Source organism: Urtica dioica, chromosome 7 (assembly GCF_054948205.1).
Source record: "Urtica dioica subsp. dioica isolate 48M chromosome 7, U.dioica_male_clone48M_v1_H2, whole genome shotgun sequence".
Taxonomy (NCBI): Eukaryota; Viridiplantae; Streptophyta; class Magnoliopsida; order Rosales; family Urticaceae; genus Urtica; species Urtica dioica.
The window spans coordinates 43,841,212-43,910,180 of record NC_142762.1 but is presented as its reverse complement, the minus strand read 5'-3'; the positions used below and the strand labels follow the sequence as shown (position 1 = coordinate 43,910,180).

Here is a 68,969-nt window from a genome sequence, read left to right as displayed (position 1 = left end):
TCGGATTTGTACAGAAACAGATTCTGATTCATAGTGATGTTCAAAGTGCTCTACATTTAACATCGAGTGTCGTATTGATGTTTAAATACATTTTGTAAGCGATATTGTCAACTCTGGACATGTGAAGATTGAGAAGATAGCAAATGAAGAAAGCCAGTCCCAAGCTCAAAGTTTGATCATTGTATGAAGATTCTGTACGTCAAGGTCAAGGATTTTCAGAAGTTAAGACCCTCAGGGTCACAACAAGCTCTGGTCTTCTACTAAATGATAGCTTTATTGCAAGATTGATCAAGGTGGAATTTTTTTTATTATTTGATCTCATCAGCAACGACTTACAAATAGATTTCGGTTTCTGATTTATACTCGATGACGTGTAATGTAAGCAACATCTATAACCGTGTTCAAATAGCTTAGATGGGAATTTCTGTTGTAACTTGTTTTTATTTATGAGAGAGAAACATAGAGAGGGGCAGAGAGAGACTTGGTGAGATACGTGTTGAGAGTGAAACTTGTGACTTGTGAGGATCAAGAGAGATGTCTTTTATGTGTTGTAAACTCTTATAACTTTGTGGTCTTCGAGCTGCCGCCGAAGGTCTTCTCCATGGCGCCTCTGCCCTTCGCGTCACCGCCACGGCGCCCTTTCCCTTCGCGCCACCGAAGGTCTTCTCCATGGCCCGTTCGCCCTTAGCGTCACCGGAGATCTTCTCCATGGCGCCTCTGCCCTTCCCGTCACCGGAGGTCTTCTCCATGGCGCCCTTCCCCTTCGCGTCACCAGACGTAGCCTCGTCTGGGCCGTGCCGCCCTTCTCCTCCGACGGATCTTTGTGGTCCAAAATACCCCTCTCCGAGCGTTGCATTGCCGCCGTATTGAAACGCGTCCTCTCCACGGCCGGGGAATCTCCCACGACGGAATCAAGCCCGGGAGCATCATCGTCTGGCCGGAATCTCCGGTCGTCAAGCTCTCCAATAATAGGGTCTCCGAGTTGTTCTATAGTGCCGGCGATAGATACAGCGATAGATCGTACTAGAAGGGCTCCGGGCCGGTGGTCTCCACTGTGACGGAATCGCATCGCCAGCCTGAAATCCAACTTACAGGTCCGGTGTATTTGGTAGTGCTCACCTCACCGGTGTTGAATTAATAAATTGATTTTGGGTTATGTATTAGGTTTGGGCCTTAAGAGTTTTTAGGCCCAAATTTGTGGTATTGTGAGTCCAGCTTCTAGAAGCCTAATCTAGAGAAATCCATGGAGCTCTCTAGAAGATAATTATAGAGTAGGAATTATGTAGAATTGTATATAAAATTATAGACTAATTTATAGCGTTTAGATTAAATTTGTATTAAGCCAAATAAAAAATTATCTTTCTATAAAGAAATTCTCCTACCTCTCTACTTTATACCTAAGCTTCTAAAATTTTCAAACACTTTTTTCCTAAACATCCGAAATATTTAAATATTTCCTTCACTACCAAAAACTTCCTTCCAACAAAGTGGTATTAGAGTTTGAAAATCCTTCTAAAGATGGCGAATAGCGGTTTTCCCTTCCAAGTCTCTATGCTCACAAAGAGCAACTACGACAACTGGAGTCTTAGAATGGTGGCTCTCCTTGGTGCACACAACGTGTGGGAGATACTCGAGTTTGAGTGACTTAAGAAAGAGAGACAACAAGGCTCTTTGTCTCATCTATCAAGGGTTAAATGAAGACACAGTTGAGAAAGTTTCAGGAGTAAAGTCGGCTAAAAAAGCTTGGGAGAAACTTCGAACCTCGTACAAGGGAGTAGATCAATTCAAGAAGATACGTCTTCAAACTTTAAGAAGAGAGTTTGAAGCCTCGCACATGTGTGAAACAAGTAAAAAAAATATTGAAAGTATTATTACAAACACAATGATTTAGACCAAATACTTAGTGAAAATTTATTATAAAATAATAAATTATTCCAATATGTAGAAAATAAATTTATTTAAAAATGTATAAATCAAGAAAAAAATTATTTACATCTTGAAAAATTACTATTGAAATTTTTTTTTTAACACATTTGATAAAAAAAAAAAGAACAAAAAAAAGAAATCCGCTGTGATATCATGTAAAAAAAAAAAATTGCCTTCCTAAATATAGTGGGACCCACGTATTTTACCTTCCTTTTTTGCCTTTGTATTGTTGTATATATTTTCGTTCTGATGTGGCATTTGAACACACTCGATTGTAACACAAAAATGAAAGAGTAAGTGTAAGAAGAGGAGAAAGGAAGAGGAGAAAATCAACAAGAACACCTCAAAGAGAAAAAATCAAATTGATAAAAAGAAAGTGTTCACTATTTATAATCTTTTAAATCTCATATTGGTTATTGTTGGTGGAATATTCACTCTGTTGAACGAGTCTTGTGCGTGTAATTAGCTTGTATATAAGTTTTTATTTGTTTCTCTGATTTGTTATATTTCCTTAGTATTAGGAAGATTAGTTGTTATATTATCATTTATTTCCCACGTTTTGTATATGATATTTGCCTATATGAATGGCAACAAATCAATGGAATAAACACATCAATTTACAATCGCATATTTCCAGTTTCACATGGTATCAGAGCTTTCTTTTATAATCTGCGATTTTTATTTTATTATATCTGTTGTTCTTATTTCATTGATGATATCAGAATTAATTCTCTCATTTATTGCTATTCATTAGCATACAAGTAAACGTTTTTTTTTATTGATTATCAGAATCAATTTTCATTCACTGTTATTCATTAGCACACATTACGTCCATCAATTCTTGGCATTCATTCATTATCAAATCAATTCATTTTCTCTATAATTGTTAACATTCATTCATTGATATTATCATTGTGCTATCATTTTTTTTCTCCATTTTACATGTCCATGTCTTTCTGTGATCAGTTTTTTTTTCTCTTCTTTTCACTGATCAGTTTGTTTCATTTTTTTTGTAGACGTTCAATATGTCTGACGATCTCAATCTCGAAGAAACCATTCCGGTCTTCAACACCGCTTCTCCGGTGGCTACAACCAATCTCTATGATGTTCACCACTCAGAAAGTCCATCTGCTGTTCTCGTTACACCACTTCTCATGGGTGATAATTATGCCACATGGAGCCGAGCAATTGCCATGGCTCTACGAGCTGAGAACAAATATGGCCTCGTCGACGGAACATTGCTGAAGCCTACTGCTCAAGGTGATATCCTAAACTGGGAACGCTGCAATGACTTAGTGAGCAGCTGTATTCTGAACTCAATTTCTCCTGAAATCCGGCCAAGTATCCTCTACTCCGAGACTGCCGCTCAGATTTAGCTTGACCTCAAAGATCGTTTTTCTCAGTCCAACGCACCGAAAATCTACCAGCTAAAGAAATCCATCTCAAACCCGAAACAAGAAGGTATGACCGTCTCGTCACATTTCACTCAATTAAAGTCCCTTTGGGACAAGTTGAACATCATCATCACCATCATCTCTCCGTGCATCTGCGCGAACTCAAAGTCCATCATCGATCAAATCAATCAAGATCGAGCCATGGAGTTCCTACAAGGACTCCATGACAGTTTCTTTTCGGTACGCCAGCAGATCCTCCTCATGGAGCCCTTTCCTTTCGTTCAACGGATCTACAACTTGGTGCGCCAAGAAGAGAAACAACAGGAGCTGGACATACAACCTCCGATCGCTGACTCTGCTGCCCTCCACACTTCCAAAAATGCATCGTGGAATAATCGCCACAACAACGTGGACTCTGCTGCTCCTCAACCTAATCGACACTCGGGAAAACGACCACGTCCATTCTGTGAACATTGCAACCGCCACGGCCACACACAAGCCACTTGCTACCAACTACACGGCTTCCCCGACGGCCAGGCCAAACGTCCCACACCACACAACAGCAACAACTCTCATGCAGCTCCAATGTCTTCCCTGACTCAAGACCAATACAAGAACTTGATGGCTCTCTTAGCACATGACACCACTGTTGCTGATCCTTCCGCTGACCATTCTGCAAATTTAGCAGGTACAATTTTATCTTGTATTTCTTCTTCCTGGATTATAGATTCTGGTGCTTCAAATCATATATGCACCTCACTTTTATTATTTTCTTATTATTCTAAATTGCAACATCACATATGTTCAATTGCCTGATGGTTCAATAGCATCAGTAACTCATATTGGTGTCATTAAGTACTCACCCAATCTCATTTTGAATGATGTATTTCATATCCCATCTTTGAAATTTAATTTATTGTCTATTTCACAAGTAACTAAACATCTCAGTTGTGAAGTCACATGTTTTTCTGCTCACTGTGTGTTTCATGACCATTCCTCGAAGAGAAGATTGATCTGGGTAGTCTCCAACATGGGCTTTATTTTCTGGATCGCATTCCCATTTTAAATAAAGTATTTTCTTTTAAGAAATGTAATAATTTTGACTTATGGCATTCACGCCTTGGTCATCCTGGGAATTCCCGTTTTAATTTTCTTGTTCGCAATTTTCCAAATATTGTTCAAAATAAAAACTTCACTTGTGATGTTTGTCCACAAGCCAAGCAATCTCGTCAATTATTTCTTTCTAGTTTTTCTCATTCTTCCAAATGTTTTGAGTTAATACATGTTGACATTTGGGGACCTTTTTCTGTTCCTTCTATGAATGGATCTCGTTATTTTTTAACCATTGTCAATGATTATTCACGTTGTACTTGGATATACCTTATGAAAAATAAATCTTAAACTTTTTACATGATTACACATTTTTTTAATCAAATTAATCGGTAATTCAATGGAAATATATCTAAAATAAATACCGGAACTGGTGGATTTTTCCTCCCAAAACTTCAAACCATTCGTTCAGATAACGAGACTGAATTTTGTGCACCAAGTTTCAAAATTGGTGTCATACTCATGGCATTATTCATCAACGTAGTTGTGTTGCCACACCCCAACAAAATGGTATTGTTAAACGAAAGCATCGTAATCTTCTCGATGTTACTCGCGCCTTGCGCTTTCAAAGTCATCTTCCTTTATTTTTTGGGGAGAATGCATTCTTACCGCTGCTTATCTCATTAACAAATTATTGACACCAATTCTTCAATTTAAATCTCCTCATGAACTTTTATTTGGTGTTACCGCATCGTATTCTTCACTACGAGTCTTTGGGTGTTTATGTTTCGCTAAAAATATGTATATTCAACATAAGTTTGACTCTCGTGCCAAACCTGGCATCTTCGTTGGTTATCTTTTTGGTAAAAAGGGATACCGTGTCTATGATCCCTCCACACGTCGTATTTATGTCTCTCGCGATGTTTTCTTTCATGAGTCTATATTTCCTTACCGTGATCATCCTCATACGCCACCTACCACTCCTCCGATAAGCATTACTCCATTAAATGATTATCAATTTGATCTCTTCTCTACATCCTCGCTTTCCGCACCTATGGTTGTTGAAACTCCACCACCTCCTTCTCCTTCTTACGAGGCTATTGAATGTTTCCCGGATACGGTGATTCTTCCGCCGCCTGCCCGTCCCTCGCGAGTTCGACAACCTCCGACTCGTTTAAGCGATTTTATATGTACTAATGTCTCTACTTCTACTCCATTTCCTCTTATCAATCACTTTTCTTTAGCCGCTTTAAGTACTTATCATCATTCTTTTATATCCACCATTATTGATCATACTGAACCACAAACTTATTCTGAAGCGGTTAAATCTTCTCATTGGCGCACTGCCATGTCTTCTGAAATTAATGCTCTTGTAGCTAACCATACTTGGTCCCTATGCCCTTTACCTCCTGGAAAAATCCCAATATGTTGTAAATCGGTATACAAGATCAAATATAACTCTGATGGCTTCATCGAACATTATAAAGCCCGTCTCATTGCAAAAGGATACAATCAAATTGAAGGGATTGATTATCATGACGCGTTCGCTCATGTTGCCAAACTCGTTACCGTTCGGCTTCTTCTCTCCATCGCTACTATTGAAGGATGGATCCTTCATCAACTTGATGTCAAAAATGCTTTTCTCTTAGGTGATCTCCATGAAGAAGTTTACATGAAACTTCCTCCTGGTTTCGCTCATGCGGGTAATGCTTCTGTTTGTAAATTACACAAATCTCTATATGGACTTAAACAAGCCTCTTGCCAATGGTTCTCTTTTATTTTCTTCTACTCTCATATCAAGTGGCTTCCGCCAATTTGTCTCTGATTACAGTCTTTTCACATATGTCAAAGGTCCCATCAGTGTTTTTGTCCTTGTTTATGTTGACGATATCATCATCAATGGCAACAACATAGCCGTCATTTCTGAGACCAAACAATTTCTTGCCAATTCTTTCTCTATTAAGGATCTCGGAACTCTTAGATATTTCATTGGCATCGAAGTATCTCGTTCTAAGAAAGGTATTTTTTTATATCAACGTAAATACATTCTTGATATTCTCTCAGATTCTGGTCACCTTGGGTGCCGCCCTTCTCCATTTCCTATGGAACAACATCTTCATCTACTCCTTGAAGATGGTACACCACTTCCTGACCCATCCATTTATCGACGTCTCGTTGGTCGCCTCATTTACTTAACTGTCACTCGTCCTGACATTCAATATGCAGTGAATACTCTTAGTCAATTCATGCAACTTCCTCGTTCAACCCACCTTGATGCGGCGAATCGTGTTCTCCGCTATCTAAAAAGGTCAGTTGGTAAAGGAATCCTTCTTTCCGTCACTAGTTCTCTTTCGCTTGTTGGCTTTGCTGATTTTGACTGGGTTGGTTGTCCTATTACTCGTCGCTCCACTATTGGATATATAACCATGCTTGGTTCAAGTCTTATCTCCTGGAAAACTAAGAAGCAGCCCACTGTCTCTCGATCTTCAGTCGAGGCCGAATATCGATCACTCGCTACTCTTACTTCTGAGATACAATAGCTACATTATCTACTCTCTGATCTCGGTTTTCCTCCTCAACAACCGATCACCGTTCATTGTGACAACCAAGCCGCCATACACATCGCCAACAACCCAGTCTTCCATGAACGAACAAAGGATATTGAGCTTGATGTCATTTTGTCCGCGAAAAAATTATTTTCGGTCTCATCTCCACCAGCTACTTGCGTTCTTCAGATCAGCTTGCCGATATCTTCACAAAACCGCTTGGTGCATATGCTTTTTCATAACCTTCTTTCCAAGTTAGGCGTGCTCGACATCTCTCTCCCGACTCCAACTTGACGGGGGATGTTGAACGAGTCTTGTGCGTGTAGTTAGCTTGTATATAGGTTTTTATTTGTTTCCATGATTTGTTATATTTTCTTATTATTAGGAAGATTAGTTGTTATATTATCCTTTATTTCCCACGTTTTGTATCTGATATTTGCCTATACAAATGGCGACAAATCAATTGAATAAACACTTCAATTTACAATCGCATATTTCCAGTTTCACACACTCTCTACGAATAATATTGTACATTGTTTGGTACGCACCTGGGTAAAATTCATTGTCTCGATCTTTTTATTTCCGTCCATTATTTCCATAATCGCAAACACTATATATTGTAATGCCATTAAACTGAATTGACGCACAACATAAATATGATTGAGGTGAGGTGTCATGATTTTTATTTTCATGTGTTTGTGTGTATTTTCGAGTGAAAAATTGAAAATATAAGTGCATAGTGAATTTTACATAGTTTTAGAAGTTTTGAATATAAGTGCATAGTGAATTTTACATAGTTTTAGAAGTTTTGAATTCTTTACCTTTTTACATAGACTTGACAGGGCTCAATTCTTCTTTTCAGGCTAAAGAATTGTACTATACGTAATATATTAATATCGAAACCTCAACAATATGTATATTCTATATTTCTATTCATAGGGCCGGCCAACATTGCAAATGTAATAACAGATATTCATAGGGCCAACATGCAAATGTAATAACAGATTTTTATATATGTTCATGCAATGTATTGATATAGGGGATATGCTCATATGCATATACAATCAAATGCACGTCATTTTCCTTGGTGATATAAAGGCCAAGCAGAGGCAGGTATGAGATTATAGTCTTATAAGTGTTGATATGATTTTATGTCGAAGAATCCGCATTGGGAAATGGAAAAGTCAACACCTACGAGAATCTTGACCACCCTTTATACATATTTCAATTCACGAACAGAAGAAAATTCCAAAGAGCGTTCATAGCATTTGAGAGGAAAATGTTCGACAGTATGCAAAGCTGCAAATTTCTTTCGGAAATGCATATCGAATCATTGATTCTTGTTGGACTTGATGATATTTTGGTGAAGTGAACATTGCGTCTTTGGTCATAAAAAAAACAGGAAGAATATTATGATGATCGTCTGCCCATATAATATAGGGTCTATGGGCTATATAAACAAAACGTTTCTAATTTTTAAATAATTACGTTTCGTTAACTTTTTTTGTAAATAGTTACGTAAATCTATTTACGCAAAGTAAATTTCTAGTAAATTTGTTTAAATAACGTTGATTACGTCATATTTTTTGCTATTTACGGAACATTTATAGCTTTTTACAAAAAAAAATTACAAAACGTTGATTAAAATAAAATGTAAATGTTTATGTTTCTATGAATTATATGTAAAATATTTGTATAATATAATATATAGCATCATATGTGTGTTTACAAAATATAATTTCAGTCTCTGAAATTATCACTTTATAACTTTTACTCCTTTCAAATTATTTGACATTCCTATTATACTTGACTAATTTCTTAGTTCATTGCAATTACATATTCCCACATATATACTTATGAGTTATGACACTTTGTATTTGTTTGAATGAAATGAAGTATACAAATTAAACACTATCATTGTGTTCAAAATTATGGGAAACATTGAGTTATAAAGACAATGATGAAAATGATTGACATATATATGTCTCGCAATTATTTAAACTTGGGGCTAGTGACTAGTGAGGAAAACTTCTTTTGAAGGAAATGTCAATTTTTAAGTAACAAAAATATTTATTAAAACTAGCCGCAATGGTTTGGAACTTTGGATGAGTTTGCATGAAACAGCAAAGTATATTAAAAAAAAAAAAAAATGAGCATCATTGGTCTTCTTAGCTTCCATAACTAACAATAGTATCTTTATATTAGTTTGTTGCTTTATATGTTAAAAAGAAGAAAAAAAATTGATCATTACTTACCACTCTTCTGCGCATGCTTTTGTTTAGCTTTAACCCTCCTTTTAAGCATTATTAATGAACTTAGTTTCGTTTCTTTATCCCCATCATGGACTGAATATTAATAAAAGCATTTTGTTACTTTTTAAAGTGCATATGTACTTAACTTCAGATTCCAAACTAAACAATTATAGATTATGCTTAGTTTAATTTTTTTTTTTCCTATTCTAATTCAGAAGATATATATTTGCTTCCTCCACCGCAAAGGAAAAAGAATGTAATAATTTTGAAACTTTCAGTAGACAACTAGTGGAAAAGGACTTGCTTGTTTTATATATATATAAGTATGTTTTAGAAAATAAATTTGAATCTTGCTTGCAAACCTAATAATTGATAATATTATTTCGGGGATTTTTTTTATTAGGGATAGATTATCCAGGTTATTTAGGGAATTTTTCTTTTAATGACTGTTAGTTATCTTACTATATTATGTGAAGCAAGAGAGAGCAAGAAAGAAAGGTTTGGTTTGGGATAGGAATGGCAACGGGTACGGGTTTTAGCGGGTACACTATAACCATACCCGTATCCGCAAAAAAAAATACCCGATAGCCCATACCCGTTAACCCGTCTATTTAAACGGGGCGGGTAACGGGTATACCCGTCCGGGTGACGGGTGCCAAAAATATGCACCCGTTAACCCGCTTTTTTTTAATAAAAAAAATTGACTCATATTATAAGAAAAAATTGTCACTACTACATAGGTTATATAGTAGTATAAAAACTGAAATTATATGTGTGAGAGTACGTATAAGTTATATCAAAATTCTAAGATTTTTTTTTTTAATGTTTACAGGTCGGGTTAACGGATCGGGTATGTTATTTCCGCCACCCGACTCGTACCCGCTAAAAATGATAACGAGTATTATCCGTTAACCCATTTGAGAGGGTATCACCCGGCCCATTTAGCTCGGATATCCGACGGGTTAACGGGTTTCGGATTAAACTGTCATTCCTAGTTTGGGAGGAAAAAAAATACTAGAGTTAATTAATTAAAATAATTTTAATTTTAATGAAAATCTTAAGGAATCTGGGTTCATCATTGGTAAATCACAGGACAGGACCATCCACATCTTGTGGACTACATGAAATGGGCCCACCTCAAGTTAGATGCGTGCGTCACGACTCACGCGTGACCGTGGGCCATCTTTTTGGGCTTTATTTATTTTAGCTTAATTAATAAATTTGGGGGATTGTTGATTTAGCAATATCATTCTCATATACAGTTCATTTTGTTTAGCACATGCACAATGTTGATTGACATAAAGTAGTTTTTATTTTTTTTTTTTTTATTTATTTTTTTTTTTTTTTAAGGAAAATCTACACACACACACACTCGCACTTCTAAAAAAAAACAGCTGAAGTGTGAAATTATTAATTTTATTTTATTAAACATTTTTTTTATTGATGTAATCACACATATTTAAAACAGTTTCATATTTATTTTATAAATACTTAAATTACGTTTCTACTACCATTAATCACTCTTTATAATAAGAATAAACACCATGATTTAGGAAGCAAATACAATAATTTGTTACTTAGAAAACTGACATACCATACTAGTCAATTAAGTTAATATATTCCGTAATTTATTGACAGGTGTTAAATGCTCTGAACATTTTAATTCTCATTAAATAAAAAAAAATTATTTAGCTTTGTACATCTACCGTAGACTGTTCTAACAAATGCAAATAAATTCACAAATCAGAAAAAGAGACTTTCCTTAATATTTTGGAAAACGACTATTAAGCTTGTTAAAGGACTTAGGTGGATATTAGTTCCCTTTTTATTGACAGATCAAGTTGGATTTGAACCCTTTAAATGGGTCCATCAAACGCTTTCAATTTTTATTATTCCTTTTTCAAAATCATCAATCATTAAGTTCAACCTCGATTTAAAGTATATAGTATATATGTGGACATAATTAATCACTATATTCGTAGTTTGTTATTCTAATACAATAATAATCGTAGACTTAAATAAAAAACAGTTAGTCATACTCGTACCGAACCATTGATACTTTTTGTATGTAAACATGCAATCTATGCGTATTACTTATTTAATTCATATATTTATTTTTTCTTGAAATCCAACTTGTTACTTCATTCATAGACCCTTATAGCGGAATACGGATGGCGAGGAATGATTTGGTGTGAGAGCCCACATCGATAAGTTTGGTGTATCATCACAATCATCGTATCCAAAATTATTTAATGGCTATCCCGTGCTTCAAATGGGTCCAATCTCTCACACATTAATCAATTTTGCTCTTATCATCTCATCCCCTATACTTTTTGTTCCATTGAAAATATTAAAATATTAGCAACGAGTCGTTTCTTTCTACGGTGCGGTGAGTCTCACCGGATCATAAACACCTGGAAACAAATCAGCCGTTATTACCGGAATAACTTTTGTTCTTTTTAGCCAGCAAGGTCACAACCCAGCTTAGGGATGGTTGACCAGATTATTTGGTTTGACCGGGCTATATACAATAGATTTAGCTATACAGTCTATAGATAGGTAATAATAATAATAAATAAATAAATATAAACTAATTTTATGAGTGAGTCTACAGCTGGAAAACCCGTACCAGGACAAGGAGGTAAATTGATGATTAGATTCCATTATTCCTTATGTTCCTGAGACCCAAAGCCTCCAAAGTTTTAAAAGAAAAAGATTTCATCTGGTACGGCTCTCTAATATTATATTGATTTAAATTAAATTAAATTAAATTATTGCACGGAAGGAAGCGCTACTCTGCTCTGCATGCACACCCATCTTCGTGGACCCTATCTGACGTGTCACGATCCTAGTTCCTCTTTTGGGGATCCATCAAGAAGCGTATCTACTGAAATTGCGCCAATTAAATTCAATTTTATTAATTAAAAAAAAATAAGAAAAATGCGTGTTACATAATAATTTTAGGCAAACATGAATGTATATATACGATATGATATGGTATGGTACGTGGGTCCAAATTAAGTTTAGTGGTTTGATGAAGAATGATGTGCATGGAAGTTAGAAGCATAATGAGTGTTTTCTCAAAAGAAATGAAAGGGGGTTTAGTTGGCACTGAGAAAAATGAGTGTGTAACAGCAAAGAGAGGTCTGTTAGAATAGTTGGCAAAATGTGTCAGTAAAAAATATATATATATAAAAAATTATAAAAATTAATAAAGTATGTGAAAGAAAGAAGCAAAGCCAAGAAGAGCAAGCTTGGGGTTGAAGAGAGGAACCTCCTCGACTCTACTCCTCTAATTATTATCATTGTTAATTTGTTAAAGAAAGGAAAGAAATAAGAGAAGACAGAGAGGGGAATTAAACAAATGAAAAAGGTAATGAAACTGGAATAGTAAAGTTGTGGAAGGGAAAAAGAAAGAGGGATTAGGTTCTTTCTGGTAATAATAATATTTCATTTCCAAACAAGGGCAGTTGCGCTTGCAGTTGTTAGTCTTGTCTTTTGAAATCATTCATACATGTCACCTCTTTTAACTTGAGCAGATAAGTAAGCAAAGTCTCAATCTTTCTTTCTCTTTCCTCTTTCTCTCTCTAACCCCATTAATTCTACTAGTTTATTATTATTATTATTACCATCCTTGTTATTATACATATGGTCTCTCTCTGCTTGTGATTTGAGAGAAGAGAGAGAGAAAGTGATCTATAAAGTTCAGAACTTGATGCTTCCTTTGCTGTTTTTGCAAGTACCCAGTTGGTGAAATTGAAAGGAAAAAAAAAATTATTTAAATTGTGGAATTATAGCAAGCATTTGATGCTCTTGACTGTACAAATTACAAACGCTCTCAAAAGCCCCCAATTACCGTGACTCTTCCAAATTACACTGCACAATTGAGGTCACAATTCAGGTACCCATTCGAGAATATCTCAAAAGTTTATGGCTTTTTTTATTTTCTGTTTCTCGGTTACTGAGATCTTTATTCCCTATGGTGTTTTTGGGTCTTTGCATCAGAGAAACAACACAGAGTGTTATTATTCCCTCCTTGAACGCTGAAGCTTTGCTCTGGTCATAACTCTTCTTCAATTGTGGTATCAATCACATTGGTGCTTTCATTCAATACAAATACAAGGTAATGCAACATATATATATATATAGATATATATATATATTATATATATATATATATATATATATACCATCTTTAATCAAAAAGTGAGAAAGGGAATCTGCTTTCTTTATATGTTAGTCTGGTGAGCTGTTGCTTAGCTAATGTCATTGTTAGTCTATTATGTCTACTTTATGCTCTGAAAGGTTCACTTTCTTGTCTGTGTGACAACACCATTTTTATTTTTAATTTCTTTGCAATGAAGTAGTAAGCTTGATCCATATGGGTTTCTCAGAGAGAATAGAAAAAGAAAAGAAAAAAACTGGTGCTGTGGATTTTATGCCTGTTACCTATGGGATTTTTATCCTTTCACTTTGTGTCTCTGTAGGATTCTGTAATGAAGAGCTTCTTTTACTTTAACAACCCTTCAGTTCTCTCTATATATTAAAACTAAAAATCAATAAAAAAAAAGCCTGCCAAGGTTACTTGTTCATTGTTGATTCCCCTGCAAGAACATCACACCCGTCAACTTTAGTCAAACACCCACTTTGCCTTTTTGTTTTTTCATATATAGTATTCATCACTAGTTCCAGTTTTTTTTTTCTTCTTTCAATCAGTATTACCCTTGTGTATATATACAGCACAACTGAGTTCCTGGGGCTTTTGTGGTCTTGTTGTGACTTTCTTTTTTGCTTCAGAGATGAGTGGTCAAGAAAATGAGGATATGGGGTTTCAAAGACACAGAAGTGAGGGCTATCTAAACCCGATGCCCGATAAGGTCTCGGGAATGGCTATGAGCTCGCTGACCATGTTCAAGCCGCCCCCGATGCCGACGAACGGACCCTCGGACCCGTTCTTCGGCTCGGGGTGGGACCCGCTCTGCTCGATGGGCGGCCACGCCGAGAACTTCGGTGGAGGCTCGTCTTCGATGGTCTCTCATGGCGGCGATTTTTGCAATCCCCATTACAGTATCAACAACGGTTCCGTGTTGGAGAGCCAAGGAGGAATGAGCAGCACGAGCTTCGCCGAGATGGCGCCGAAGCTCGACTCGTGCTTCGGATCCGGTGGATTCTCGGGAATTCCTGGCGGCCCTTTCGGGTTCCCGAATTACATGCCGAGCAAAGACAATCACGAGAGGAATTCGATGGTCGGAGGGCAATCTCAGGACGGTTCCGACAGTGCGATCGGTTCTTCCCCGAACGGGAAACGGAGAAAGCGCGTCGCCGATCCCAATTCCCCTCTCACCTGTGACAAGGTAGAAACTATAGTTTGATCTGAATCTTTGCTTGGGTTGCTGTGATCAGATCTATGTTTATATGATCTTGTGTACATGCTCTTTACTGTCGTCGATTCGTGTAACGGTCGTCTTTTTTGTTGTTGTGAATTTTGGTAGAATGTGGAAGGGGAAGAAAGAAAAAGAGATTTGACGGCCGAGAATTCGGACGCTGGGAAGGATGAGCAAGATGAGAGAAAGCCCAAAACCGAAGAGAACACGAGCGGCGGTGGAAAGCAAACGGGGAAGCAAGCCAAAGATAGTTCCAACAGCGGAGAAACTCCGAATAAAGATAATTACATCCACGTCCGAGCCCGGAGAGGCCAGGCTACAAATAGCCATAGCCTCGCCGAGCGGGTATAGATCTTTTTATTTTTTTAAAAGTCGGTTTCTCGAGAAGTTTGTGCTCTACAAAAAAGTGATTTGAGGGTCTCTTTTTTTTTTGTAGGTGAGGAGAGAGAAGATTAGCGAGAGGATGAGATTGCTTCAAGAACTTGTTCCCGGCTGCAACAAGGTAAAGTTATAATACTCGAGAGGGTATCGAAAATTTTTCTGCATCGTCTTTTGATTGCTATGTACTTAACTAAATAGAATTTTGGGTGTTTAGATAACGGGAAAGGCGGTGATGCTTGACGAGATCATCAACTATGTGCAATCTCTGCAACAACAAGTTGAGGTAAAAAGCTTGATTATCGTTCTACGTTTTTTCCCCCTTAAAAATTATATCAAATATTCTAATTGGCTTCTCAACAATTTTGTGCTTCAGTTTCTATCGATGAAACTTGCGACTGTGAATCCAGAGTTAAATATCGACATAGATCGGCTTTTATCAAAGGATGTAAGAAAAAAAAAAAGCCAATGCATATTCTAGTACAATCTTTTAGCAAATTTGTTACCTGATATCAGAGCTTCTTATGGGATGACCAGATTCTCAACTCTCGAGGCAGCTCTGGATCTATTTTCGGGCTCGGACCCGGGATGGGCTCGGCCCAACATTTCCCTCATGGCATGTTTCAGGGAACAATGCCGAATATGCCAGGCTCGGGCCCACAGTTTGCTTCTCTGCCTCAGGTGAGTTTAATTAAGCAATACTATATAGTCGAGTTATAAATTCATCGCTGCTACGAAGACACTCATGATAAAAACGAGTTTTTTTTATGTATATATGCAGAGTGTACTGGAAAATGAGCTCCAAGGCCTTTTCCACATGGGCTTCGACTCGAACTCCGTTATCGATAATTTGGGAGGGAATGGTACAACTTTTTTTTTTTTTTTTTTTTTTCTATCTCATCTTCGTTATGTTATCTTTTTCTTCACTTTAGCTAAGTGTTGTGTGTTGTACGGATCATTGTTTGGCAGGGCGTTTGAAACCGGAGCTATAGTTCTTGAAGATGCAAGCTTTCCAGTTGACTGATTTAACTCGAATCAATGGAAGATAAAACTCTACTCCAAAAAAAAAAAAAAAAAAAAAGCTGAAAAAAAGAAGAAAGATTTTTCAGTTTGTATAGGGCGGGTAGTTGCTAACTGTTCTTCGAATTTTTAGCAGAAGAAGATGACATTTTGATAGTTAAAGAAATCTTTTTTTGTATATGAGGACTTTGATTGGTGAAAAAAATGATTTGTTTGATAATTATTGGTGTTTGTAGATCTTCATTCTCTTTATTTTATGATTGTATTAAATCTTTGAGAGGGTTTTGTTGCTGAAGAACCTGGGGTGGAATTGATTTTTGTAGAGTGCATCAAATTCAAGAAATATAGATCGACTAATAGTTTGTTTTGAGAATTTGCGTGCTTGTCTTTCTCTTTTCCTTTCCTGGTTACCGTTTAAATTCAAATATAGTTTCTCCGAGTTTAATTTAGGTTAATGGTAATGCCAACACACCATTTACAAAAATTACTTGTTTTAAAAGCAACTTTTTTTAAACTATTATATATTCGAGTTGTTTCTCCGAAATAATTCTCCCATTAAAGCTTATTTATATAGGTACATTTTTTAAAATTGATTTCGTCAATTAAAAAAAACTCAAATGAGAAGGAAAAAAAAAAGCCTTGACCAAGTATTTCAACAATGTCGTTTTCAGGAACACATATTGAGTTCGTGTCGTTTATATTGATACAACGCGGTCGTTTTTCCAATTTAGCCGTGGAGGAGAAATTTTTACCGTGGGGTGAAATTTGTGTAGGGCCTCACGGTAATTAACAGTTCACCTGAATCTGAATCATAATGTTGTTGAGTTGAAAAACAGACAGAGGAATGTTAACGGTCATAACTTTGGTGGACCAAAGCCCATGACCACGTCTTATTTTGGGACCACACAATTGGACCACCCAAACCAAACACATCAACAATTCAAGGTAGACTTTTCTTTTCTTCACACGTTCAAATTTTGACGACATCGCATATTTCTACTCATGTGATGTGTGTGAGATGAGGCCACGTCACTTTCGCTGTTTTTTACTCCCTCACATTACGATTGTATGAGAGAACATACTACCATAGATCCTCTTCTTAATTATTAACTTAAAAATATAAACTATATGATAAAAAAAAATTGCATGTGTTTTTTTTTCCCAAGCGCTTTTGGTGACGTTTGGTTTAATGAGATGGGAAGCGGATTTTCATGTCTCCGTCTATTTATGGCTTGGCCCGCTATTATTAATTCTATTTAACATATCAATTGGTTTTGGATTGGTGGATAATGTTTTTTCTTCTTCTTTTATTTTCCTACACCAAGTAACAAAGAGCGGTTTCGCCGGCAACAAAGTAGAGTCCAATTTGAGCACCGACACTTGTGGTAACCCAGTAATGCTAAATGACTATATATATTAAAATAACCACGGTTAATTCTTAAAAATACCAACCAAAAAAAATATTAATTTCATTGTCTGTTAAGTGTGCGTAACAGTAGGGTCTTGTTTATTTTTACTGTGCGTATTCCAAATCCGAACCCCACACCAAACCAAAGTCTCGGTCCGTGGTGACTTCATTTCACAATGCGACACCTGTGAATTGGCATTATTATTCAAAATGCACACCAAATTTATCCAATTACTTGAAATGTGGGCAAAAGGATAAGAGACATCCACCGATATTTTATTTATTTATTATTATTTTTTTAAAGTTGTCTGTCATTTCAAAACCTCAGTCATTTGATTTTGACACAATAGTTCTGTTTACAACCTGTGTTGTAGTCAAGTTTACAACATTCCAAGAGCCTAGAAGAAAAAGAAGAAGGATAAGAAGAATAAGAAGTAATAACCAAGTAAATGAAATAAATTATGTAACTAAATTTCCTTGTTTACTGTTTAAAAAGACAGTTTTTCTTCTTACAAAAGAATTTATCCAAAAACAAAAGAATTAAAACAAAGATTAAAGAAAAGAAGAAAGAAAAAAAAAACACTAATGAAGCCCTAGTAATAAACAGTGAAGAGGAATCACCATTCCCTATCAAAATGACCTTTCTGTTACCCCCAACAGCACACATATCTTACAACACAAGCCTTCTTTTTTTCGTTTTTCCCTTGTTAAACTTTCAAGGGAGTTTCAAAGACTGGAAATTTGGAGATCAAACCTCAGAGATCTTCTCTTTTAGCTCTTCTTCTTGTGTGTCGTCAATGGTGTCTTTAGCTTAAGCTAATATCACCTGTGGCCAAACACCATGGTAGTAGTATTGTATCGTATACCGTATGGATTCCCATTTTTCGTTTCATCATTCACTCAACTCAACTCATTCTCAGCTTAAAACTACACGCCCTAACTCAGTCTCTCTCTCTCTCTCTCTCCGTTTTCCTTCACTGAACTTGCTCGCCGATTAAGTCGAGGCCGACGAGCAAGAACGAAATCCCTTGGAAGAGCAAGAAGTAGAAATGGATACCCTGAGCCGAGAGCAAGCTCCGCGCCGCGGCCGTCAAGAGAAGGAAGGCCAGAGCCAACTCTTTGGTGTAAATCCTGTTGTGCTTCTTCTTCTTCTTGCTGTCGTTACTATCGCTCTTCTTCTTCAGCGATAATCCTCCGGAGGAAGCCTCGTCCTTGATATCGTGGAGGTTCGGGACCGAGACCCCTCGGCTGTGGTGCTTGTTGCTGTTGGTCTCTTCCTTGTCGACGAGGCCGACGAGGTCGCCCTCGGAGGATCGGCCGGATTTCTTCGTGACGACCCACTCGTAGGCGCTCCCGAGCTGGAATAGGCCGGAGATCATGGCGTTGAATTTCGTGACCGACATCGTGTTCTCGAAGAGGAGGTATGGGACGATGAACGGGAACGATTTCGGTGCCGGGAGGATATTGAGGAAGGACATGGTGGCCGGGATGTAACAGACCACCCACGCCGCCAGCTCAGCTTCCGGGACGAACATCGTCATCGGGAGAATTATGCAGAAGAGCGTGAACGAGTAGAACGGAAGAATCAGCTTTCGCAGCAGGAAGAACAGGAATATCATGTTGAATTTCTTCCACACGCTTATCTGCAAGTAAGTAAATGCACGAAGAATTATGTTAAACATGGTATTGGCGAAATTCGATTTCGAAACCGATTAGTTATCATCATGAATAGTGTTGTTGTATATAAATAATTACCTTGGATTTGATAATAGCCGGGAGGCAAAGGCGAAAAAGCTGCATAGGACCAGAATGCCATCTATGCTGTTGTTTCCGATAAGCTTCGTAGGATTCGGGTAATTCACACTGACACTGTATCATTCACAAAAAGAATATATAAAAGGGACATAATTTGAATTTTTAGAAAAAGTTAGATAGTAATGAATGATTGTCTAACCTCGACGTCGTTGAGGAAGACGAACTTCCAACCGTGGAGGTGAGCGCGGACGGCGATATCCATGTCCTCGACGGTGGTCCTCTCGAGCCAGCCTCCGCAATCCTCCAAGGCCTTGATCCTCCAAACCCCAGCGGTGCCGTTGAAGCCGAAAAAGTCCAAGAACACGCCGTTCACTTGCTGCTCGACCTCGAAATGGAAGGCGAGGTTTATGTTCTGCAGCCTCGTCAGCAAGTTCTCGTCTTTGTTCACAAACGACCACCTCGCCTGGACCAGACCCAACTCCTCATTGTCCTGCGAGCTCACCACGAAAAGAAACCGAAATTCACACAAAAAGCCTATGTTATCCAAATCGGGCGTTGGTAGTTACCTTGAAGTGTGGGACGGTTTTGACGAGGAAGTCGGGCGTGGGCTGGAAATCGGCGTCGAAGATTGCGACGAACTCGTAGTCTCTGACGTAGCTGCAGTTCATGGCGGACTTGAGGTTGCCGGCCTTGTAGCCGTCCCTTATCACGCGGTGGCGGTACACGATCCTCGCTCCCTCGCGCTGCCACTTGTGCACTTCTTCTCTGATCAGAGACTGCGTCGTCGGATCGTCCGAGTCGTCCAGAATCTGAATCAGCATCTTCGACTTCGGCCACTCCAAATTGCACACCGCCGCGATGGATTGCTGGTAAACCTACACAACACACACACACAAGAGAGAGAGAGAGAGAGATGAGACCGAGGTTCATGGGGAGGGGTTGAGACTCGTGATGAGACTGACCTCTCTTTCGTTGCACATGGGGATCTGGACGAGGACCATGGGGAAGAAGCCTTTCTCGCCGGACTCGAGATCGGCGGGGCCGGATTTGGGGACGGGTTTGATTCGGCGGAGGCGAATCCAGAAGCATCCGAGGCAGAGGACGAGGCGGTCCAGGCTCTGGACGAGGAAGAGGACAATGCAAGCGTTGGCCAGGAACTGGAGCGGCGGAGCCAAGTACTGGACCCGAATCCGGACCCAGTTCGAGTAGGCCCACCCGAACGCGCCTCTGACGGCGACGAGCTCCTCCCTCAGCCTCAGGCTGTCGGCGGCGAAATGCCAGCCGCGGAGGTAGGCGGCGATCTCGAAGAAGAGGAGGAGGAGGGAGAGCCAGAGGAAGAGCTTCAGGAAGGACCGGAAGTGGTGCTGGGTCTTGCCGTCGGAGTCGGTTCGGCCGGAGGAAACGCGGCGGCGGACGGCGGAGGCGATGGAGGTCAGGCACCCGGCGGCGCGGTGGGCTTTCAGGAGGAGGACCCACGTCAGCTGCTTTGCGTTCTTTCCTCGGGCTTTGTCTTTGTTGCTGGGCTTGCCGGCGAAAACGTCGTCGTCTGAGGGGGATTCGAGCTCAACCATTGACCAGTTCGGGTTCTCCATTTTCACCACCACCGGAGTTCCGCGGTGGCTCTCCTTCGCCCACCAGTCGAACGACGGCGGCGACATTGCGCTGACGGAGAGAGAGAGAGAGAGTGTGTGTCTGTGTCTGTGTTTGTTTATATTAATTTATGGAAAGAAAGATTTATTTTTTTGGGGCTACGAATTCGATGGCATTGTGAGTGAGAAAGAGAGAGAGAGATTAAGATCATGGTGACATTGGGACAAAATCTCGTTATATAAATATAACATGTAAAGAGATTGATCTGAGAAGCACTGTTGTTGTTGTGTCGTGTTACGAAGTTTTTTTTTTTTTTTTTTTGAAAGTTCGAACGAGGTCTCTTTTCTTTTCTGTGGCTTCTCTCTCTCTCTCTTTGGTTAGATTACAGCTTGCAAAGAGCGGTCTCTGGAGAATTGTAAATAAGAAGAGCGAGAAAAGAGAGAGAAAATATGGGAAAAAGATTGGTAACAGCTCAACACGTCTTTGATTTTGATTCCAATAAATTCGATTTCGATTTTTTTATTTTTTAAGAAAAATAAGAGGGAACGCGAAACAAAATTAATATTATAAACGTAACAGAGGACGGAAAAAAAAATATAGAGAAAAGAAGAGAAATTAATCTAACAACAGAAACTACACGGACACCACGTTCTCGGGTCAAATCATTAATATCTTCCTTAATTTTGTTTTTTTAATTGGTACCCTTTTTTACAATTTGTTAATTATCTTTTTCATAAAATAAAATATTAAAGTAAACTAAGCAGATTCAAAAATATAAATTATAATTAAAAAGAATTTAACAACACAGATTTTCGACAATGACGGGCATTTACTACTCTCTTTGATTTGATTTATTTCCTTTTTTTATTTTTTTTTCCCGTTTCACTCTCTTTTTTCCTTTATATTTTCTTCTCAAATTCAAAAAAGAACGTTTAACCTCTTTTTTCTCTTAGCACCTACTACTTTGGAATTATATTACATCCATTTTTAAAAAAAAAAAACTATACATATAAAACAAATAACGCATCCGCCAATTCGTTCTTTCTATGTTTATTTCTTCGGATTTTATCTAGTTTTATATTCTCTCTTCTAAATCTAAACGCATCACATAAAAATCCTGCAGAAAAAAAAAAAAACTTCACTAAAATTCGTCCCACATAGCAACAAAAATAGATTCGATGAAATCCGACGTACTCTAATTAATTCTTTCTAATTTCCTTGTAGTCTATTAAAGCTGTAACTATTTACTCTTAGGTTATTATGTTACCGTAATCTCATTTTTCTAATGTGTTTTTTCTTAATTTGTACACGTGTTTCATATCAGTTTAATGAATTTTATGCAATTTGTTTCCATTCTCAAACCGGTCTTTAAATCAGACATTTTATAAAATTTGAAACTTGACCGAACAAAATAAGGAACCCAAGTTTTTTTTGTTGTGCATACTGCATACTAGGGAGGGCAATGATGGCAATGAGTATAAAATCGGACCCTACCCACAGCTTTTTTTTTAATTATAGCCGACTCAAATCTATTTATTTTTAATGATTTTGAGTCTAGATAAAACCTCAAGTGTATAGGATAATCCATGAGTATTTTTTTACCTCTTTAATATTAAATTTATTACCAAAAAATAAAAAATTTAAAGAATACTTAAATTAATAAATACTTACACTAAAATTTGCTTATAATTCATAATTATAATAATAATATTAAACATATAGGGTATGAGTAGAGTTCGGAGCAAAGTATTTAAAAATCATACTCTACTCATACATACCCACATAATTTTTAATAGATAATACCCATACCTTACCCATTAATCATATATTCGGGTAAGACCCTACTCATGACGGACAGAGTCTTGCAGATTCATGGGTACACGGTAAAATTGCCATAAAAAAATATAATGACAAAATGCAAAACAAACAAACACATCGTAAGCAAATACGAAGTATACGACAATGGAGGTTTAAAGAGTCTGAATAATGAAGGCTTCTTCACCTACAACGAATAGAGACGAGTATAAATTTTCTTGAGCCACCGCTAAAAAGTGATGAGTGTCTGTGTAACAATAGCACCTGCCAATAAAATCCGCTTCACTAGATGTCAATTTCGCTCTAACCACTCTATCACCGCCCACTCTGTCGCCGAAGCGTCGTCCACGCCGATTGAATTCGTCACAACGCTGACTCGGAATAGCCTTTTCTTATTTGAATGACCAAAAGAGCCTCATCCAGATAAAAGATGCATCCCTTGTTCGAGGAACCTAAACAAACACGCATAACCACATTCATTTAAATGCCATCTCGCCAGACTGAGAGAGCATCACCAATCCTCTTCCACGGCCCGAGAGCAAGCTCAAAACCCCAATAAGCAGAGGACTACCAACCTACTTAACCCTTCCTCCTCCATCGATTGGCACATCCCATGTCCCTAAGGCGAAGACCCGACAACGACACAAAGCCACGGTCGTTGCACTTGACCAAGGAGAGGACGACGATAGTTTAGTTTAAACATGAAAATTATAGTTGTCTTTTTAGAGAGAAAACAAGAGGAGAGCGAAAACATTTTAACCATGTATGACTAATTTAAGTTAAAATGATTAATCTTATGAATAAATATAAAATTGTATGTTCATTACTTATTAAGTAATGCAAATTTTTGTCATCAAAATCTAAACATATATAGAGCCATCAAAAGATCTAATTTTAATAAAATCTTCGACATTTAAAACTCTGATTGAAATTGCTTGAAGTTCCTCGAAGCTATAAATAACCCTATGTGTATACAAAAGAAAAATGAAAAAAAAAAGTCACTACACTTGCCAAAAATTAAGATTTTGTATTTTTCATAATTTTTAGCTGCATAAATGTTTGAGATATATATATATATATATATATATATATATATATAGTAGGGCTGAGCTAATGTAACAATAACGGATTTATTCTCAGGGTGGTCATAAAATAGTATAAAAATGTTTTTTTTCCTAAGCTTTATATTTCTTTTTTTGTTAACATGATTTCGTGTTTTTTTTTTTGTGATAAATGTTCCTCAAAGAAATATATTAATAAAAGCCAAAAAAATTTAATTACAATAATAGCGCAATTTTTTTTTTCAAAATTCTACACAAATAAAATGAAAAGTGCACCACAAATAATCATACATACAACAAAATTACATGTGGTTTACCCGTCTATGCAGTTAACCAATCATTATCAGATTACTACATGAATCACAAACGAAAACACCGGCTTTTGCCTGTTGCAGATCGCGGTTATAGGGGTCTTGCCTAATTGAGATCTACGCAAAAAAAAAAAAAACATATCTTAAATCTGAAATTTAGATTTAAAGAAACTAATCACTCTGATTAAAGATCGGACGGTCAAAATTCAGAACTAATAAGTCTTTATTATTGAAACATAATCGAATGAAAATGCAAACACATGAAAATTAAAATAAAGATAAAAAGTAAATTCCCTTAGGTTGAAAGTTTTTCGTTGGTCGATACAACTGGAGTCTCTATATCCCAAGTAAGGCGACGACACTGAAAATTGAAAGCCTAAGTCTTGATTTTTTTTGGGAGAGAGAGCGCAACGGCAAGAGTTTTTTTTTATTTTTTTTATAGAGATTTCGTTTCTTTTTATTATATCACATTATCTAGTTTTTATTTATAATAAAAAATTAGGTAACTAATTAAAATATTTGACATTGATATATAGTCAACGTTTCGTAAATCTTAAATAAATAGTTATAAAGATGACGTGTCATTTTGGTTTTCCATTTCATTGAAATAAAAAAAAAAGTGAGATATTTATGTTAATTTATACATGTAAATATATGGACGTGACTATTTATCTAAGATTTACGAATCGTTAACTATATAGCAATGTGAATCTATAAATATCGCTATATAGCCGGAACCCTAAAAAAAAAAAACCGCCGTTTCTTTAAGCAACACACAACGGCCTATAGGAAAATCCACATGGCCTCCTCACAACCATCGTAACACAAAAATTGACCGAGTCATCATATTGTAAAAAAGGACCGTTCGGTGGAAGCTAAAAAACGGTGCGTTTTGAGCTATACAAGAGGGACTGAATTTAACCATGCTCACGTCACACGTCTGGTAAAAGAATTAATTGTGGAATTAAATTATTGTCTTGTGTTGTTATATCATTTATGGAGTTTCTACTTCAAGTAAAGCAAGCCATTAAGATTTGAGGCTGGCTGAGTATAAAACTATAAAAATAGATCACATAATTCCAATAGCTCATCCAAAAAAGTTCAAATAATATTAGAAAATGCTTTAAATTTCATTGTTTATTGGTGTGTTATTTGTGTATATCATTGGTCTAATTTTATTGCTCACTCTCTGAAAAAAAAAAGAAGGAAGTAGAGTACTTAAGAGGATTGTACTAAGACGTACACATCTAGCTTTTTTAGTGATACTTTCAATTGTCACATAATGTCTATGAATTTATGCCACAACTACTAATGAAATTTAATTAAAGTATTTCTAAAAACAAAGCTAGCGTAATTTTGTTTCTTTTCGTTATATATCTAATCTATTGAAGAGATTAATTTTGTCTTTGAGTTGTTAGTTAGTTGTATGGAAATACACGAACGAACTATAAAGCCAAATTAATGTTCTTCTATTGTGTCTTACTAATTTATTCAGGCATTAAAATATCACTGGGATGTCTAATATATATATCCACGAGTCCTCGCTGTCCACCGACAAATTGCAAAGTAAAAGGAGAACGGTTTACATGAATTTTCGCACGCACTACGAAGGACATGACTTTTGTCACCTTGCACATGTTAAAATAGTCATTTTTGCCATACCCTTTAGTTTTATTTTGTATCACGTCAAACAATACCGATGTGTTTACAACGCAGACGAAAAATTGCAGATATTTATTTGCGTAGAACATGTCAAGGTTTTACTATGAAGTGTGATCACATGAAGTCGTCGTCACATGGTTAAAAAATAATAATATGGTCACTGAAAATAAAATAAAGGATAATTTACAAGAATCCCCCCTGAACTATTACTCGATTAGCGAAGTGCACCCTCAACTCGGATTTTCATAAAAAATTACTATGAACTCCTATATGTGTTCACTTTTGCCCCTTCTGTCAAAGTTTATCAGTTATCATCCATGAGTTTCACACGTTTTAGGCACGTGAACTCACCATTTAAGCATGTTTTAGTCAGGTGACACATCAGTTGAGGTTATAATTGTAATTTCAATTAATTACTTTGTTTAAATTTTATTTTGTTTATTAAATGAGTTAACATTTTAATAAATATTAAATACAGATAGATATATGGATCTATTTCTTGTCCATTCTCTTCCACTTCTCAGCCGCCATTACTGTCCCCAAGAAGAAAGGGGTTTGGAGATACCAGAGTTCTCAAACATTTGATCGGAACTCCCCGATGTCGGCTCTTCCTTCTCCGACATATTGAGATATTATCCGAACAAGAATATTTGATTTTTGGATCGTGGGCATTTGAGGGATCTGAGATTACAGGTGTTGTGGGTGACTGAACCATTGCCGGAGAAGCCGTCCATCTCGGTGAGGAGCTGGTTGATGGTCTGCTCGTGCTCGTCGTTGCCGCTGCCCATGCCGGCCCCGCGCTGGCGGCCGACGGCGTCGATCTCGTCGATGAAGACGATGCAGGGGGGCCTTCTCGAAGAGGTCCCGAACCCTGGAAGCACCGACGCCCACGAAGAGCTCGACGAACTCCGAGGCCGCGCACGAGAAGAAGGGATATTCTGAATAATCAGCCACCGGATCAAACTCGAGACCAAGGGATCTGGAGCGGGGGCTGGGCAAGGACGGCGAGTCTCGCCGGACTGGTTCGCGCAGAGGCCGGGGTTGCTTTGGATCTGGTGCGCGAGCAGAGGCGAAGAACCCGGATCTGGAGCGGGGGCTAGGCAAGCGAAAAACGAGGAGGCACCGGCGAGCTGGGAGATCGGTCGCGAGACCCGGGCGAAGGGCGAGGAGGCGCCGGCGAGCCTGGAGAGCAGTCGCGCGCGAAGAAAGGGGCGCCGCCGTCGCCGGGGTTGGAGAGAACCGGCGCGCACACCAGCCCGTGGAACTCATATCCACTTTTTTTGTTTTTTTTTTATTTCTTAAATAAAATAGAGATTTTATTTATATTTGAATTAATAATAATAAAAATAAATTGAAATAATAGAGGGTATTTTGATAATTTCATATAATTTAAGTCACATATGACATCCACGTCATAAAATTGTTAACAGAGTTAGTAAAAATTTGACGGAATGGGCAAAAGTGAACACATATAGGAGTTCAGAGTAATTTTTGATGAAAATCCGAGTTGAGAGTGCACTTCGTTAATCGAGTAAAAGTTCAGGGGGTATTCTTGTAAATTATCTTAAAATAAAAAATGATAGTAAAACTAGGTGCCACATAAAAACGGCATTGAACGGAGAGAGGATAAGGCAAAGTCTTTTGACACGTGTGAACCTTGGATGGTAAATTTTTATTTTATTTATTTAAAGAGAGGATAGTTGGTGAGCTCATCCAGGATACAATTGCCGATCACAAACCGCACGTGACCGAGTGATTGCTGAAACTTTGTGCCCTGGTGACACGTGGCAAGTCCACATGACGATGGCTTTCAGACAAAGCGGGCCACCAAAGCCGGTGGTGCTTTAAGCAACTCCGCGCAATTCTCGGTTCATGCCACGTCATCTTCTTCTCTTTGGGCCTATTGTGGGCCACAATTTGAAAGTGTTGGAGTGTGACAAAAACAAAATAGGATATCATCGTAGGACGATGATACTTTTTTTTTTGTTATATATAAATTTTGGATGATTATATATGTGATATATATATCACAACTTGTGATCGGAGGGTGTGATATATATATATATATATATATATATATATATACATATAAAAAAACTAGCCTATTAAAATTTACATTAATTTATTAAAAATTCATATAATTTTAATAGGCTAGTTTTTTTATATGTATATATATATATATATATATATATATATTTAATCATGGTTATTTACCTAAAACTTGCTAAAAATTGGTTAAATGGCAAATAAACAAAGCTATATATAAATATATATTGGAAAGCCTTGTAAAATCATTTTCTTGGTCTTGTAATTTGAATTTATAATTATTGCAACCGTCTAATCAAACAGTTAGAATAAGATTTGTGTTGTTATGTAGTTTTCAAACAACTCGAATTATAAATGCAAAGCACTTGAGTTAAAACAATTTAATTACCATGTCATTTGTTTTTAAAATAAATTGTTCTTTTGGGAAGTTTAGAGATCAATCATTATTTACGTAAAATCAAACTTTTCACATGCACACACACGACATATATAAATATAAGATGTATTATTTATTATTCATGTTTAAATGTTTAGTATACTCTGTTTGTAAATTTAATGATGAATTATTTTAAAGAGATCACGTCTACATAGTGAGGAAACTCATAAAACTCGGATTTGCTAATAAATATAATATATATCTAAGATACTTGATTTAAGGGGTATCAATATATATACCTCTATTATCATTGGTAATACTCATGTGATAGCTAATAACTATGTTGCCAATAAACTGTTGTTTAAGTTGTAGATAACATGGAGAACGTAGAATAAAAATCTCATAGCTTTATTTTATTTAATTATTAACTTTATATATAGTAAATCAGATGAAATAGGAGATAATTCCAAAAATGTCATTGAATGGACAATTGAATGTCCTTGTAAACAGAAGTACATTTGGCAATAAAACAGCCCAAATACAGCGAGGATTTTGCAGCTTGATTAACAAAGGGCAAGTTCTCGACATTTTTTGTGTTACCCGTTTGCTTTCTCATAAATAATTTTCTCTTCCCATAAAAATAAGGTATTTTTAATTTAGGCTCCACGCAAATTCACTCAAAAGTGATCACATTAAAGATTTATAGTGAAAATACCACAAAAAAATACGTGGATGCCAGCTCTCTCCTGTGTTAGTGGAAATATGTTTCAAATGTAACTAATATAACCTCAAAAAGATGAAGAAAAGAAAAAAAAAAGGAAGATTTTTTTCAGGGACACGTAGGCCCTTGAGATATTTATTGTTTATTAATTAGGGGGTTAGGTGTGAATAAAGGACATGGGCCATATATCCATTAACAAATTTTTTTAACAAACATTTTAGATTAATAAAGTTAAAGAGCTTATATCATAGTTATAGGGCCATTGTGCATGTTCAAGAATTGCTAATCCATTCTTTTAAAAATGACTGTACATCGTGATTAACGAATAAACATGACTACTAAGCTATATATTATGTGGATTTGTGTGGCTTTTTAGCCAACTTTGTGAATAATTCTCTACACTTTCCCTATCTTTAATCATTACTGGTTAAAAATACATAAAAATAAAACCATAATCATTGTGGTCATGAATTGAGGGCTGCCTCAATGCTCATTTGACGTATAATTTTTTTTTAAAAAAAAGCATTAAAATAAAATGGTATTCAATTGGGGCTGTTAATTTATTGAAAGTATTTGAAAAGAATAATAATTATTAATCAAATAAAAAGAGTAGGTGTCAAATTGGTTGCTTGCATATAGCCATATGGATGTACAAGGAAGACCGCTGAGAAAGGAAGGTGTATTGTATGTATACATCTGGAATATGATAGGGAGGTGTATTTACTATTTAGTAAGGAAAAAAAATTAGAAAAAAAAACCATAAACTTGTATCTTGAGTTTACGTGTGTCTTATTGATGAATAAGATAAGATGTAAACGCTTAATTGCCAGCCATTTTGCACAATGTATGCTTGCCATGTTTTTTTTTCCTTTCTAATTTGTTTGCCTTGATTTTTGTATATTATTTTTCCTTTGACCTTTGACTATTTAGAAGAATGTCCAAGTTCAGTTATTGTTACTAAATCAATATATCTCTACTTTCCCAGACGGCAAAAAATAATATAATAATAGAATAATTTGAGATTCTTCATGGAGCAGTTTTTTTTTATAACAGCCAAAGAGAGTCGCTAATCAACCATATTATTATTATATTTTCCATTTTAGTTTCCACATTAGTACATTTACTCGTAAAAATTGTTGCAGTATATGACGACAATTATAAATACAAATGGCAAGTGCTCAAACAGTGCCTGAAATTGCGGTGTTACTAAGGAAACGACAAGACTGACCAACGAAAGGATCGTAATTACGTGCAGTATTGCTATTTTTAATTTAATTCATTTTTTTTTTTATAAAATCAACAGTCGGTGGACACTGAACATCTCAATCATATATATGCTTGGCAAAAAATATATATGTGGTCCTTGTTATAAAATAATGCTTAGCACTATCATTAGTTTATATCCACGTTATATACGTCATGAATAATCTTTTTGGGAGTTAAAATAGTTTTTGTCAATTAGGTCTTTGTTCAGTTCAAGGTCCAAGAAAACATACGTAAGATTAATTATTAACATATCATTATAATTCTTTCGCTAGCTGCTGAACACATGCAAGGTGTGCTGTTATGAACTAATTAGTAGATGATTTTTACGCGCTTATTTGCAACAAAGTCACAGTTGATGAATTATGTACTTCGGAGAAAGTTAATTACAGGAATTGCGAAATAAAAATCAATATGTGAAAATCTTTGATTAGCTAGGACCACAAATTAATCAAACGGACAATTAGCTAGCACTACGTAATTTGGTCAATAATCTACCACTTATACTCACACCCAATATTTTGATGACGACACAATGATCTCCTTGTGTAATGAAAACACTTTTGATGGAGGGTTTTTCACACTATTTTTAGCTTGTATTGGTACATAAATTATATTTTAAAAAATTAAATATACCAAAAAGGGGGCTCTTTGTCCATATTGTATTCGAAAATGATTTTCATCATCGATCAGCAGACTGCTGATGCGAGAATCTCATATCATCATAAGGGGACTCTTCGTCCGTATTATATCTGAAAATAATTTCTATCAGCGGTCAGCGAACCAATGATATCAATTGCTCTATTGTACACTTCAGTTGTTTGAAAATTCAATGGACAAGTACATTGTATTATAAGACGGAAAAAATTGATGTAGAAAGTCTTCACGATAGACAATTTATGTCGTAGAATCCATGGTCATGGTAAGCTTACTCAACATAAAATCTTCAATTGTAGAAACTAGTTTTCACGACGAGTTTTTTTCTACGAAGTTTAATTTGAACAGTAAAGAAGAAATGTTTTCTTGAAGAAAAGTGTGTGTGTATGTGTGTGTCAACTTGTTTTCTATAGAGAAAAGTGTTGATTTGTGAATAGAAATAACCAACAGTTGCATCCCTTCAAAATAATACTAGCAACTTATACATATTACTGAAAATTGATTATTATGCTTATTACTTAAAATTGATTATTGTTACCATTTTTATCGAACACACAAACACAAGAACGGCCTAAACTTTTTGGAATAGAAGATTTGAAAAGGAAATAAAAGGTCACAATTACTTTCGTCGTCGTTTTTCATCTTACACGACCATAACATACTTACATGGTAATGGGTCAGACCTTGTGCATTCGAGCTTTATATCTCTACAATTATTGATATTGATTATTCACGTATCCTATTTAAAAAACACTTGTTATGTATATATTTTTTGTGACTCTTTCTCATGCCTACATATCTCAAACATACATCTTTATATTATGAATATATATTAAACACAAATATCAGAACAAACGGATGATTTCCATGCTAGTAACCAAAATTCAGAAGCGATTACACAACCAATAAGTGAAGAATTGATGCAGAAATCCATTTTGAAATTATTAAACGTGTACTGAGAAGATTGTTCAACTATATCAGTTTGAACAACTAGTTGAACAACTATCTGTTGGTGTGAGAATAATTAAGCAAGCAATCAAACAAGCAGATAAACATAATGCAATAAATGACACACGAAATTGATAACCTTGTCCGGTGATAAAGCATCTACTAAGGAGGACTGATACATCTGGTGGTGAAAACAAACTCTCTCTCGAACAGCCGTCTTCTCTGATCTTCAATGAACTGCAATCTGAGCTCTCTTTGGATCTGAGACTCCCACTCACTTCCAGCGACTCTTCCTTCCGAAGATCGCATGATTCTCTCCCGAAGATCTTCCTAGCGTATCAACGCAAACACACGCACTGACAAACTCTGTACAAATAAAACACAACATTAACAAGTTATCTTAAACCAGTTGTCGATGTAGATCCCCGGTAGAGAGACTTATTTTAGACCGAGGTCCATGTTTATTGACCTAAAAGTGCCAATTGACCTAATGAACACCCTAAGGAGGTTTTATAGGTGTCAATAACATAATCTTCGCGAATTAAATCGACCAAGAAACCAAATCCGATCGTATATACATAAAAATCGAAACTAAAAATATTATGTTTTTAGCTCAGTTCGCGTAGACTGCCACGTGTCTTGTACAACTCAGATCTTGAACAAGTAATTGCACTATCGTCTTGAACAACTTAGAATACAAACTTAGAATACACAGTTTTACTAAATTTAGACCATGCTACGGAAGGAAGCACCACATTTCAACAATTCTAATTAAATGGGATATTTTTTCATTTATTGGTTTTCCAGATGAGAGAATGAAATATACATGAGAAGTGGGTAACAACTAACAAGTTATCAAGAGAGGTTTAAGGCACGTGTTGTTCTTTTACATTATTATTATCACGTACGGGTTTCAAATTTTCAATAGCATATTTATGCACAATACGTCGTTAAAACTTGTGAGGTTTGACGTTTTCCTTGTAGGACCTAAATGAGTTAGCTTGCTAGGTCCATATAAGATATCAATGCCGAGTAAAAAGAGATATATCGTGATGACAAAATTACATAGAATAGCACTATATATGCGTGGTAATATAAATTTTGTTCTTGCATAAAACGTGAAAGGCTTTATAATTTTGTGTAGATAGAGAAAGATACATAATAGCGAGCATATTAAGTTACATTATAAAAATATGACGATGACACACTATGGATTGTCATGTGGAGGAAAGTCTCACTAAAATTTCATCAATTGATAATCTTTTGCATAAATTCAAGTTGGACTCGGGTAATTGAGATCTTATTTATTTATTTGTTTAGAGATGTATGAAATTCTGATATTTATTTGTCAAAATTAAAAATAATCATAATGTTAAATGGATGCTGATAAATTAGTTTATGAAACATTAAATTGTGAACGGAAAATTGCATAGCAAAAATTTCACGTTGAAGATGACAATGTGGAAGCACACATAAATGAATCATTTATTCTCTTTCAAAAAAAAAAAAGAATCATTTATTTTTTTTTTCTTTATGGTAAGCATGTTGAGTAAAGTTGGTCGTATGCAATTAGAGAAATGAGATTTTTTGGTCATGTGTTATATATATTTTGTAGGAAACAATACTCTTGAAAATCATAAAATAAGGTATTGAAAATTTTCAGTCCCTTGTTTTACGATTTTGGAATTGCGTATTTCAGTTTTAATTTCTTATATTTACTTTAATTTTGAATAAAATTAGATATTAATAAAATACTGCAATAAAAAAATGGTACTAAATGAGCCTAAGTGAGGATCATATCAGATCTTTCATGTTCCGGGAACTATTTTTAGAGGAAGGATTTTGTTTTCCCATTTTCCAAATAATACAAAGAAGTTTATACGACTCCCACATGATCCTAGCTTCAATGTTAAGTCAATAGGCTATCTCGTGCATGAAGTCTTTGGAAATAACCTGTACATGCATGGAAAACATTTTAGAAACCATAAGGACTTATTCACTACTTGTGCAATGGATTAATTCCAATTTCATTCACTGTCATCTTTCCAAACCTGTGAAAGACAATCTTTCTCATTCGATAACACCAATGATTGTTATTAAGGTTGTGTCCATGAAGCAAGGTGTAAAATACTTTTAATCCGTAAATGAAAACATTATTTCAGTGCTGCTATTGAAAGTTCATAAAAATAAATTTTTTCGATTCGAATTAATCGTGTTTAATAGCCGTGCGGAATAGCTTGGTGTACACTGCCTTGGATTGATAGATTAGCACGTGACAAAAAAAAAAAAAAAAATCCCGTGACAGTTTCAGAAGGTTCTAAGAATATAAATTAACGACTGGTTCGTAGAAGCATAGCCATCGATCGAGATCATAATTTCAAAGGATTTAAAGGAAATTAACCGTAAATGAAAACAATATTTCACGTGGGTATTATTATAGTATTCTTTTCCAAAAAGGATTCAAAGGAGTTCTGTAAGCAGAGGACAAAACGAGCAAACCCATATTTTTTTGCTTTCGTTTTGGGTTTTGAAGAGGAAAATTGCTTCATATTATCTAAGCCCGTCTGCATTATGTAGTCGATTTTTATTTCAATCAAATGCATTATGTAACTGAATTAATTTTTGCAATTTTCTAGTGTTGGAAAAAGGCGTTTTGAATTGATAGTCATTTTGGCAAATTGGCAATTGTTAGAAACGTTTACAAAAATGAAAAGCCTCGCTTGATTATATAGTAGCTTTCATACAGAGAAAATCCAATAAACATTTATATACAAGCCTCTTCTCTTTTTTTTTTTTTTTGAGGGAAGTAACTTCATTAACACGGGAAAATGGACACCAGGTCCGAAGTTACACAATCAACCAGCCACGCAGGGCAATCATCAATCCAAGAGCAAGAAGTATTAGAGACCATACAGTGACGAGCCACACAATTGGCCGCCTCATTTCACCCTCTCGGGATCCACTTACAGCTCGCCGAAACATTTGCGAAAAACTCGCAGATGTCGTGGACAACCGGACCTTGGACTCCTCGCAGCTGACGCGTCTTAACCATCTGAACCGCTCGCTGACTGTCCGACTCTACCTCTGCCACCCTCCACCCGTTGGTCCGGGCGAAGTTGAGCCCCTCCCTGATCGCCAAGCACTATGCCGTCAACGCCGACTCCACATCCGAAACCATCGAGCCAAAGACTCCCAACACATTTCCAGCACTGTCGCGGATCAGACCCCCCAACGCCGTTCGCCGAGAAGAGCTGTCCCACGCCGCGTCCACATTCAACTTGAGCGAAGCACCCGCCGGGGCCGTCCAACGCTCTCGAGACCGACACTCCTCGACCCGGACAGGTCCCAACACAGCGCGCGAGCAACTGCAAAAGCACTCCAGCCACCCCGTAATTTCACTGACCCAATTCGTTGGATCTTTGGAGACGTTCTCGAAGAGCCGGAGATTGCGGTCCGACCAAGCCGCCCAAACGAGTCCACAGAACAAAGCCAGCTCGGCCTTGGACAGGGCCTCATGGGCTCTCAAACACAATTCTCCGAAAGGAATTTCCCCCGTCTTCTCGACCCATCGCTGAAGTGTAGACGCCTTCCAGATCGATTTAGCACGCTCACAACTCCATATCGCATGAGATGCATCTTCTGGGAGTGCACCGCAGAAGACACAGAAGGGGAGGCAGGCGATCCCACGTCGGCTAAGATTTTCGTGCGTTGGGAGAAGATTAAACCAACACCGCCACAGTAGATGCTTGATCTTGGCGGGAATATTCAGCCCCCACAACCTCTTCCACCACCTCGTGAGGGTATCTGAAGAGCACGCAGCCCCCGAACCAGCCTCTTGACGCGCCAAACGATACCCGGACCGGACCGAATAGCAGCCGCTATCCTCAAAGTGCCACACCAATAAATCAGCCCCCCCCCCCCCGTTTTCGCTGGTCGGGATACTAACCACGGTATGCACATCATATGGGACGAGAAGGGAATCCAGGTATCTCTATTCCATCGGCCCCTATCCATGAAGTCCCGAACACGCCAAACTCTGCCATCTCGCGGCTCCGGGGACACGAGCCGGAAGGCACCAGGCTTGGGAAGCCACGTCTCGCTGAAAGCCCGGATATTTCCACTCCCAATTTGCCACCGCACCCCTTTCTTTACAAGATCCATGCCCCAACAGATGCTTTTGCATAGAAAGGAGAAATGCCCTTTGCTTTCAAGATCAAGAGCCGAGCCTAAAGGGAAATACTTCGCTTTAAATATGCGACTCATAAGGCAGTTCGGGTAGTGAATAAGACGCCACGCTTGCCTCCCCACCAAAGCCCGATTAAAATCACCAAGATCTTTAAATCCTAGCCCCCCCTCACCCTTCGGCTTGGCTAAAAGATCCCACCGCTTCCAGTGAATCTTGCGTTTATCCTCGGACCCGCCCCACCAAAATTGGGCAATCAAGCCTTGAATCTCACCGAGTAAAGTAGCTGGGAGCTTGAATAAGCTCATCGTGTATGTGGGGATCGCCTGTGCCAACGCTTTAACCAATATTTCTCGACCTCCCGAAGAGAAAATTCTAGCACGCCACGAGCATAGCTGCTTCCGGATACGCTCATTTATCTTACCAAACACCGCCAACTTGTGTCTCCCCACATTAACAGGTAGCCCCAAATACGACTCTAGCTCCGCCACATTAGGTACTCCAAGCGACCTAGTTAAGCTTGCCACTGTCTCCGTCGACACGTTCTGAGACACGCAAAACACTGATTTGTTGAGGTTGACTCGCTGCCCGGAACCAGACTCATACACGGATAGGATGTGACGGATCGCACGCGCATTAGACCCCTCGGCCTCGCACACCAACAAGCTGTCATCCGCGAACAACAAATGTGACGCCGAAGGAGCCGCCGGGCAGCACTTGAATCCCTTGAGAATCCCCAGCCGTTCTTGACCCCGAATGAGAGCCGAGAAACCTTCCGCGCATAACAAGAACAAATAAGGGGAAAGGGGGCAGTTACACGAAGGCCGCGAGTCGGAGTAATCACGCCTCCCACTCGACCATTAACGACCACTGAGAACACCGGCGATGAAATACATCGAAACACCGTGGCAATGAGTTTCGGCCCGAAACCCATGCGCTTCATCATCGCCGTCACAAAGCCCCACTCCACCCGATCATAAGCTTTGCTCATGTCGAGCTTTATCGCCATGAAACCCTGTTTTCCTTTCGTGCGCATCTTGATGGAATGAAGGAGTTCGTAGGCAATAGCAGCGTTATCGGAAATGAGGCGGCCCGGAACGAATGCACTTTGGGTCTCAGAAATAATAAGGGGAAGAACTCCTTTGATTCGATTCGCAATAGCCTTTGTGACAATTTTTAGAGCCACATTGCAGAGACTAATGGGCCTAAACTCCGTCACATGCCGGGGGTTCTTCACCTTTGGGATCAAGACTAAGTGAGTCTCGTTCCACCTCGAAACATCAGCTCCCGAATTCAGAACATCAAGACACTCACGAGTGAGATCTGATCCCACCGCATCCCAATTTTTCTGGAAGAAAAGAGCGTGAAAACCATCCGGGCCTGGTGCTTTGGTCGGGCCCATCGCAAAAAGTGCCTTTTTGACCTCCTCCACACTGAAATCCTCTTCGGTATAGGCTTGGGTCTCAGCTCCCAGGCTTGTGACATTCTCGGCCGTAATCCTATTGAAATCGTCCTCGCTTGCTCCGTTCGAACGAAAGATCCCCTTGAAGTATCTATCCACTACTCCCTGAACCTCAATCTCGTCTGAAACCCAAACCCCATCTTCGTTGACTAGTCCCCGAATAGAGTTCCGGTTCTTCCTTCTAGAAGCTCGAGCGTGAAAGTACTTTATGTTTTTGTCACCCCCTTTCAGCCACTCGGCCCGAGCCCGCTGTCTCCAATAATACTCCTCCACCAAAATCAACGACTCCAGCTCCTTGTTCAACTTGGTAGCCACCAAAAGATTATCCTGCGTTCTAGCCTCACAGTTGATAGCCTCGACCTGCGCCGGCAGCTCACGTATACGCTTAGCTCGATGACTAAACGAAAGAGCCGCCCACCTCCTTAACTCACGTCGGCACAGCTCCAACCGGGCCTGAACCCAAAAATCTTGCTTTGCTCCAGCCTCCCAAGCCCTTCTGATAACATCACGGCACTCCGAGTGGGTGAGCCACCCCGGTTCAAATGCCCATCGCTTACGAGTCGTTCTCGCATCGTTCCTCGTCAAGCCCTCTGACCCCGTAGTAATAAGAAGCGCTCGATGATCTGAACCATAGAAGTCAAGCACTTCCACAGCCCCGGAAGGAAAAAGGGAAAGCCATTCTCTATTCGCGCATGCTCGGTCTAAGCGGCACTGAACATTGGAGTCGTCAGCTTGCCTATTATCCCAAGTGAAAAGTTCTCCTTCAAAACCCAAATCGGCGAGCCCACATGCCTCTAGAGCCTCCCCGAATTTAATCATGTCGTGCGCCCGTCTCCTCGTTCTGTTGAGGTGCTCGTGATCGTAAAGGACTTCATTAAAATCCCCAGTACAAAGCCACGGACCGGTTGACCCCACGCTCACACGACGTAATAGCTCCCAGGAAACGTGACGACTAGACTCTTTAGGCTCGCAGTAAAATCCCGTGAGCCGCCACGCCACCCCATTCTCGTCCTCCACGAATGAGTCTATGCGCCCCTTGCTGAAACTTCTAATCCGTACGTCGATCCCATCTTTCCACAGAAGAAAAAGACCACCGCTCAACCCAACCGTCGGAACACCAAAACCATTAGAAAAACCCAAACGCCATTTCAATCTATCCACCCGCCGTCCTTTCAATTTCGTCTCCGAAAGAAAAAGGATGTCCGGGTTCCGCTCACGGATGAGGTTCCGTAAGCGGCCGATCGCCCCGGGACTTCCCAGTCCCCGGACGTTCCAGCATAAGGTTTTCATGGCGTCCGGACAGCCCGCCCGAGGCCGGCCGCCGATATCTCTTCTTTTGGTTCTGTGTTCGGGATGACTCCAATCTCTCCTCGTCTGACCGAGCCATCTGCCCACCAGCCTCGTTTCTCAGCCTCGTCACCCCAGTTCTCCCCTAGCAGATTGGAGAGCACTTTTGGCGACATAAGAATGGGTTCCTCCGAAGTCGGGGTCGATGCCGCCACTTCCGATGCAAGCTCAGTACGACGTCTTTTACTTCGAAACTCAACCTCCAGGTCCCCCACATCCTCTCCGGCTCGGATTGGCCCCGGCGAAACAGTCAACTTCTAGACCACCTGGACTTCGTGAAGGGAACCCTCGGTCTGGTTCGCCAAAGTTTTGAAAGAAGAAGAATGAGAAATATGCCTAAGAGGATGAGATAGGCCGAGTGGTATATCCACCAACTCCAACTCGTTTGGGCTTTTAACACCACCCTTGGTCAAGCCCACTTTCCTTCTTACCTTTCCTCTAGACATCTTGGGCTTAGGGGACTTCGTGAGCCCAGTCCCACTAACAGCCGTAAAGTGGGCCCCCCCACTAATCTTCTTTTTTCCCCGTCCTTCTCCCAAAAGGGATAGAGGTTTTGAATTAGGATCATTTGTCAGCATGCCGGTTCTCAACTCTTCTCCGCAAACGGAAACTCTCTCGACAACATCAGATGCAGGCGCCGCAGACCCTGCGACGGAACCCCCAGTGGACAGAGGGCCGCAGTTACCCAACGACTGTGCCAACTCTCTCACCTCGAGATCTCCCCCAGAAACCCTAGCATCCTTGTCTCCACCCGCCGCCACCTCTGTGCCTCGTTGGGTACCAAGTAGTTTCCTCCGTCCTCCGCCGCTGAAGCAATCTGCAATCAGGGAGTTAGCATTAATCCACTCTCCAAACATGGGGACTGTAACCCCTCTTTTGTGATGAGCACGTCTTCTTTCAGGAGTCATTCACCGCTACTATGCCCAAGAATCCCACACCCGTAGCATAGAGTGCCAAGGTTCTCAAACTTGGCTTGAATCCACAACGAGGGTTGCTCCTCCCTGTCGATGAAGAATCCAGGACACAACGCCTTTTGCAGGGGAATCAGCACCCGGAACCGCACCATCGTTCCGAACTTGGCGTTCCTTCCAATCCTACAGCTGAGGATCTCGCCAAAATTGGCCGCGAACCGCCTAACAGAAGGTTCGTTATTCAAAACAGGGGGCAAGCCGACCAGTCTAACCCAAAACGGACAATGATTAAACTGAACTTCCCCTATGGTCTTCGACTCCGGCCACGCCTCAAGCAAAAATTGGGCCCCACGAATTGTCCAGGGGCGTCTCTCCAGAGCTACATTCATATCCTCGAGACGCCGGAATGAGAGCTTGAACGTACCCGGGACCACTTCCGAGATCGACCACTGACCCATCTTCTTCCAAGCCCCTCCGAGAACCGCCGCAATCGTGCCTCTGCTGAGAGGTTTGTTCCCCAAAAGCCGGCCCAGAAGAACATGGTTCTCCCCTTCGATCGTGCGACTATTCCCATCCCGATCCCCGGGCTCGAAATCAGAGACCCGGAATGACAGCGTCTGGGAGCTCGCTTCGCCACTTGCTATCTCCGATTCGCCCCGCTGATGCGCCATCAGGACACATGGATTACCCTAGGGACCGTGAGACTGTCCCACCGCCAAACCGATTAATTGCTCGCACTCTTCACACCCCTATCAGCACAAAGAAGAGAGAAGAGAGAGAGCGCGCCGGAAATCGCTTTTGTACGGAGAGAAAAACATTGTTCAAAAGTTTTTGGTGAGATTGTGGAACGAAGTACTTGAAACTTGAAAGCATACAAGCCTCTTCTCAAAAGAGAATAACTCACGGCCTAGTAAACTTTGTTAGTTTTCAATTTTTTTTTTTCAATATAAGATTTTTAACATGCTTTATCTGTATGAGTTTTCAATTTGTTTCGTCTAAAAAAATTGGTAGTTTATTTTTAATGTGGGATTTATGAAGTGGTGATAGAGACACATTTGCTTCAGAGTCTTTCACTCGGAAATTTTGGCACAACACGTGTTTTTTAGGATCCCAATTACTAAAAGGATAACCGGGTTTGACCATTTTGATTGAAAAAAACCCCATTTAGCATACGTTTTAAAAACCGATCCAAAACTTCAAGCGTATAATTAACGACAATGGGGCGACAAATTTGAAAGGCAGTGTTGTACACAAAGTCACAAACCTAGAAGTCAAACCGTGATTGGGGATAGATTATAATCGTGCCTTATCTTTGTAATTTATTTAGTTTACTCTGAGTAATTTTATTTCCTAAAAATTAAAATTATTTTACTTCATTTTCTAACAATACCAGTACATAAGTCGAAACTTATTAATTTTTTTATATTTAAATTTTATGTTTTCAAGAGTTAAAGCAGGATTTCACATGGCTCCGCCTACATCAAAATCACACTTCAGTTGAGTAAAGACTCCTCAAAAATGGATCCTCCGGCAATATACGAGATTCTAGAGGGTCAAAGCGCAACATTTTCTTAATTTAAACGATAAACTTGAAAACTGGTTTGGCTGGAGTCATAGTATTACAGAAATTATCACAAACCAAGGCTGTACCGTTTAAATTATAACAGAATTAGTCTGTACTCTCAACAGAATAAGATCCTATACAATCAGAAGTTCTCTTAACAAATTCCGTTATTTGCATGTTCTTGTACTTTTAGATCTGCAGTAATTCAGCCTTGTTTTTCTTATATTAACAGGATCCCCGAACTCGTTTATTATTAATTTTTTTTTAATTCATGGTTTTGTTACTTCCTGCTAAAAAAAATGTTGTAGATATAGATGGCCATGGTGATTGATGATGATAGAAGTAAAAGGATCATTGGCCACGATCGAGATTCCACGAAGCCCTAAAGAAATGGCACATTTTCAAATGCTTAAACCGGCATAAGTTAAGCGAAACCCTGAAAATGCTCTTATGATTGCCAAACCTTTTGTTTTCTTATTCTCTTCCTTAGACTGAGCTATAATCAGGAAGGCAAAGCAACAATGCAAGTGATATAATGTTGGAGACGCTACTATACATGCACTTATATCTATATATATATATTAGTATGCTCTGGTTTGTTATATAAATCTATTTTACATCGTTTGATTTCCTGTTTTTTCATGGCACTTAAAAATACAAGAAACTAAACGTGAATGAGGACCAGTTCATGTTGTTATTGAACGAGCTTCATTAGTACTGTACATATTGTACCACCATTTACTTCGATAAACTTTACAGAGTCACGACTCACGATGGACTTAAAGTTTCTAACTTCAGTTTACTAATGTCTCTGAGGTAACAATGTCTCATTAGCAAGAATGCATCACAAATTTCTCCATATGTTCAACTTCAAGAGATATTTTAGCCATATTTTTCTTCCTGATGAAGTACAAGAACTGTTTCAGAAATTAAAAAAGAAAAAAATAAATCATTAAACTTATGGCATGCACAATCAAATTTAGTGCATAGCTTTATTATGCCTAATATTCTAATAACCAATTAACTCTCTGTCAAAAAATATAAAAATACCATCGACAAGAATTTCAAGACTCAAAAAGAGCAAGGAATAACACGTAATAGAGATACATTATTCTGTCACTGCTTTGGCTAGAGATATCAGGTACTACAACAAGCCATACCATGAAAAATGAGGTGGCCTAGTAGAAAAATGGACCATATAATACCTTTTAAAGCGATGACCGAGCAACACCTTGAAGATCCAATTCCAAAGCACCAAACGAAGACAAAACAGTCGGCAATTAACTCTGGCCAAGGATAAAAGTACACAAGCTTAAAATCTATCCAAAGTGACTCAATTACTTTGTAGGTTAATCTGAGAATAAGAAAGAACTAAAAAAAATTGAAAAAAAGAGAATACCTTTCTACTTCTTTTTAGAGTGCCACTTCTCTATGTTACTATACCACTTCCACTGGAAACACAGAGCCACCATACGAACAAAGCCCATTGTGACAACCTCAACGAATGCCATTAGATATGATCTCTGAGGAGATAATCCAGCAGTTATTATGGACAACAAGAGCCCCTCAAAGTTGCAAGGAACGATAAATCTCCCGGATCTTATCCCATCCATAGCTTTTTTCGCTACTTCTTCGGCTTTCATGGCAGGTGAGGAATCAGCTATGATTGTCGTGAGCTTTGGTTTTCTCTTATTCTCTGCAATATCCAAAACTTTAAGCAGAATAGAGAAAATACTACAGCACAATGAAAAAGATAAGATAAAATAGAGCCTATATATGTTGGATTCATACTATATTTACAATCTGTCTACCGAAATTGATGGAATTATCACTTGCGTGTAGTTCCGACACTCGTTTTTTATTTCCAATAATCCAACTCATAACCACGTCTAATAAATTACACACATTCCAACTTCTAGAATTCGGATGAAAAAATTATTTCTTTTTTGGTACTACATACCTTCAGCTAGGCCAGGAGTTTCCGTATCTGGAGGGTATATAAGAGATACGTGAATGTCATGTGCAATAACTTCTTGTTGCAATGCCTCAGCCAAGCCTCGGAGAGCAAACTTGCTTGCTGAGTAAGCTGTGTATCCGTATATTCCGACCTTGATAAAAAAGAAAACACAGTTTTGAGTCTAGGACCCTCAAAAGATTCCAAATCTCTATACTACTTGACCAAACAGTTTTGAGCTATAAAATCAATCAACAAACAAGTTCTCTTCAAATTACTGATACAAAGTTAACAGAATTGCATCTAAATCAATTCTCTGTAAACTGATCAACTCTATGGCAGAAAGCTCAACTAGCACAATCATTCCATTCACATTTAAAATCAAATCGGAATCAAATTCGAAATTCTCAAACTGTATCAAATCTTAGCTAAGCTAATTATCACCTTTTATGTCTAACAAATATGACTCCAAATTCAAGAACCCCAGAGACGTAATCAAGTGTCAACCAATCACTGTAAATAAAATATAATCAAAACCAGAAACCCTCGCTAATCTTACCTGACCAGCCTGAGATGACATTAAGGCAATTGAAGCAGATCCACGATTCTCTCTCTCCATCATCGCCGGCAAAGCGGCTTTGATCACATGGAAGCTTCCCATCACATTCACGTCGATCATGGACCTGACCTCTTCCAAGCTTTGCTTCTCCAGCTCCGTCGGCACGAACACGCCGTGGTTCACTACCAACACGTCAATCGCTCCCGCCTCGGATATCGCCTTCGCCACGGCGTCGGCATTAAGGACGTCGACGGCGTATACCGCCGCGTCTACGCCGGTAGCGAGCCGGATCGCCTCACGCGCCTCCTGGAGCCTCTCCGGCGACCGAGCTAGGAGCGAAACCCTAGCGCCATCCGCCGCCGCGCGGTGCGCGAGCGCGAGACCGATTCCGCTCGATCCTCCTGTGATGAAAACATGGCGGTTCTTGATCTGAACTCTCACCGGCCTCGGCCGGACGACGAAATACAAGACGGCGAGGAGAAAGAGAGGGACGAGGAAGACGGTGAGTAATAGTAGGAACCAACTTGAATCCGCCATTGTTGGAGGCTTCGATTTTACTTTGAACTTGATTAGGAAGAGAGTGGGATGTTAGTCTTGGTTTTGATTTGAAGGAGGGAGAAGAGAACGACCGTAGTAGAATGGTGGTTGTAATTAATTATTATAAATATTGTTCAATAGATCTATTATTGCCAGTTTTAGTCCATTCTTTTGTAGCTAAAATTTGCCGAGTGTTTTAATCCGATGACAATTTGGTTCTTAGTTTTTATTTCTAGTTGAAAAAGTGCCAAAATTTAATGCAAAGTGGAATTTGATATATATTTGATTACATATTTGTGATTTTCCAAAAAAAAAAAAAAAATGACGAAAACCTAATCTTTCTATTTTTCAATACGACCCGATCCGTTTGTTCGTAAAACTATTTACTCGATCGCAGAGATTTTTAGAACACTTCTAACAAAAAGACACATGTTCATTTAAAAAAAATTTATTGGCAACTTCTTTCAGATATAAATCTGTCTGATTTAAAAAGGGAAGAAATTGTATCAGTATTTTAATTTCAATTCAAACGTGAGTAAAAAAAATGTTTAATTGAGGAATTTCCAATTTAGTTTTATTACTACAATTTTCACGATGATCCAATCGATCTAAATTCAAGATTCGGAAACAAGTCCAAACCAAAAATTCAATTCGATTTATCGGTTTAGAAAATAAAAAATTCATGTACTTGATTATTTAACCAATATTAATAAAAGTTGGTTTGAACCAATTTCAAAATAATATCTGCCTTTTTTTTCATTGTTTGAAAATGTGGATCCGTAATTTAAGAACTAATAATAGAATTCTAAGTCTAGTTGAAAAATTGGATACTAATTTTAAAGAACCGGGTAACTGATTATATGGAAGACTGATAACTAGTTTTAAAATTTGAAAACTGTTTCAAAACTAGATAACCCAAACTCTAAACCTAAAGTCTACAATTATATACTTTACCATCGAAACTCCAATCAAGAATTGGTGCCTCTATAAATACACAAACCACAGGTTTCATTGTCTATACATACATGTCTCAATTCATAGAGACTGCATTCTGATATTTCAGCTTTTAGAGGAAACGCCAGGGATGTGTTGTGCATCGAGATGTACGAAATCCGAGGGACGAGATGGTCAGAAAAGGAAACCTTCTTTCAGAGCACATGTCGGCATTGTTCTTCGGAGACTCCTTTTTTTTTCTTCTTCTTCTTCTTCAATTACACGGTTTTGTTATCACCGCAAAATCAGCTTCCAACTTCTCTATGGCTACTGAAAATGGTGTAGATATCGCTAGAGATGGCCACGGTGCTTGACGAGACAGCTAAAAGGATCATCAACCACGATACCAACCTGTCGTTCTTCGTCGCGATTCCATGGACGTCCCTAAGAAATTCCAGCGTTCGACAGTTAAACAGAGTAATGAAAAAACCACTCATCAAAAAGACTCGTGTAAAAAAAAAAAACTATGTTTGACCTGAGGGCAATGGCAGCCGGAAAAACGAAGCCGACGGAGATCGCAGCTGTGGCGCCGGTGAACTGAAACGCGTCCCAAATGCTCGGCACAAAATTAGCTCCCGTGAAAACGAACCCCATGAGCGCTGCGGTCAATGAGAAGAATCTACGGTTGTTTAAAGCCAAGGGTATGGCGTAGGGGAAGATCAGGCCGTCGATATTGAGACGGAGCGAAAAGAAGACGATGGGGAAAACCAGCATCAAGTGGACCCCGTAGCTCACTCTCACTAGGTCGTTGAGAAACGCTCCGTGTGGAATTCCGAGATCGCCCTCGAAGTTCGCCAGCACATCGTCTGATGTCTGATCGCCGAAGAGAAGGAAGCCGAAGAAGCTTGTGGCGACGTACACGGACGAGCACAGCGTGAGCGACGTTCTCGTTATGGCCTTCATTTGGCTCGGCTCTCTCAGTTCACTCTCTATAGGATGAACTGCAAAAAAAAAAAAAAAAATTAATAATAATAATTATGTTTCACAAATTACTAACTATTTAGTATCACGTGATTTCTTCTCAAAACCAAGATTTATCCATGTTTACTCCTCTTGGGCCAGGTTTTTTGTTTACATTATTGTTTAATCAATTCCTTTTTTTTTAGTTTATATAAAAATTTCAATTTATTTTCCGAATGAATTAGCACCCCTAACGACTTGCTCTAGCTCCGCTTCATCTCAAAACCAAATGACAACGAGAGAATTGATTCGAATATATGTATGAGTTGTTCAGTCGCTTTCGCATGAGATTCAACTAACTAGCAGCTTCTAAGAATGATGTTTGAGCATATCGTTTGGCGTCAAAACCGAGCAACTTTGCAAGGACTAAAGGAAGCTTCAAATGCTTACTGTTGTGATGGCAGATATAGGCAGTGACTAGAACCGGAACAGTTGTGAAGAGCTTCCAAAACGACGCTGCATCGACGAAATTCGGCATCAGACGAGGCATGCCTATACTTCCGCTCATCCACTTCACCGCGGTTATCCACGCCGTGATCACCACAAACACCACCGCGAACCCCACCGACAACGCTGACGTGTACCGCAGCGAATCTGACACACAGCCAATCACAACCACGCCTACACAGTGATCAAGCTAGGAGTGGGTGCAGAGGATTACCGACTCGCTTGAAGGAGATCAGCGGCGCTAAGACGAGCAGCGTCGTGATTAGCAACAGAGAAGACCGCCCGGTCCACCAGCGTTGACCAAACCACTCTTCTATCACGCCCGAGTGACGGATTTCCTTCCCCGACCACGTCCCTGATAACACGTCACCTGACACGTGGAATATGTCTTGCTTAGTTTACAAGGATAATCGATACTTAGGGTTCAGGCTCAGTTTTTTTTTTTTTTTTTTTTTTTTTTTTTTACCGATGATGATCATGTAAACGATGAGCATTCCGAGGTTGTTGACGACGACGCAGACCTGGAGGAGGGACCGGCCGGCGCCGCCGAAGGCCTCGCCGGCGAGGCCAGAGTACGTGGCGGCCTTGGAAGCTTTGGTGAACCTCATGATCATGTCTATGGAGGACTGAGTGAGAATTGAAGCGAGGACGATCATGATCAGGCCGGGGATCATTCCCAGCTGCTTTACCACCGCCGGGAGAGCCATGATTCCGGCGCCCACGATCGTCGTCGAGAGGTTGAACACCGCGCCGGAGAACGACGCGCCGTCCTTCTCGGCCAGGAGAGGGAGTTTGGGGCTCCGGCGAGATTTCCGGTCAACGGAGGGTAAAATCGTCATTTTTGCACGGAGGTCCTCGGATGTTGAAAAGAAATGGAATTGGAATCGGAATCGAGAGCGAGTTGGTATATTTAGAGAAATATTTTCACGCGGGAACCAGGAAGGATTCGCCGTGTTGGGGACCAATGAACTGGTCACACGTGTACAGGCATTGATGAATGTTTGGCACTTGACTGACTTATATTAGTCGTTGTACGAGTTCGGTTTAGCCTCTAGGAGTTTCAGTTGTTCACATAAAACGACTTTTTCGAAAATAAATAAATAAATAGAAAAGCTCAACAAGACAAGTAATATTCTGAAAGAGCAAGGAAGGCCAATTAGGACCTGACAACTAAACATTACCAACTCGTTCCTTCCCCCATCTGGCAAAAATAGTCCACACAAGTGTGTTTTTTTTTTTTTTTTTTTTTTTTTTTGAAGGCAGCTTTGCTGCAGAGTGGGGATTGAACTACGACCTCCACACAAGTTTTATTTTTTGTATTTCCACAACCGCTTAAATGCATACAATGCGTTTTCTAAAGAAAAGTTGCAATTTAATAAAGGGAAATAGATTTTCAAAAATTGAAAGTGAATATGCCCTGATCGTTGACTTTAGGATGTGGGCCTCGGGTCTAACTTCCCAGGCCCATTTGTGGCTTCCGCTACTCAGCCCACTTGTAACTTACTGGTCAAAAAAATGAAACTCAAGGTACTAGATTTGATGATATCAATGCGAAAATTTAGGATGCCTAATCGTAGGGCTTTCAGTTCAAGTTTCAAAGGAAGAGGAAGTACACAAGTTAGGCAAAAGTAGAAGCTAAAACATAGGCGCTTTGCATGGTACCAGTTTACATAATTTACATTGTTCGAAAATGTCATCGTTTCCGTTTTGCTCCCGATTTTTTATTGGAAGATAGCAACTTTGCCCCAACAACAGAGCTCCACAACGCCCTCTCCACATCCGACGGCGTAAAGGTTTCATCTTCCGAACTCAATTCCTGCATATTTTCAACACCTTGAATAAGCTATGTTCAATGGACGATCATACTTGCAATTCAACAATGAACTCGTCCAGACTAATTCATGCAGTTTATTGCCAAGCAAGGAACCAAAATTAAGCTCAACTTAGCTGTTACCAAACGTACGTTTCACATGCCTTTTTTTGTGTAAGATCATACTTGCAAATTAGCATCATACTTACCAAAATTAAGCTATGTTCAATGTAAGATCATTCTTGTGTTTTAACAATGAGCTCATCTAATTCATGAAGTTATTGTCAAGCAAGGAACCAAAATTAAGCTCAACTTAGTTATTGCCGAATGCCACGCCTCCGTTTTAAAGCCATATAACCGATTCATTTGAAATAACAACTACAAGTGAACTTTCAATTATATTGTTCGCCTAAGATAAAACAATGTTGTACTCTTTCTACTTTAATTTTCGGGTTATTCAACTTAATTTTGAAATTATAGCAAAATACTAGTGAAACAAGATCGTTCCCTAGCATACATTCTATACCACAAACCTAATAAGATATGGATTGTCAAACAATATCCCACATATACTCCAACAGTAACATATATTATTGACTGACCTTAGCTTTAGCCTGTGACTTGTCGACAAACTTGAGATACTGCTTTGCGGAGTAATCTTTCGAGTTACCAAGAGCAACATTCATGGCCTTTGAAAAATACAGTATCATCAGGTCAACACGACAACACCAAAAGGTTGGAGAACACAGTGATTCGAAAAACAATATCACACCTCATCTGACATGAACGGAGCTGAATCCGGCGAGAAAGCAGCGAGAATGGCCGACGCTGTTGCCGGACCGACACCTTTCAGCACAGTGAGCTCAGAAATGGCCTTCGAAACGTCCGGAAGAGCCTGAAACGCCTTTAGCGACGCCGATTTAACGGTTTCCTCGTCCAGAGCCGAAACGAAATCCAACAACCGAGGCCTTGCAAAATGCAGACGCATTTCTAAGTATATGAGCTCGCGTTAACAAATCGATGGAGAAACTTGAGATAGAAAGATTAAATACCTCCATTTTCCTCGGGAAAGCTTCCATCGCATGAGTTCGGAAAGCTCAGGGACGGTGATGAAGGGGCTAGGGTTTCGAGCGCGGAGTAGAGGAGGGAGTTCTTCGCGGTAGTAACGGTCGAGCGAGACGAGATTAGGTTTTTGGAGGGACTCGATTCGAGAAGAGTAAGCAGAGAGGGCTTGTTTCCAAACACTTAAATCAGAGCACCCGAATTCAATGATCTCCATCTCTTCCTTCCTCTTTGCCTCTTCTGTTTTCCCGCCCAGAGCAAATTTTGGCTTTTGTTCGCTTGCTCATTTCCTTTTCCATTTTAAGTCTAACTAATTTTTGAGGCTTTAACTGAGAGGCTGATTTGACCAAAGAATTGGGCTTCCTTTGTTTTCATGGGCCGCCTAGCAGGCCTCAGGCTTCCAAATGTAAGTCCAATAGATTTATTATTATTATTATTAAAAAAAAAATTGTGGTGAAGAACAGGCCAATTCGATTAGTGTGTTTGAAATTCATATTTTGATGCCTGCTCATTGTGAGAAATTGTAGTAAAAAAAGGAGTTAATTTGGGAGAGAGAAAAAAAATTAGGAGGGCAAATTTAAATCAAATTACATAATTTGGATTCAAAATATAAAAATTGATTAAAAGTTACAATTTTCAAAAGTTCATGGACATTTATTGAGAGACTAAACTGATGTGATGAAAGTACCTACTATAATTGAGCTACTCCACATGGTTATCTTAATTCTTTATCGTTTTTTATTCTATAATTAAATTCTTGGTTAACCCACTAGTTGACGAGATTTGTTACCATGTCAGAACTCAGAAACCCTAAAATACCTTTGTATTTGACTGACATACCAGTCTCAACTCAGTATTTCTCTAACTAACTAAAAATTAACAATTTTTCGTATATAATTAAACCCATACATAAACTACAGGCAGAATATATATTGCTAGAAATTGCTCATCAAAATTAACCCGAACCCAAAATCTTTTTTTTTTTTGGCTCGATAACCCAAAATAAGATTGGGTACCTTATTTGACAGCATATCAAGTCCTTGTTACCAAATAATATTAAAATAAAATAATCAAATAATGGTCCATTATTTTCAACAATCTTGTAGCTACAAAAAAAAAAATATAGAGTTCGGTAATATCGTGAGAAACCTCGTAGTTAGTGTGCTGTGAAGGCGACATATTGAGATGGAGTTGGGTAATATGTGGGTGCTATAAGACCGAAATTTAGAGGGTATATTCCCAAAGTATACAACAAAAGTGGGTATTCCCAAAGTGGCTTCTCAGTCAAATTTCGTATGCTTGGTGGGAAATATTGCGACGAACTGTAAGTGTAACTTGGCTGACTTTCGAGTTTGTAAATACCACACAGTTTCGAAATTTTGACCAAGTTGGGACGTATTGAATTTTGTCAACGAAAGACGCCTGTGCGGAACATTGGTTTAGGATATAGTATATACCATAATGCCAATACCACCACCCAGATCTCATTCCTTGAAAATGAATAATATTAAAATAACTTCTTTAAGACTTTAACATGTAACTTTTTTATTCAGAGCTGCAGTTATATTTAGTACGGTATAAATTAATCAATATTACGCGTTGAAATGGACTTCCGTTTATTTTAACTTTGATGATAATGATATGATAAAGAATCAATTGTCATAACGACTAATCGTACAGGCGGGCAATTAATCAGCATGAGTACAATTTACCTTTACTGTTTGTGGTTGACTATATCACCTCTCGTATATATATAGTCCTACGAATTATATTACATTGTAATATTAGTTACTGACTATATATGTCATATGTGGTTGTGAGATGTGACTCAACCAGAGTAAAAGTCTTCAAAATAATATTATCGAATGCTTACGTACGTAGGTGATCCGCAACCATGCAAATGGGTTATGAATTGCGAAGGATCTTGGATTATTGGGTACTATTTAGATAAGGTAATATAAGTTATAGCTGTGTAGAATTCCCACTAATTTAATTTAAGTAGCAGCCAGGGGTAAATATATGGGCTACACAAAAAATTAACCGAATTACGACAATAATTGTAATGATTCTGATATAAAACTCAATGTCACGTCTGTTTAAATATATAATTTTCAACAAGCTACATGCTCCGCGCGTTGTTGCGGAATAATTAATATATTTTGATTTGAAAGAAAAAATATATAAAAATATGTCAAAATATTTAAGTTTGAAAAAAATGTATTTGAAGTTTTTTTTGAGATAATTTTATCTTTTTTATAAAATAAAAAAATCGATACAAATTAACACTACTTTGTTTAGGTTCCAATCTCTTATTTTTTTTAATTTAAAAAAAAATAAAAAAAATTTGTTCATTAAACATTGTTTTATGAGTAGAATGAGTTCCCCTATTTTATATATATAATATAATATGGTTGACCGTAAGAAAGGTTAACCGTAACAAAAGTGAATTTCAATATATAGTCATTTAATATTTTATTTCTCTACCTAAAAACTTCGAGTTTCTATACACGGTAAGTATTTTAATAAAAAATAATAGTGCGCGATTTTGACTTTCTTTGAATATGTATAGTCTTCCGTATGTGTGTTTTCCTTTTTTACCCATGCGCTCCAAATTGCCCCATTTGCTATCAATTTCATAACATTTTCTCACGTTCTATCAAAAGACTAATTTGACCAAAAATGCCACCATCTATGGTAATAATATTGACATCTATTTTTATCATTCACTACTAGATGTCAACATTGTTGACATAGATGGTGACATTTTTGATCAAATTAGTGTTTTGGTGAAAAATGAAAAAATGTTATAAAATTGATGACAAATGAGACAATTTCTCTATTTTCATAACTACTACTTAAAATTCAATAGCTATGTTTAGTTTAATCTATGTTGCTTTGATGTTTTGACTTATTATCATTTTATTTTGTTTAATGCAATTAATGACGAGCTAATTGAATAAAAGGGTGCAGTGAAATTGGATAATTTATTTCGGTGGATTATTTTAGGTGCTTAAAATTGGAGAATTTGTGTAGTTCAATGGAGTTTGGGTAATAGATGTCACTAATTTCCGACGATAGGCGAAGTAGCAGAGCCACTGATCGGAAGACGGCGGAAGCCCTGGCTTCATCGCAAGTTTGATTTTAACTTTTTTTATTTTTAAAAAAAATCTGAACGTTGGATGTAAAATCTAACAACCCAGAGATCGTCTGCTATTAATGGACCGAGTGAGCTTGGTTTGTTCTTATTTCCGTGAAGCTTCGAATGTGTCGACGAAAATACCATTACCGATAACACGGTAATTTCGTTGTTAACAGATGAAAATTTTTCTTCCACTTCGACTCGTAAAGGCACGTCGTCAGACACGATATTTCCGCTACTATCCGATAGCCGGGTTCAGTAAGTAAGCATCAGTGCCCTCATTTGAGCCTTAAATGTTATGAACTTCAAACAACCAACTAATCACTGTGAACTTGACGCGACATGTAGTAAATGCTTTCTGGCCCCAATTTTAGATCATACGTCTCGTCTCAATACACAAAGATTTATTCAGAAAAAAAAATAAAAATAAAATAATACAAAGCATAATTTCACAGCCATTTCAATATTTTGTTCAATATTTTGAAAAATCTTCAAAAGTCAAGACTCAAGACTCGGAACAAAATATTTTCTTCGCAGCTGTGCCTGTAAGTCATTTTATTTATTATTTATTTGTTGTGAAGAGATATTTTCTTTTACTTGGAATTCCCGAAGAAGAGACGTGAATTGTGAAACACAAAAAAAAAAAAAAAAAAAAAAAATAAAAGCGGATCGCTGGATGCCACGTCACTAGTTTTGTGAAGAAGGTGGTGGGGGGCGGGAATTTAGGGGCAAAAGAGGATTTTCTCCATCACCCCATAATACACACGTGGTCCCTGGGCGCACGTTAACCCGGTGCAAGTTAGCAAATAGCGTTAGGAATAGGATGTTGCCGAGCTGTAAAGCTGTCGTTTAATACGCGAAGCGAGGGCTATATAAAGGGCACGCTGTGACGAGATCCACGTGAGAGCTGTTTAATAACAAAACCAAAATTCGCAAAGAAAAGAAATACATTTGCCAAACAGAGAGAGAAAGAGAGAGAGAGAGAGTAATCTTTCTGATCTTCGCGAGGTCGGTCGTTCCGATTCGGCATTTGGAAATGGCGGATCAGTTAGCGATATGGTGGATCTTGACGGCGGCGATTGCCGCTGTGGCGCTGTACAGTCTGGTTCTCAAGAAGGACAAGAGTCGTTTGTCGCCGGCGAATGAGACGGAGTGCGTTAAAAGCGTCGCCGTCGATTCGAACGGAAAATCTGACGCCGACGTGATTATCGTCGGAGCAGGCGTCGCCGGAGCTGCTCTTGCTTATACACTTGGCAAGGTGAATTGTTTTTTTAAATTTATTTTCTATTGTATAATTCTTTTCTGTCGCTTTCCTGGATTTTATGGCACGACAGCTAGAGAAGTAAACAAAAAAAAAAAGCAATAAAATAACCTGCTGAATTTGGAAATTGTAGTCCTTTTTGACAGAGAGAAGGGATAAAGAAATCGGTTTTTTCTACAAAAATTGTGGCTGTAAACTTCTCGTAGCTTCGGAAGATAAAACAGAAATATATCGAATGCTTTTTCCACAATATGGTGGTAAATAGTTTACGATAGCTTAGTTCTTTAAATAAATTTTCCTTTGCTTTTGATCTTCTTCATTGTGGTTAGGAACTCTAATTGCATCATCGACTCCAATATAAGGACCACGAGCACCGATATTTAAGAACAATAATGATTATTCAAAGTAAAATAATTCAGATATTATATTTTCCTAAACTGGCTTTTGATAATCTGAGTCTACTTATATTTTCTTCGTGGGATTGCTTTGGGATACCTCTATATGAAAGACTTTAATGGTTATCTGATTTCCAATATGGCTGCCTACCGCGCTTTAATTTATGCCTAATTTTACAGCGATATTGGTGAATTATGTGACTAAGTGAGCCATCAATTTAGTAAAAATTACTTTACTGAAAATTCAATTAGTAAAAAAAAAAAAAGAAGCTATTTCCATAGCATGAATATTTCCCATTTTCTGCCCTGCTATTTCCATAGCATGAATATTTCCCATTTTCTGCCCTCATGAAAGGAAAAAAGGTTTGTTGCCTGGATTAAACGGCATGGCATTCTCATTGATTATCTTATGGTCTGTTCGAGTTAGGTAAAGGTCTGTTCCATGATGGATTAACTAAAGCCAACTAACTGAATTACCATTTGAAATGGGTATTGAATTTCAGGATGGACGGCGAGTACAGGTTATTGAAAGAGACTTGACAGAGCCAGACAGAATTGTTGGTGAATTACTTCAACCTGGCGGCTATCTCAAACTGATTGAGTTAGGACTTCAAGGTAGGCACTCCTGTCTATATTCTGCCATTTATGAAAAACAAAAAGAAAGAGAGATTGATTGATTTATTTATTTATTATATGTTGTTCTGATTTCATTTGGGTCCACAGATTGTGTTGAAGAAATCGATGCTCAGCGGGTGTTTGGATATGCTCTTTTCAAGGACGGGAAAGATACTTGTCTCTCTTACCCGTTGGAGAAATTCGACACCGACGTGTCTGGAAGGAGCTTCCACAATGGCCGATTCATCCAGAGGATGCGCGAGAAGGCAGATACTCTTCCCAAGTACGTTCTTGTATATATATTAGAGTCGAAGCTAACTATTCTCTCATAAAATACTAACCCCCTTTTGTTTTGATTTTCTTCAGTGTCCGACTAGAGCAAGGAACTGTAACTTCTCTGCTCGACGAAGATGGAACGATCAAAGGTGTTCAGTACAAGAACAAGAGCGGCCAAGAATTGACGGCATATGCTCCTCTGACCATTGTTTGTGATGGATGTTTCTCAAACTTGCGACGATCTCTCTGCACTCCCAAGGTCAGTCGAGTCTCCCTAAATCTTGCATTTACTGCTAATTTTCGTGATTACGTCAGTAGTTTTTTCTTTCACCGTCAGGGTGAAAATCTGAAATTTGATGCCAAACATATCTGCAGGTTGATGTGCCGTCTTGCTTTGTCGGTTTGATTCTCGAAAACTGCAAGCTTCCCTATGAAAACCACGGGCACGTCATATTAGCAGACCCTTCTCCGATTTTGTTCTACCAGATCAGCAGCACAGAAGTTCGCTGCCTGGTCGACGTCCCCGGGCAAAAGGTTCCTTCAATCTCAAACGGTGAAATGGCAAACTATTTGAAGACAATGGTCGCTCCTCAGGTACAAACTAACGCAGACCACTAATTTCCAAATCTCTTTGTGTCCATTTTTTTCCGGCACTGAATTGAGCAATTCAATTTGCAGGTTCCTCCTCAAATACACGACTCGTTCGTAGCGGCGATCGAAAAGGGTAACATAAGGACAATGCCGAACCGAAGCATGCCGGCGGCCCCTCAGCCGACCCCCGGAGCCCTTCTGATGGGCGACGCCTTCAACATGCGCCACCCTCTCACCGGAGGTGGCATGACCGTCGCCTTGTCCGACATCGTCGTGCTTCGGGACCTTCTCAGGCCTCTGCGAGACCTCAACGACTCAACCACTCTCTGCAAATATCTCGAAGCCTTTTACACTCTCCGCAAGGTATTATTACTAAAATGAAAGAATACCATCAACAGGGACAGAGATTTTTTGTTGGGTCTCTCTCTCTCTCTCTCTATATATATATATATATAATTCAAATTTGCTCTACACCCAACCTTTGATTAACAAAGCCAAAAAGACACGTATAGTTGTAAATATTCGTTAATAATTGTAAATATAACCATCAGACTCCAAGGGCATAAATGGAATGTTAAAAACGTTCCTACAATGGCACATCATCATAATGGCTATTTACTTAAAATGTACAAAAGGTTGACTATTTAGCGAATCTTCAAATTTTGGTGGCTTAGTTACTCAATTAATTGTTATTTGTTTTGTTTTTCATTTTAGTCCTTTTTAAGTTTTGATTGTAAACATGTTGGCCGTTTTCAGCCAGTGGCGTCCACCATAAACACGTTGGCCGGGGCGTTGTACAAGGTCTTCTGTGCTTCGCCGGACGAGGCGAGGAAGGAAATGCGAGAGGCTTGCTTCGATTATCTCAGTCTCGGAGGTGTGTGCTCGACCGGACCGGTCGCTCTTCTCTCGGGTCTTAACCCTCGTCCCTTGAGCTTGGTTTGTCATTTCTTCGCCGTTGCCATATTCGGCGTTGGTCGATTGTTGATGCCGTTCCCGTCACCCAAACGCATCTGGATTGGAGCCAGATTGATCTCGGTGAGCATTAATTTAACCCTTTCTTTGTACTATGCAGTGAACATATTTAATTTTTTTTATAAAATGGTAAAAAAAAAAAACTAAGAGGTGTTATTCTCTGCAGGGTGCGGCGGGAATCATATTTCCGATTATTCGGGCAGAAGGAGTGAGACAAATGTTCTTCCCTGCTACAGTTCCGGCGTATTACAGAGCTCCTCCTGTGAAGTGAAAAGCGATTTCCATATGATGATAAAAATTAAAAAATGTATCAATAGAAAGATATGTGCAGTAGAGTGGAACAAACGGTTCTCTTTCTCTGGTGTGTCATGTGTTCATTACTCAAATTTTTGAATAATTTAAATGCAGAATTACTAGCTCGATCCTCTGTGTCACTGTTTAATATTAAGGCTTAATTTAATAAGCATGACAAACTTTGCTTAGCTGGAGACTGGAGTTTCATGTGGTCCAGATTCCCAACCATCGTCAAGACGAGAGAAAAAAAATAATACATAAAACCATTTTGTCCTATATGGAAATTTCTAGTGGAAACTTGACCTTTTTCTAATTTAATATTAACCATAACATATGCAATTTTAACTGACTCGAGTATGATATTCGTTCCTCGAAAACAACCAAGTTTTTTTTTTATTTTTTGGCAAAGGAAAAACAGCAATATCTTGGATTTTATAGAGCAACTTGGAATTTACAGATTAAAAATAACAAAGCTCGAAATTGGAATCTATAGATCTTTATATCCTGAGGGAAAAAAGAAAAAGAAAAATGGACATATCTATGAATAAAATAAGGTAATTTTTTTTCCTATTATAAAAAAACTTCAAATTCTATTCACTCTGTAATAATAGTCACAAAAATGAATTATTTTGTTCCAACATCGTCACAAAGTGACTATGTGAAAAGTTTTTTCTTTTTCTTATTTTTTAGAGAAAAAAAAAATCCCAAATTTATTCATAGCTGTTCTTTTTTCCAAAAAGAATTCCGTAAAAAGTGAAGTGACCAATTTCCCTTGAAGTATATAATACGTGTACTCGCAAAATTATGAGATATGATTCCTCAATGAAGAAAAAATAAGGAAAAAAAAAAACGAGATATGGTTTTAATTTTAAATCGCGGTGTTTAGGTTAGACCCGACTAAGATCCATAAGGTTGTAGCATTATCAATCGGAAACTATCATAGTACCTCCATTTTGGTATATAGCGTATCTCAATCAGGAACTATCCAACTATTGTGTCTTGCTACCAGACCAACCCAAGATTTTGCTATTTGAACAAGTACGTAAAATGAGACTAGTTGCATATTTTCACAATCCATTGGATATCCGAAATCACAAGAAATGCGAGTTTATGTTGAGTCTCAGTCCCCAATATCGCAGATTCACAGAAGCAAATCGAAAAGTGATGATGAGAGCTTATCAAGAAATGCATATCAAGTGTTCGTATCCACAACGGGATTCTTTTGGTCTAGCCAACAAAGTTTAACTGGGCAAAAAACAATAGTTCAATATAATTTCATCTTTCTCAGCAAAAATAAATAATAAATAAATAATTCAGTCGTATAGTTCAATATAACTAAGTTTTGCCCAAAAAAAAAAAAAAAAAAAAAAGAGTTGTATAATACTATATTTGCTGTTCTGATAGTAAGATACATGTACATTACAAAAAAAATATTTCGGAGGGCATTGAATGTGTGACACATTCTATTAAGAGAATGCCCATCCTTATTGATAATTATACTACATTGTTTATCATTTTATCCCTCCATAATGAAGCCTAACATAAACACTAACTCCAAAAATTCTTCTCTCAGCTAATGATTCTTTGGATCTAGTTTACACTCAGGAGGAAACAAAAACGGTTGGAATTGCTCAACCTTACGCACTGGTTATGATTCGGAAAAAATAAATAAAATAATCGAGTTTTCACGAGTATGGGTCATTCATCTCTTTTTTTATGGCTTCATAGGACACCATTACCTCTTTAAACTTTGCTTCAGCGACCTCTGCAACAATCAAGGGAAACCATTTTAAGAATACAACACTTAGAAATTTCCATAAGTTCTTACAGAATTCCTATTAATAGCCGTCGCACCTTTGTTTTCCTGGTTCTGATCAGGATGAAACTGCATTGCCTTGGCCCTGAAGGCTGTCTGGAAGCGAAGATATAGTTTTAGTGATAAGAAATGTGAACCAAAAGGCTTCATAAAAGAAAAAAGATATTACGAGATAAGAGCTCTTATTTTCTAAAACTTATTCTAAGGAACAACAACAGGAGTTCATACCCTCGTAACTTTAGCAGTAACAGAAACCTAAGTCCTTTACTTGACTAAAGCATTTAGCTGTTAGATCAGTGTCTCTTTTTGACAAATAATTCCGAGCGGAAACAAGACAGAATAGTGTTTCAGGAAGAAAATTACAAAATGGAAAAAAGGATTACCTTAATCTCAGCTTCCGTGTAAGGTTTTGTTCTGAACCTGTTGCAGGAAGGAATTTTAAGAGGGGGAAATATGTTATTTGAGGATAAAAGAAGTGAAAGTTCTGATACGGCATGCGACAAGAAGATCACTGTGAAGTTGAGTATCTTTTTATTAATATGTTATATGATCACACGGTAAAGGTATATGCAGATGCAAAATTCATTAATTAAAAAGAAAACACTGATACAAAATGCAAAGATTACCGGGTATTCAAGAGGCCTGTAACTCTCTGAAATGATTTCTTCGTTTTCCTCTATACTCTCATATCATCAACCCCTTCTAATTCTATCTACCTTATAGACTAAGATATTACCAAATATTCCCAAAACCACCTCTCAATTAACAACTAATTATTACAATTGCCACAGCTCCTAAGTTATCACCATATTCATAAGTACTTTTTCTCATAACCAACTATTTCGTCACCACTCTGACCATCTAAAGAACGTTATGGACCCCGTGTTCTAATAAAAACCAAAGTACACCAAAATCATGTCCTGATATATCCTGATAAATACTAGTTACCTAGGGGTGGCAAAATGAGTCCCTGTTGATTCAATTGTGCACACGTAACATCACCGCGCTCATATCGCTAAATTTCTTATCCAGTCACGAAATTTTACCATTAGATACACAACAGCTTGTCGAAAATCACGACAGAACATTACGATACCTGTCAAGGCCCAACACAGAGTAGTGATGCGACAACGAAAAGCTGAGATTCTGCCTCGGAGCTTCCCTGTAACTGTTATTATTAGCCCTTCTATCCTTAAAAGAAGGGTCGGACTTCCAATACCAATCCTCTCTTTGGGAATGTTGGTGATACTGTCCGGGGCCCGCGCCGGCCCCGCCCTCTCTCCAGCTCTCGTAACCCCTTCTATGCTTGTTCCTCTCTCTATTGAACACGCTTTGCATACGCCTTATTCGCTCCTAATTAACCAACATTTCATTCAAAGAAACATCAATTTCAAACTCTCTCATCACAAGCAAAAAAAAAAGCAAGCAAAGTTTCTCTCTTTATGTATAAAAAAAAGCTCACTCGCTCACCACTCTCTCCATCTCTTCCTCGTACTCTTCTTGCATCCGCCGATTGTATTTCTTCCACGCTTCCTCTCGGAATGATTTCCCTGCTCCTTCTCTCCACGGAATCCTCGTTCCTGTTAGCTTTTTTTTTTTTAGGGTTCAAATCGTAGCAATATTAGTTTTTTTTTTCCCCTACACAGATTGATTAACTGTAAATTGAAAATCAGAAGGAAAATCTTTCTCTACTTTTTTAGGGCTACCTGAGAGCAGAACCAATCAAACGCTTTAAGCCCCCTCATATGTCCATACTGCCAAACAGTCTCAGGCATCAAAACACAGCTCGAATTCCAATCCGACCGAATAATATACAGAAATAAATTAATAATTTAAATGATTTATAAAATCTATTCACTTACAACCATAGTAGCGCCTGTGGCGCCAATCAAACCGAAGAGCATAGCGCCCCAAAGCTCCGAGTGCTGGTCCTCTTTCTGCTGATTGTAAGCTCTGTTTGGCGACCTGTACGGTTCGTCCTTATTCCGACTACCGTTATCCCCGCTCATCTTACGCTAATCAAGAGATATCAACGGCTATCGGGTCGAAGTTGATCGGAATCGAAGCTCAACGACCATCACTAGGGTTTTTCTTAGATTTTAATAAAGGATTGGATTTTTGTTTAGTTTTGATTGTTTTAGTTTGAATTTGAACGGCGTTTCGTTTGAGGGAGACCCAGTTTTGTTTTGGGGTTGATGATCTGTTTCAGTGGCGGCAATTGGAGCGGAGATTTATACCCACCGCCGTTGATTTTATTATGGATGTCCATCAACTACTACTAAGAATTTCGTCGTCTTGTCGTTGGCCCACTTTTATTATGTCGTTTATTTTGAGACGATGGAATGTCGTTTTCTATTAACATGTCGTTTATTTTGAGACAATGCAATGTCGTTTTCTATTAACATGTCGTTTATTTTGAGACAATGCAATGTCGTTTTCTATTAACATGTCGTTTATTTCATTGTTATCGTTTTTATTAAAAGTGTCGTTTTGTTTAAGTCATTTTATCTACATTGTCGTTTTCCTGAGTACTTGCCGTTCTTTCGATTCTGGGCCCACTTTTATTATGTCGTTTATTTCGAGAGAACGGAATGTCGTTTTCTATTAACATGTCGTTTATTTAATTGTTATCGTTTTTGTTAAAAGTATCGTTTTGTTTTATGTCATTTTATCTAAAGTGTCGTTTTCTTGAGATTGTCGCTCTTTCGGTTCTGGGCCCACTTTTATTATGTCGTTTATTTCGAGAGAACGGCATGTCGTTTTCTACTATTATGTCGTTTATTTATTGTAAAGTGTCGTTTTGTTTTTACTACAGTGTCGTTTTCTTGAGTACATGTCGTTTATTTTGAATTCTGGGTTATCAACTTATCATCATGTCTGTCGGTGTTTTTTTTAGCAAAATGAATTACAACTGTACAACCACTTTTTCGAACATAAACGCACATTCACTCTCTACCTCTCTTCGTCTAAAAAGTACACACAGTCAAGTGACCGATCGGATCTGCAACAACACACTCTTCTTTACCAAAGATATTCTTTTGTCTTTTAGCTCAACCACAGTCACTCTTCTTTGCTCTTTCATATCACACCACTCGTGTTACCAATGTAAGCTTTCACACAGCGCAGTTCAGCTTCTTTTTAGGGCTTTTTTTCTCATGCCAATTCGTGTGTTTTTTTTGCTTGTATAGTCGTACACAGAATGTGGAAGAGGCAAACAAATTCGTCTAGGCGAATTGGAGAAAGCTCGGGTTCTGTTTTTGAAACCCAGTCCAACTTAAAGAACAGACCTTCCCGCTCAATCCTCTCCATCGGCATCGTCGTCTTCATCGTAATAATCTTGATTTATACATCGATTGGATTCAGGATCAGACTTAGATTGATTTTTTTTTTTTTTGGTGTCTTGTTCGTTTTTTTTTTTTTCCAGGGAGCTTTGATTCTGTTTGCTTATTCCTTCACAGACAAAGGTTAGATCTCTCGGTTAACGAAATCCCCAAAATTTTGCAGATTGTGCGAATTAATCAATGGCAACATGGCAGGTGGGATTGGAAATACTAAACGAGTCGCGAATAGAAATGGAGGTAAAACTTCAATTAGTTAACTCTTTTATCCTAAAAAGAAAAAGTCTTGACAAACTTTTCTTTAAAATTTTTATTTTTATAAGACTGAACAAAGTTCAGAAGTGTAATAAATCACTGCTTTCATTATAAATTAGTTATTTACAATGCTTTCGTTGTTAATTTAGCTTTGATGTTAGAAGATCCGGTCTTAACACGAAGAATTATAATCTTTAATAATATGGGGATGAAAAAAAAAAAAAAATGAAAAGTGTAATGTCATATGTGACTGCTGATCATTTTTTTTATAATTTGGTTCATCTTTCAGTTTCTCTCAAGCACAAAACATTCACATAAGAATAGGGTTTGAGATGCTTAGTTTGCTCGAACGGAAATGAGATTGGTCTGTATAACTATAAAGATTATGTGGGTTGTAATTTTGTAGGAGACAGTGGTTTGTGTTCAACGGAGGTCCAACGGGCGATTCCCGTTCTGAAGAAGGCGTACGGAGAGAAGATGCTGAAAGTGTTGCACGTGGGCCCCGAAGCCTGCTCGGTGGTTTCCAAGTTGCTTGGAGAGCAAGAAACAGAGGCTTGGGGCGTCGAACCCTACGACGTGGACGACTCGGACGCTCAGTGCGTGGCTCTTGTGAGGAACGGGATCGTCCGCGTCTCCGACATCAAGTTTCCGCTTCCGTTCAGGTCAAAATCCTTCTCTCTCGTCGTCGTCTCCGACGCGTTGGATTACTTATCTCCGAGATACCTCAACAAGACCCTTCCTGAGCTCGTCAGGGTATCTTCGGAAGGCCTCGTCATCTTCTCAGGTGAGTATAGTTGCTATGAATATAATGATGTATATCTTTCAAATGGTGATAAGACAACTTTTCATGGCATATAAGTTATATTCATTACCTGCTCTTTATGTTCTTCAATCATAGGCTATCCCGATAATCAGAAAGCTACAGTTTCAGAGGTCTCCAAATTCGGAAGGGCGGTGAGTGATTACGAGAGGAGAGTTACTAATCGTGAATTTTGTCACTCTTGCAATTTTTTATTATTATTTTTTTTTAATTTGTGTATTGATTTGGTGTGTTTATTAATGTGATTGTGAAGGCGAAATTGAGGAGTTTTTCATGGTGGGTGAAGTATTTTGGTGACAATAACTTGGAGCAGAACGAAGGTGGCGCCAAAAAGTTCGAAGAAGCTTCGACCAAGATGTCGTATGCGTCGAGATGCCAAGTTTTCCATATAATGCCTTTCCATTGATTTGTTTTGTTATTACAGATCACAAACAAAAGTATTATTTATTACACGACTCATTCATTACAGATCAACAAATAAATATAAGAATATATGATTTGGGAAAATGTCTGCTGTGATCAGTTTACCATTTTCAATTTTTGATACTAATATTTATTTGTCATTTTTGGTATATGCTAATCCCACGTCTTCGTCCGAGTTTCACAGAAGACTACATTAACTCATTAATTTGTAATTGCTTTGATGCAGGGAAAAAAAAATCTCTTTACAGGTATATGAAGAAGAAAACATAGTTTATATTCAATCGATCAAGATTGTATTGCTCACAGAAATGATCGAATGTAAGCATTTCTAAATAGACAGGGGGTTAGTTAACCTTCGTCGCTAATTGAGAAAAGCTCATAATTACCCATTCACGATTAGAGAAAGTAGAAGAGAGACATATTTAAGGGAAGAAAAAGAAAATCAACCTCTGTCAATTGAAAGCCAAACAAATTAATTACTTATTTTTAATTCCGAAATTAACTAACAACATTTGTAACAGACTGATGAGAGAGAGAGAGAGAGAGGGATTAGTATAATTGTTGGGACTTGGAATTTTCGTCCGAGGAAAGAGACTTTACCATGATAAGTTCTGTAGTGAGAGCTTGAAATTGAAGCAGGGGAATGAGAAGAAACTAGAAGTGCCATTACTGTGTTGATATTTTTGTCTTTCATGATACTTATACAGGACATAAGGAATGAAAATTATTTAAAATAAATCTACGCTTGTTGCTTTCTTTCTACATCTTTCTTGAGATAAGTCTTTTCTTCTTCTTCTTCTTCTTCTTCTTCTTCTTTATATTTGTTATAGAGTGAAAAGACTTTGCGTACAAGCTTGAAATTTTCTATCTAATTTTTTTTTGCAAGACTCTCAACTGCTTGTGCTTTGATCTACAAATAAAGAGAAACAAAAAAAATAAAATAAAAATTATTTAAAAAAGCTGATTGAGTTTCTCCTTCTCATTTAGTTAATTAATTTGATTCTTTTGTAGGTCGGTTTTTTTTTTTTTTTTTTGGTTTCTTGAAATGAAGATTTTAGCATAAAGGGTATATGTGTTGGAGAATTTGTAACATATTTCGTGACAAATCAGTCAAGAAATTTAAGATTTAGTAATTTCATGATAGATTGGTAAGGAAATTCCCCAATTTCGTGAAAGATTTGTCACGAAATATGTCACGAATTTTCCAATTCGTGACTGGTCTTTCACGAAAGTTTGAAATTTTTTGTGATCGATTTCATTAAGAGTATTTTAGTCATTTCACATTTATTTAGTAACGGATCTGTCAAATTTTCATTTTTGGTAAGTCACGACCAACTAGTTAATTACAGGAAGAGAAGATTTACGGATTATAATTACAGATTTATAAAATGTTTGAAATGGTTTGGTAAAAAAAAAATTAATGTGTAAATATCTCATAAAAAAGGAAGCATTTTGATATGAGAGAAAGTGAAAATTTTATAGAAAAATGAAATTAAAAGGAAAAATGTGAGGGAAGATCAGAATTTTATATTGTGTTTAGAATTCATAGAAAATAGGGTTATATAGGTATATAGTCACAGTGTTATAAGGGTTTTAGTTTTAGCCAACCTTCTGTTAATTTCATGTTAATAGCCACAGCAATCTATTCACAGCATGTTAAAAGACGTGAATGACCTCAAATAACTCTAGCCAAATTCCCGCTCATTATTTTCAGCCCATTAATTCAAATAGAAAACAAAATATTCAGCCATAACTACTGACACAAATTGAGTGAGCATTTAAAACTCCATTAATGCAGATATCTATACTCTCTCTTTATCTCTACACAACCGATAAAAACAAAATCAACGCTCTGCAACATCGGTCGACGCTCCACCCTCTACAACATCGACTCCGACACTCGCCCACCTCTGCAACATCGGCCGACGCTCGTCGATGGTGATGGAAAACGGGCTGTGCCTATCGGATTTGATTGGTGGAGGGATTACAGGATTTCTTGTATTATGACGATCCTTCATTTTTTTTCTCTCTTCTTATTCTTTTCTTCTTCTTCTTTTTCATCGGAATTGCTGGTGGTTTCGAGTGTATGAGATTTGTTTCAGTGATAGTGAATTTGCTGAGATTTTGGTTCTGGTGAATTCTTATCATGTATTGTAAATATGACGTTGATTTACAGTTAATACCAATTGTTTAATCGTAATGCATTGTAAATACAAAGATGATTTACAGTATATTCGTGTAAATAAACTGAAAAAAAAATTCTGGAAATATTTTGGACGTTCTAAAATTATGAAAACAAATAATATCAATAAATGAAGAATATATTAATAGATTTTTATCCATAATGAATTGCCACGAAAATATAAACTAATTAGCTAAAGTCAACGCTGAAAATTTCCAAATACACGTTAACAATCTTTCCAAATCGGTTAGATTCAAAAATTTTTTTAAAAAATGCCTAATTCAATTAGCGGGCGTAATAAATAAGGGCAAATGTGTAAAACTAATTCAATTAATAAGATGCCACGTAAGCAAGATGGCTGTTTATGGGAAATTAACGAAAGGTTGGCTAAAACCAAATTGCTAGTGTTCAAGATGGTTACGTAGCCAATTATTTGTAGAAAATATGATGAAAATAAAGAGGGACTCATAAGAGATACACAAACGTGACCCTTACACGCACAAATTTAGTTATTTTCCACCAAATTTTTCAAAGAAAATGAACTCCGTTCTTTAGTTATGCATTCTCTTGCATTTTATTTTCCTCTTGTTTTCTTCGATCCAACAACTCAAGAAAAATAAGAGGGATTTCATTTTTCTTTCCCCCTAATTTATTTTGTCTCTTGTTTCCTCCAACAACACAAAATAAAAGAAGAGGGATTTCATTTTCCTTTCTCCCTATTTTTTTTTGCTCCATTCAGGTCCTAAGTGATCACACCAAAATTTAATTCGTCTGAGTTCATAGTGTATGATTGTGTCATATAAATTACGTTTCCATGTATTGTTTGACTTTTGGAAGTAATTGAGATTTGATTGAAGCACACAATTAAGAAGTGCTTATTTTAAACCGGATCGAATCCACTGAAATTTTAAACTCTTAGTCCGGTCTAAAACTGTTTTCCCTAATTCGGATCAATTGGATTGTTTGAATCGATCTAAAATGATCTAGTCCGATTATTATTATTGAAACGGCGATTTTGATTAGATCGGACAGGTTCTAACTATTCTTTTTAAGACCCATATGATAAAAAAAATTCATCATTGGTTATTTTTCCAGACATCAAAGCAGATGTATCACAAACAATGGTACAATAGTTAGTTCAATTTTGACTACCAAAAAACATCAAAATAATGATTAATTTTGTGTTTGTCAAATTCCAAGTCATGCACATTTCTATTAAAAAAAAAACAGTTGGAGAAGTATCAGGAAGTCTCACATCGACTATGGATGTATCGTTTGTGGTTCTTATAAAGGTTATGAGTTACTCAACCTATTGTCAATTGATTTTAAGATGGAACCCAGGGCCGGCCCAAACTCACCGGGGACTCTAGGCGATTCAATATTTTGGGGCCCTATAATCCTAATAAAAATTTAAATTTTCAGGGTAAAAAATGTAAATGTTTTAGAAAATGGGTCAAAAGTGTAAATTTTTAGGGTAAAAAAATGTAAATTTTCTTAAAAATAGGCAAAAAGTGTAAAATAATTCTTTTGGGGCCAACCTAATTGGGGGCCCAAGGCACAAGTCTTGCCCTCATTAGATCAAGGTCGGCCCTGATGGAACACCATGATATTTTAACATGATATTAGATTCAAACAGTTGTTCAATCCTACGTGTGGGAGAGGATATATCAGAGAGTCTCATTACAGTTGAGATGTATCTTTTTTACTTCTTATAAAGATTACGAGTTACTCCTTCTATTGTTGGCTGATTTTAAGATGGAACCAATCAAACTTTAACAAGACGTATTTGTGTGATAATGTGAATGCCAAAAAGCATATGCGCGTACAATCACTCTTGTTACGTAGTTAGAAAGCTTGTTTATGAATGTTTTTATTTTGTCTTCTTATTAGCAAGGAGACATAGTATCAAAAGCACACCATTTTGTGCCGTCAAAAAGTGTAACTCAAATCGCCATATCATGGAACTTTTGTTTAACACCTTTTTATTTATTTCTTCGCTCAAAAAACTTTTGTTTAACACCTGATCATTATGTTTCACGCTTCAGTATGAATTTTTATTTATTTATTTGTTATTATTGGGTAATAGAAACCAACTCAGAGTCACACCGACTCTGCACAAACATAATAACCAATTCCCATGATTTAATGCTTATATTACCCAAACACTTTTTTTTCGGTTGCAGATATGGAGACGCGTATTCTTCATTTTTTGTTATTTAATTCGGTAGACATATCAATGTATTTTCGTTATATTATGGGTATCAGACGTATATATATACTTTACAGACACGGATGATAATTAGTTAAATTAGCAGATTTATATCAAGCAACACCTAAAAACAATAAAAACGTTTCGCTTATTATTTTCTAGACATCTTTTTAGTGACTTTAAAAAATGCCGTAGACATTTACTTGCACTTCGAGTGTACTCATTTCATTATTTCATGCTGAATCCTAGAAAATTTCATATGTTATGGCTGAAAATCGTGGTGTTTGTGCATCTTTATTTTTTTTTTACAGGTTTTATAAATGGAGAGAGTGAGCATACTAGCCCAATAAACCTATCAATATTAGGAGAATAGCCAAATTTGAATAAATTAAGTAAATAACTCAATTAATATTTCACTACCTAAATTACCCTCATATATAAGAGCAAAACTCAATTTTCCCAAAACTTAAACCTAAACTCGTTCTCATCTTCGTCCATTTCACGCCGATCCACTTCACGTCGCCGATCGCCGCCGATCCATTTCACGTCGCCGCGTCGTCGTCAATCGTCGTCCATCCTCGTTGCTGATCCCTAACGTCGCCGGTGAGATCCGCCATAGACGCCGTCAAGATCCGCCATAGACGGCGTCGAGCTCCGACGGCGGCGATGCTCGAAGAATCGACGGCTCAGATTGACTCGAAAATCGGCGGTGATGGAGGGGATTGAGGAGAGACACTTTGTAAATTCACGAATCGGTTAATTTAATTAACCTACTAGAGTGAGTTAGGTTAATTAATTAACTGATTCGTGAAGGATTTGAAATTCACAAAAAATTTACAAAAATCATAACTTAAGTCAATTGATATTCAAAGCATTCAATTAATTAACCTAATTCCGAATTCAATCATTTAGTAAATTAACTTTACTCACAAACAAATCAGAACCTAAACTAATATTCAACAAATAAGTTAATTAATTAACCTAACTCACTCCAGTAGGTTAATTAAATTAACCTATTCGCGAATTTACCA

At 37.9% G+C, this 68,969-nt stretch overlaps 8 protein-coding genes and 1 long non-coding RNA gene across 13 annotated transcripts in view; 4 read left to right on the top strand and 5 right to left on the bottom strand.

The window, feature by feature from the left end:
- The window catches only part of LOC149391930 (uncharacterized), a 5,426-nt gene extending 4,859 nt beyond the window's left edge, over positions 1-567 (top strand). The window contains exon 3 of the long non-coding RNA XR_016300306.1: positions 1-567. This exon is cut by the window's left edge and continues 210 nt beyond it. This is a non-coding gene — a long non-coding RNA (uncharacterized LOC149391930).
- An 11,673-nt stretch (positions 568-12,240) lies between these two features.
- LOC149391929 (basic helix-loop-helix (bHLH) DNA-binding superfamily protein) lies at positions 12,241-16,323 on the top strand. 3 transcript variants are annotated; one of them, XM_089619605.1, is made up of 11 exons: positions 12,241-12,541; positions 12,966-13,069; positions 13,174-13,291; positions 13,966-14,522; positions 14,661-14,897; positions 14,989-15,054; positions 15,148-15,216; positions 15,307-15,378; positions 15,468-15,611; positions 15,712-15,793; positions 15,900-16,323. In XM_089619605.1, the coding sequence occupies exons 4-11, from the start codon at positions 13,968-13,970 to the stop codon at positions 15,920-15,922; spliced, it is 1,248 nt and encodes a 415-aa protein (XP_089475731.1). In that variant the 5' UTR covers positions 12,241-12,541; positions 12,966-13,069; positions 13,174-13,291; positions 13,966-13,967; the 3' UTR covers positions 15,923-16,323. The 3 variants fall into 3 exon arrangements, with proteins under 3 accessions (XP_089475731.1, XP_089475730.1, XP_089475732.1); XM_089619604.1 differs by lacking the exon at positions 12,241-12,541 and having other exon boundaries at positions 12,815-13,069; XM_089619606.1 differs by lacking the exons at positions 12,241-12,541; positions 12,966-13,069; positions 13,174-13,291 and having other exon boundaries at positions 13,540-14,522.
- Positions 16,324-17,808: 1,485 nt separating this feature from the next.
- On the bottom strand, positions 17,809-21,173 carry CSLC12 (Cellulose-synthase-like C12). Its single transcript, XM_089618980.1, has 5 exons — positions 20,076-21,173; positions 19,680-19,988; positions 19,313-19,603; positions 19,114-19,227; positions 17,809-19,001 (listed from the first exon to the last, which is right to left on the bottom strand). Exons 1-5 carry the CDS (start codon positions 20,769-20,771, stop codon positions 18,333-18,335), a joined length of 2,079 nt encoding a protein of 692 aa, XP_089475106.1. The 5' UTR covers positions 20,772-21,173; the 3' UTR covers positions 17,809-18,332.
- A 20,445-nt stretch (positions 21,174-41,618) lies between these two features.
- LOC149391927 (3-dehydrosphinganine reductase TSC10A-like) lies at positions 41,619-44,234 on the bottom strand. 3 transcript variants are annotated; one of them, XR_016300002.1, is made up of 5 exons: positions 43,544-44,234; positions 42,991-43,138; positions 42,430-42,726; positions 42,236-42,316; positions 41,619-41,947 (listed from the first exon to the last, which is right to left on the bottom strand). XR_016300002.1 is itself a non-coding variant. In XM_089618549.1 (4 exons), exons 1-3 carry the CDS (start codon positions 44,078-44,080, stop codon positions 42,434-42,436), a joined length of 978 nt encoding a protein of 325 aa, XP_089474675.1. In that variant the 5' UTR covers positions 44,081-44,233; the 3' UTR covers positions 41,980-42,316; positions 42,430-42,433. The 3 variants fall into 3 exon arrangements, 1 of the variants encoding a protein (XP_089474675.1); XR_016300003.1 differs by having other exon boundaries at positions 41,619-41,930; XM_089618549.1 differs by lacking the exon at positions 41,619-41,947 and having other exon boundaries at positions 41,980-42,316; positions 43,544-44,233.
- Positions 44,235-44,936: 702 nt separating this feature from the next.
- Positions 44,937-47,361, bottom strand: LOC149391926 (amino acid transporter AVT6A-like). Its single transcript, XM_089620233.1, has 5 exons — positions 46,947-47,361; positions 46,695-46,850; positions 46,424-46,627; positions 45,549-46,014; positions 44,937-45,457 (listed from the first exon to the last, which is right to left on the bottom strand). The coding sequence occupies exons 1-5, from the start codon at positions 47,317-47,319 to the stop codon at positions 45,319-45,321; spliced, it is 1,338 nt and encodes a 445-aa protein (XP_089476359.1). The 5' UTR covers positions 47,320-47,361; the 3' UTR covers positions 44,937-45,318.
- A 676-nt stretch (positions 47,362-48,037) lies between these two features.
- Positions 48,038-49,643, bottom strand: LOC149391925 (DNA binding protein). Its single transcript, XM_089620665.1, has 4 exons — positions 49,343-49,643; positions 49,063-49,258; positions 48,893-48,979; positions 48,038-48,296 (listed from the first exon to the last, which is right to left on the bottom strand). The coding sequence occupies exons 1-4, from the start codon at positions 49,567-49,569 to the stop codon at positions 48,174-48,176; spliced, it is 633 nt and encodes a 210-aa protein (XP_089476791.1). The 5' UTR covers positions 49,570-49,643; the 3' UTR covers positions 48,038-48,173.
- Positions 49,644-53,380: 3,737 nt separating this feature from the next.
- On the top strand, positions 53,381-57,021 carry LOC149391924 (squalene monooxygenase SE1-like). The gene is made up of 8 exons (XM_089618750.1): positions 53,381-53,749; positions 54,651-54,762; positions 54,871-55,045; positions 55,129-55,297; positions 55,414-55,632; positions 55,717-55,992; positions 56,386-56,664; positions 56,768-57,021. The coding sequence occupies exons 1-8, from the start codon at positions 53,528-53,530 to the stop codon at positions 56,870-56,872; spliced, it is 1,557 nt and encodes a 518-aa protein (XP_089474876.1). The 5' UTR covers positions 53,381-53,527; the 3' UTR covers positions 56,873-57,021.
- A 1,157-nt stretch (positions 57,022-58,178) lies between these two features.
- Positions 58,179-60,973, bottom strand: LOC149391923 (Chaperone DnaJ-domain superfamily protein). Its single transcript, XM_089621464.1, has 7 exons — positions 60,574-60,973; positions 60,418-60,465; positions 60,182-60,298; positions 59,808-60,064; positions 59,095-59,131; positions 58,750-58,807; positions 58,179-58,660 (listed from the first exon to the last, which is right to left on the bottom strand). Exons 1-7 carry the CDS (start codon positions 60,718-60,720, stop codon positions 58,581-58,583), a joined length of 744 nt encoding a protein of 247 aa, XP_089477590.1. The 5' UTR covers positions 60,721-60,973; the 3' UTR covers positions 58,179-58,580.
- A 639-nt stretch (positions 60,974-61,612) lies between these two features.
- LOC149391922 (putative pectin methylesterase CGR3) lies at positions 61,613-63,709 on the top strand. Its single transcript, XM_089621306.1, has 7 exons — positions 61,613-61,816; positions 61,900-62,039; positions 62,136-62,175; positions 62,248-62,289; positions 62,711-63,088; positions 63,203-63,258; positions 63,378-63,709. The coding sequence occupies exons 2-7, from the start codon at positions 61,911-61,913 to the stop codon at positions 63,528-63,530; spliced, it is 798 nt and encodes a 265-aa protein (XP_089477432.1). The 5' UTR covers positions 61,613-61,816; positions 61,900-61,910; the 3' UTR covers positions 63,531-63,709.
- Positions 63,710-68,969: the final 5,260 nt, after the last annotated feature.

Excerpts from the sequence above, each read along its gene's own strand:
- LOC149391929 (XM_089619605.1), top strand. The coding sequence starts at position 13,968 with ATGAGTGGTCAAGAAAATGAGGATATGGGGTTTCAAAGACACAGAAGT. Across the intron at positions 15,055-15,147 it reads TTGTTCCCGGCTGCAACAAG|ATAACGGGAAAGGCGGTGAT; the intron begins GTAAAGTTATAA and ends TTGGGTGTTTAG. Across the intron at positions 15,612-15,711 it reads AGTTTGCTTCTCTGCCTCAG|AGTGTACTGGAAAATGAGCT; the intron begins GTGAGTTTAATT and ends GTATATATGCAG.
- CSLC12 (XM_089618980.1), bottom strand. The coding sequence starts at position 20,771 with ATGTCGCCGCCGTCGTTCGACTGGTGGGCGAAGGAGAGCCACCGCGGA. Across the intron at positions 19,989-20,075 it reads CCATGTGCAACGAAAGAGAG|GTTTACCAGCAATCCATCGC; the intron begins GTCAGTCTCATC and ends TGTGTTGTGTAG. Across the intron at positions 19,604-19,679 it reads AAACCGTCCCACACTTCAAG|GACAATGAGGAGTTGGGTCT; the intron begins GTAACTACCAAC and ends GTGAGCTCGCAG.
- LOC149391927 (XM_089618549.1), bottom strand. The coding sequence starts at position 44,080 with ATGGCGGATTCAAGTTGGTTCCTACTATTACTCACCGTCTTCCTCGTC. Across the intron at positions 43,139-43,543 it reads TGTCATCTCAGGCTGGTCAG|GTCGGAATATACGGATACAC; the intron begins GTAAGATTAGCG and ends TTTTTTATCAAG. Across the intron at positions 42,727-42,990 it reads AACTCCTGGCCTAGCTGAAG|AGAATAAGAGAAAACCAAAG; the intron begins GTATGTAGTACC and ends TGGATATTGCAG.
- LOC149391926 (XM_089620233.1), bottom strand. The coding sequence starts at position 47,319 with ATGACGATTTTACCCTCCGTTGACCGGAAATCTCGCCGGAGCCCCAAA. Across the intron at positions 46,851-46,946 it reads CGTTTACATGATCATCATCG|GTGACGTGTTATCAGGGACG; the intron begins GTAAAAAAAAAA and ends TCCACGTGTCAG. Across the intron at positions 46,015-46,423 it reads CTATATCTGCCATCACAACA|TTCATCCTATAGAGAGTGAA; the intron begins GTAAGCATTTGA and ends TTTTTTTTGCAG.
- LOC149391925 (XM_089620665.1), bottom strand. The coding sequence starts at position 49,569 with ATGGAGATCATTGAATTCGGGTGCTCTGATTTAAGTGTTTGGAAACAA. Across the intron at positions 49,259-49,342 it reads CTTTCCCGAGGAAAATGGAG|GCCTCGGTTGTTGGATTTCG; the intron begins GTATTTAATCTT and ends GCATTTTGCAAG. Across the intron at positions 48,297-48,892 it reads AGTCACAGGCTAAAGCTAAG|GAATTGAGTTCGGAAGATGA; the intron begins GTCAGTCAATAA and ends GAAAATATGCAG.
- LOC149391924 (XM_089618750.1), top strand. The coding sequence starts at position 53,528 with ATGGCGGATCAGTTAGCGATATGGTGGATCTTGACGGCGGCGATTGCC. Across the intron at positions 55,046-55,128 it reads AAGGCAGATACTCTTCCCAA|TGTCCGACTAGAGCAAGGAA; the intron begins GTACGTTCTTGT and ends GATTTTCTTCAG. Across the intron at positions 56,665-56,767 it reads TTGGAGCCAGATTGATCTCG|GGTGCGGCGGGAATCATATT; the intron begins GTGAGCATTAAT and ends TATTCTCTGCAG.
- LOC149391923 (XM_089621464.1), bottom strand. The coding sequence starts at position 60,720 with ATGAGCGGGGATAACGGTAGTCGGAATAAGGACGAACCGTACAGGTCG. Across the intron at positions 60,065-60,181 it reads AGGAAGAGATGGAGAGAGTG|GAGCGAATAAGGCGTATGCA; the intron begins GTGAGCGAGTGA and ends TTGGTTAATTAG. Across the intron at positions 58,661-58,749 it reads TCAGAACCAGGAAAACAAAG|AGGTCGCTGAAGCAAAGTTT; the intron begins GTGCGACGGCTA and ends TGATTGTTGCAG.
- LOC149391922 (XM_089621306.1), top strand. The coding sequence starts at position 61,911 with ATGTGGAAGAGGCAAACAAATTCGTCTAGGCGAATTGGAGAAAGCTCG. Across the intron at positions 62,176-62,247 it reads TTATTCCTTCACAGACAAAG|GTGGGATTGGAAATACTAAA; the intron begins GTTAGATCTCTC and ends GCAACATGGCAG. Across the intron at positions 62,290-62,710 it reads AGTCGCGAATAGAAATGGAG|GAGACAGTGGTTTGTGTTCA; the intron begins GTAAAACTTCAA and ends GTAATTTTGTAG.